A 72,089-nucleotide genomic window follows, 5' to 3' on the forward strand; every position below is an offset into this window, starting at 1 on the left:
CATCTTTTCAGGCTCTTCATCTTTTTCAACACCACTTCATGCTTCTCCTATTTTTCAGAACGTTTCAGGCTCCTCATATTTTTGACATCTTTTGAATCTCTTCATATTTTTCACACCTTTTCATGCTCTTCGTATTTTTCACACCTTTAAGCTCATCATATTTTTCTCACATTTTAAGGCTCTTCATGTTTTTCAACACCGTGTCATGCTCCTCCTATTTTTCAAACGGTTTCATGCTCCTCATATTTTTCACACCTTTAAAGCTCTTCATATTTTTCTCACATTTTAAGGCTCTTCATGTTTTTCAACACCGTGTCATGCTCCTCCTATTTTTCAGACGGTTTCATGCTCCTCATAATTTTCACACCTTTAAAGCTCTTCATATTTTTCACACCTTTTCAGGCTCTTCATGTTTTTGAACACCACTGCATGCTCTTCCTATTTTTCAGAACGTTTCATGCTCCTCATATTTGACACGTTTTGAAGCTCTTCATATATTTCACAACTTTTCAGGCACTACATGTTTTTCAACACCGCTTCATGCTCCTCCTAATTTTCAGAACGTTTCATGCTCCTCATATTTTTGATACATTTTGAAGCTCTTCATATTTTTCACACCTTTTCAGGCTCTTCATGTTTTTCAACACCGCTTCATGCTGCTCCTATTTTTCAGACCGTTTTAGGCTCCTACTATTTTTGACAACTTTTGAAGCTCTTCATATATATCACACCTTTTCAGGCTCTTCATGTTTTTCAATACCGCTTCATGCTCCTCCTATTTGTCAGACCGTTTCATGCTTCTCCTATTTTTGACACCTTTTGAAGCTCTTCATATATTTCACCCCTTTTCAGGCTCTTCAGGTTTTGCAACACCGCTTCATGCTTCTCCTATTTTTCAGACGATTTCTTGCTCCTCATATTTTTGACAAATTTTGAAGCTCTTCATATTTTTCACACCTTTTCATGCTTTTCATATTTTCAACACCGCTTCATGCTCTTCCGATTTTTCAGACCTTTTCATGCTTCTCCTACTTTTCGGGCCGTTTCATGCTCCTCATATTTTAACATCTTTTGAAGCTCTTCATATTTTTCACACCTTTTCAGGCTCTTCATGTTTTTGAACACGGCTTCATGCTCCTCCTATATTTCAGACCGTTTCATGCTCCTCATACTTTTGAGACCATTTGAAGCTCTTCATATTTTTCACAGCTTTTCAGACTCTTCATCGTTTTCAACACTGCTTCATGCTCCTTCTTTTTTTCAGACGGTTTCATTCTCCTCCTATTTTTGACACCTTTTAAAGCTCTTCATATTTTTCACACCTTTTCATGCTCTTCATGTTTTCAACAACGATTTATGCTCCTCCTATTTTTCAGACTTTTTCATGCTCCTCCTATTTTTCAGGTCGTTTCATGCTTCTCATGTTTTTGACATCTTTTGAAGCTCTTCATATTTTCACAGCTTTTCAGGCTCTTCAAGTTTTTGAACACCGCTTCATGCTCCTCCTATTTTTCAGACCTTTTCAGGCTCCTCATATTTTTGACAGATTTGAATATCTTCATTTTTTTCACACCTTTTCAGGCCCTTCATGTTTTTGAACACCACTGCATGCTCCTCCTATTTTTCAGACCGTTTCATTATCCTCATATTTGACACGTTTTGAAGCTCTTCATATTTTTCACACATTTTCAGGCTCTTCATGTTTTTGAACAATGCTTGATGCTCCTCCTATTTTTCACACCTTTTGAAGCTCTTCATATTTATCACACGTTTTCACGCTCTTCGTGTTTTTCAACATCGCTTCATCCTCCCCTATTTTTCAGACTGTTTCATGCTCCTCCTATCTTTGACACCTTTTCAAGCTCTTCATATTTTTCACACCTTTTCAGGCTCTTCATGTTTTTCAACACCGCTTCATGCTGCTACTATTTAGAAGACCGTTTCATGCTCCGCATATTTTTGACACGTTTTGAGGCTCTTCATGTTTTTGAATACCATTTCATGCTCCTCCTATATTTCAGAGCGTTTCATGCTCCTCATATTTTTGACACCTTTTGAGGCTCTTCGTATTTTTCACACCTTTTCAGGCTCTTCATGTTTATGAACAATGCTTCATGCACCTCCTATTTTTCACACCTTTTGAAGCTCTTCATATTTTTAACACCTTTTCAGGCTCTTCATGTTTTTGAACATCGCTTCATAGTCCTCCTATTTTTCAGACCGTTTCATGCTCATCTCTTTTTTGACACCTTTTGAAGCTCTTCATATTTTTCACACCTTTTGAAGCTCTTCATATTTATCACACGTTTTCACGCTCTTCATGTTTTTCAACACCGCTTCATGCTCCTCCTATTTTTCAGACTGTTACATGCTCCTCATATTTTTGACACCTTTTGAAGCTCTTCATATTTTTCACACCTTTTCAGGCTCTTCATGTTTTGAACGCTGCTTCATGATCCTCCTATTTTTCAGATCGTTTCATACTCGTCATATATTTGACACTTTTTAAAGCTCTTCATAATTTTCACACATATTCAGGCTCTTCATGTTTTTCAATAATGCTTCATGCTCCTCCTTTTTTTCAGACCGGTTCATGCTCTCATGTATTTCACACCTTTTGAATCTCTTCATATTTTTCAAACCTTTTCAGGCTCTTCATGTTTTTGAACACAGCTTCATGCTCCTGCTATTTTTCAGACCGTTTCTTGCTCCTCCTATTTTTCACACCTTTTGAAGCTCTTCATATTTTTTACACCTTTTCAGGCTTTTCAAGTTTTTGAACACCGCTTAATGCTCCTCCTATTTTTCAGACCGTTTAATGTTCCTCATGTATTTCACACCTTTTGAAGCTCTTCATATTTTTCACACCTTTTCAAGCTCTTCATGTTTTTCAACACAGATTCATGCTCCTCCTGTTTTTCAGACCGTTTCATGCTCCTCATATTTTTGACACCTTTTGAATCTCTTCATATTTTTAACACCGTTTCAGGCTCTTCAGGATTTTAAACACTATTTCATGCTCCTCATATTTTTGACAACTTTTGAAACTCTTCATATTTTTCGACCGTTTCATGCTCCTCATATTTTTGACACCTTTTGAAGCTCTTCATATATTTCACACCTTTTCAGACTCTTCAAGTTTTTGAACACCGCATCATGCTCCTCCTTTTTTTCAGACCGTTTCATGCTCCTCATATTTGTGACACCATTTGAAGCTCTTCATATTTTTCACACCTTTTCAGGCTCTTCATGTTTTTGAACACCGCTTCATGCTCCTCCTATTTTTCAGATCTTTTCATGCACCTCATATATTTCACACCTTTTGAAGCTCTTCATATTTTTCACACATTTTCAGGCTCTCATGTTTTTAAACACAGCTTCATCCTCCTCCTATTTTTCAGACCGTTCTAGCATCTCATGTTTTTCACACCTTTGGAAGCTCTTCATATATTTCACACCTTTTCAGGCTCTTCATGTTTTTCAACACCACTTCATGCTCCACCTATTTTTCAGACCGTTTCATGCTCCTCATATTTTTGACACGTTTTGAGGCTCTTCATATTTTTCACACCTTTTAAGGCTCTTCATGTTTTTGAATACCATTTCATGCTCCTCCTATATTTCAGAGCGTTTCATGCTCCTCATATTTTTGACACCTTTTGAGGCTCTTCATATTTTTCACACCTTTTCAGGCTCTTCATGTTTATGAACAATGCTTCATGCTCCTCCTATTTTTCACACCTTTTGAAGCTCTTCATATTTTTAACACCTTTTCAGGCTCTTCATGTTTTTGAACATCGCTTCATACTCCTCCTATTTTTCAGACCGTTTCATGCTCATCTCTTTTTTGACACCTTTTGAAGCTCTTCATATTTTTCACACCTTTTGAAGCTCTTCATATTTATCACACGTTTTCACGCTCTTCATGTTTTTCAACACCACTTCATGCTCCTCCTATTTTTCAGACTGTTACATGCTCCTCATATTTTTGACACCTTTTGAAGCTCTTCATATTTTTCACACCTTTTCAGGCTCTTCATGTTTTGAACGCTGCTTCATGCTCCTCCTATTTTTCAGACCGTTTCATACTCGTCATATATTTGACACTTTTTAAAGCTCTTCATAATTTTCACACATATTCAGGCTCTTCATGTTTTTCAAGAATGCTTCATGCTCCTCCTTTTTTTCAGACCGGTTCATGCTCTCATGTATTTCACACCTTTTGAATCTCTTCATATTTTTCACACCTTTTCAGGCTCTTCATGTTTTTGAACACAGCTTCATGCTCCTCCTATTTTTCAGACCGTTTCATGCTCCTCCTATTTTTCACACCTTTTGAAGCTCTTCATTTTTTTTACAACTTTTCAGGCTTTTCAAGTTTTTGAACACCGCTTAATGCTCCTCCTATTTTTCAGACCGTTTAATGTTCCTCATGTATTTCACACCTTTTGAAGCTCTTCATATTTTTCACACCTTTTCAGGCTCTTCATGTTTTTCAACACAGATTCATGCTCCTCCTGTTTTTCAGACCGTTTCATGCTCCTCATATTTTTGACACCTTTTGAATCTCTTCATATTTTTAACACCGTTTCAGGCTCTTCAGGATTTTAAACACCATTTCATGCTCCTCATATTTTTGACACCTTTTGAAACTCTTCATATTTTTCGACCGTTTCATGCTCCTCATATTTTTGACACCTTTTGAAGCTCTTCATATATTTCACACCTTTTCAGACTCTTCAAGTTTTTGAACACCGCTTCATGCTCCTCCTTTTTTTCAGACCGTTTCATCCTCCTCATGTATTTCACACCTTTTAAAGCTCTTCAAATTTTTCACACCTTTTCTGGCTCTTCATGTTTTTGAACACCGCTTCATGCTCCTCCTATTTTTCAGACCGTTTCATGCTCCTCATATTTTTGACACCTTTTGAATATCTTCATATATTTCACACCTTTTCAGACTCTTCAAGTTTTTGAACACCGCTTCATGCTCCTCCTATTTTTCAGACCGTTTCATGCTCCTCATATTTTTGACACCTTTTGAATATCTTCATTTTTTTCACACCTTTTCAGGCTCTTCATGTTTTTGGACACCACTGCATGCTCCTTCTATTTTTTCAGGCCGTTTCATGCTCCTCATATTTTGACATCTTTTGAAGCTCTTCATATTTTCACACCTTTTCAGGCTCTTCATGTTTTCAACAACGATTCATGCTCCTCCTATTTTACAGACCATTTCATGCTCCTCCTTTTTTTCAGGCCGTTTCATGCTCCTCATATTTTTGACACCTTTTGAGCTTTTCATATTTTTCACACCTTTTCAGGCTCTTCATGTTTTTGAATACCGCTTTATGCTCCTCCTATTTTTCAGAACTTTTCATGCTCCTCATATTTTTGACTCCTTTTGAAGCTCTTCATATTTTTCACATCTTTTCAGGCTCTTCATCTTTTTCAACACCACTTCATGCTTCTCCTATTGTTCAGAACGTTTCAGGCTCCTCATATTTTTGACAGCTTTTGAATCTCTTCATATTTTTCACACCTTTTCATGCTCTTCGTATTTTTCACACCTTTAAAGCTCTTCATATTTTTCTCACATTTTAAGGCTCTTCATGTTTTTCAACACCGTGTCATGCTCCTCCTATTTTTCAAACGGTTTCATGCTCCTCATATTTTTCACACCTTTAAAGCTCTTCATATTTTTCTCACATTTTAAGGCTCTTCATGTTTTTCAACACCGTGTCATGCTCCTCCTTTTTTTCAGGCGGTTTCATGCTCCTCATAATTTTCACACCTTTAAAGCTCTTCATATTTTTCTCACCTTTTCAGGCTCTTCATGTTTTTGAACACCACTGCATGCTCTTCCTATTTTTCAGAACGTTTCATGCTCCTCATATTTGACACGTTTTGAAGCTCTTCATATATTTCACAACTTTTCAGGCACTACATGTTTTTCAACACCGCTTCATGCTCCTCCTAATTTTCAGAACGTTTCATGCTCCTCATATTTTTGATACATTTTGAAGCTCTTCATATTTTTCACACCTTTTCAGGCTCTTCATGTTTTTCAACACCGCTTCATGCTGCTCCTATTTTTCTGACCGTTTCAGGCTCCTCCTATTTTTGACAACTTTTGAAGCTCTTCATATATATCACACCTTTTCAGGCTCTTCATGTTTTTCAACACCGCTTCATGCTCCTCCTATTTGTCAGACCGTTTCATGCTTCTCCTGTTTTTGACACCTTTTGAATCTCTTCATATATTTCACCCCTTTTCAGGCTCTTCAGGTTTTTCAACACCGCTTCATGCTTCTCCTATTTTTCAGACGATTTCTTGCTCCTCATTTTTTTGACAAATTTTGAAGCTCTTCATATTTTTCACACCTTTTCATGCTCTTCATATTTTCAACACCGATTCATGCTCTTCCGATTTTTCAGACCTTTTCATGCTCTTCCTATTTTTCGGGCCGTTTCATGCTCCTCATATTTTAACATCTTTTGAAGCTCTTCATATTTTTCACACCTTTTCAGGCTCTTCATGTTTTTGAACACGGCTTCATGCTCCTCCTATATTTCAGACCGTTTCATGCTCCTCATATTTTTGAGACCATTTGAAGCTCTTCATATTTTTCACACCTTTTCAGACTCTTCATCGTTTTCAACACTGCTTCATGCTCCTTCTTTTTTTCAGACAGTTTCATTCTCCTCCTATTTTTGACACCTTTTAAAGCTCTTCATATTTTTCACACCTTTTCATGCTCTTCATGTTTTCAACAACGATTCATGCTCCTCCTATTTTTCAGACTTTTTCATGCTCCTCCTATTTTTCAGGTCGTTTCATGGTCCTCATATTTTTGACAACTTTTGAAGCTCTTCATATTTTCACAACTTTTCAGGCTCTTCAAGTTTTTGAACACCGCTTCATGCTCCTCCTATTTTTCAGATTTTTTCAGGCTCCTCATATTTTTGACAGATTTGAATATCTTCATTTTTTTCACACCTTTTCAGGCCCTTCATGTTTTTGAACACCACTGCATGCTCCTCCTATTTTTCAGACCGTTTCATTATCCTCATATTTGACACGTTTTGAAGCTCTTCATATATTTCACACCTTTTCAAGCTCTTCATGTTTTTGAACACTGGTTCATGCTCCTCCTCTTTTTCAGACCGTTTCATGCTCCTCATATTTTTGTCACATTTTGAAGCTCTTTATATTTTTCACACCTTTTCAGGCTCTTCATGTTTTTGAACACTGTTTCATGCTCCTCCTATTCTTCAGACCGTTTCATGTTCCTCATATTTTTCAGATCATTTCATGATCCTCATATTTTTGACACCTTTTGAAGCTCTTCATATTTTTCACACCTTTTCATGCTCTTCATCTTTTTCAACATCACTTCATGCTCCTCCTATTTCTCAGACCATTTCAGGCTCCTCATATTTTTGACAGCTTTTGACTCTCTTCATATTTTTCACACCTTTTCATGATCTTCATGTTTTTCAACACCGTGTCATGCTCCTCCTATTTTTCACACGGTTTCATGCTCCTCATATTTTTCACACCTTTAAAGCTCTTCATATTTTTCACACATTTTAAGGCTCTTCATGTTTTTCAACAACGTGTCATGTTCCTGCTATTTTTCAGACGGTTTCATGCTCCTCATAATTTTCACAACTTTAAAGCTCTTCATATTTTTCACACCTTTTAAGGCTCTTCATGTTTTTGAACATCACTACATGCTCCTCCTATTTTTCAGACCGTTTCATGCTCCTCATATTTTTGACGCCTTTTTAAGCTCTTCATATTTTTCACACCTTTTAAGGCTCTTCATGTTTTTGAACACCACTACATGCTCCTCCTATTTTTCAGACCGTTTCGTGCTCCTCATACTTTTGACACATTTTGAAGCTCTTCATATTTTTCACACTTTTTCAGGCTCTTCATGTTTTTGAACAATGCTTGATGCTCCTCCTATTTTTCACACCTTTTGAAGCTCTTCATATTTATCACACGTTTTCACCCTCTTCGTGTTTTTCAACATCGCTTCATGCTCCTCCTATTTTTCAGACTGTTTCATGCTCCTCATATTTTTGACACCTTTTCAAGCTCTTCATATTTTTCACACCTTTTCAGGCTCTTCATGTTTTTCAACACCGCTTCATGCTGCTGCTATTTAGAAGACCGTTTCATGCTCCTCATATATTTGACACCTTTTGAATCTCTTCATAATTTTCACATCTTTTCAGGCTCTTCATGTTTTTGAACACCGCTTCATGCTCCTCCTATTTTTCAGATCTTTTCATGCACCTCATATATTTCACACCTTTTGAAGCTCTTCATATTTTTCACACATTTTCAGGCTCTCATGTTTTTGAACACAGCTTCATCCTCCTCCTATTTTTCAGACCGTTCTTGCATCTCATGTTTTTCACACCTTTGGAAGCTCTTCATATATTTCACACCTTTTCGGGCTCTTCATGTTTTTCAACACCACTTCATGCTCCTCCTATATTTCAGAGCGTTTCATGCTCCTCATATTTTTGACACCTTTTGAGGCTCTTCATATTTTTCACACCTTTTCAGGCTCTTCATGTTTATGAACAATGCTTCATGCTCCTCCTATTTTTCACACCTTTTGAAGCTCTTCATATTTTTAACACCTTTTCAGGCTCTTCATGTTTTTGAACATCGCTTCATACTCCTCCTATTTTTCAGACCGTTTCATGCTCATCTCTTTTTTGACACCTTTTGAAGCTCTTCATATTTTTCACACCTTGAAGCTCTTCATATTTATCACACGTTTTCACGCTCTTCATGTTTTTCAACACCGCTTCATGCTCCTCCTATTTTTCAGACTGTTACATGCTCCTCATATTTTTGACACCTTTTGAAGCTCTTCATATTTTTCACACCTTTTCAGGCTCTTCATGTTTTGAACGCTGCTTCATGCTCCTCCTATTTTTCAGACCGTTTCATACTCGTCATATATTTGACACTTTTTAAAGCTCTTCATAATTTTCACACATATTCAGGCTCTTCATGTTTTTCAAGAATGCTTCATGCTCCTCCTTTTTTTCAGACCGGTTCATGCTCTCATGTATTTCACACCTTTTGAATCTCTTCATATTTTTCACACCTTTTCAGGCTCTTCATGTTTTTGAACACAGCTTCATGCTCCTCCTATTTTTCAGACCGTTTCATGCTCATCTCTTTTTTGACACCTTCTGAAGCTCTTCATATTTTTCACACCTCTTCAGGCTCTTCATATTTATCACACGTTTCACAAACTTCATGTTTTTCAACACCGCTTCATGCTCCTCCTATTTTTCAAACTGTTTCATGCTCCTCATATTTTTGACAAATTTGGAAGCTCTTCATATTTTTCACACCTTTTTAGGCTCTTCATGTTTTTGAACACCGCTTCATGCTCCTATTTTTCAGACCGTTTCATGCTCCTCATGTATTTCACACCTTTTGAAGCTCTTCATATTTTTCACACGTTTTCAGGCTCTTCATGTTTTTCAACACCACTTCATGCTCCTCTTATTTTTCAAACCGTTTCAGGTTCCTCATATTTTTGACACTTTTTGAAGCTCCTCATATTTTTCACACCTTTTGAAGCTCTTCATATTTTTCACACCTTTTCAGGCTCTTCATCTTTTTCAACACCGCTTCATGCTCCTCCTATTTTTCAGACAGTTTCATGCTCCTCATGTATTTCACACATTTTGAAGCTCTTCACATTTTTCACAGCGTTTCAGGCTCTTCATGATTTTCAACACCACTTCATGCTCCTCCCATTTTTCAGACCGTTTCATGCTCCTCATATTTTTGACACCTTTTGAAGCTCTTCATATTTTTTACACATTTTCAGGCTCTTCATGTTTTTCAACAAAACTTCATGCTCCTCCTATTTTTTAGACCGTTTGATGCTCCTCATCTATTTGACAGCTTTTGAAGCTCTTCATATTTTTCACATTGTGCTGCCTCTTCATGTTTTTCAACACCGTTCCATGCTCTTCCTATTTTTCAGACCCTTTCATGCTCATCTCATTTTTGACAGCTTTTGAAGTTCTTAATATTTTTCACACCTTTTGAAGCCCTTCATATTTTTCACACCTTTTCAGGCTCTTCATGATTGAACACCGTTTCATGCTCCTCCTATTTTTCAGACCGTTTCATGCTCCTCATATTTTTGACACCTTTTGAAGCTCTTCATATTTTTCACACTTTTTCAGGCTCTTCATGTTATTCAACACCGCTTCATGTTCCTCCTCTTTTTCAGACCGTATCATGCTCCTCATATTTTTGACAACTTTTGAAGCTCTTCATATATTTAACACCTTTTCAGACTCTTCATTTTTTTCTACAACGCTTCATGCTCCTCCTCTTTTTCAGACCGTTTCATGCTCATCTCATTTTTGACACCTTTATGAAGCTCTTCATATTTTTCACACTTTTTGAATCTCTTCATATATTTCACACATTTTCAGGCTCTTCATGTTTTGAAAACCGATTCATGCTCCTCCTATTTTTCAGATCGTTTCATGCTCCTCATATTTTTCACACCTTTTCAGGCTCTTCATGTTTTTCAACACCGCTTCATGTTCCTCCTATTTTTCAGACCGTGTCATGCTCCTCATATTTTTCACACCTTTTGAAGCTCTTCATATTTTACAAAACTTTTCAGGCTCTTTATGTTTTGCAACACTGCTTCATGCTCCTTCTATTTTTCAGACCGTTTAATGCTCATCTCATTTTTGACACCTTTTGAAGCTCTTCATAATTTTCACCCTTTTTGAAGCTCTTCATATTTTCACACGTTTTCAGGCTCTTCATGTTTTTCAACACCGCTTCTTGCTCCTCCAATTTTTCAGACCGTTTCATGCTCCTCATGTATTTCACACCTTTTGAAGCTCTTCATATTTTTCACACCGTTTCAGGCTCTTCATGTTTTCGAACACCGCTTCATGCCCCTCCTATTTTACAGACCGTTTCATGATTCTCATATTTTTCACACCTTTTGAAGCTCTTCATATTTTTCACACCTTTTCAGGCTCTTCATATTTTCAACACCACTTCATGCTCCTCCTATTTTTCAGAACGTTTCATGCTCCTCATTTTTTGACACCTTTTGAAGCTCTTCATATTTTTCACACGTTTTCAGGCTCTTCATGTTTTTGAACAATGCTTCCTTTCCTCCTATTTTTCACACTTTTTGAAGCTGTTCATATTTTTCACACTTTTTCAGGCTCTTCTTGTTATTGAACATCGCTTTATACTCCTATTTTTCAGACCGTTTCATGCTCCTCCTATTTTTTGCACCTTTTGAAGCTCTTCATATTTTTCACATCTTTTCAGGCTCTGCATGTTTTTGAACACCGCTTCATGCTCCTCCTATTTTTTAGACCGATTCATGCTCCTCTATATTTGACAGCTTTTGAAGCTCTTCATGTTTTCACATTGTGCAGGCTCTTCATAATTTTGAACACCGCTTCATGCTCCTCCTATTTTTCATACCGTTTTTTGCTCCACTAGTCTTTGACAACTTTTGAAGCTCTTCATATTTTTCACACCTTTTCAGGCTCTTCATGTTTTTCAACAACACTTCATTATCCACCTATTTTTCAGACCGTTTCATGCTCCCCATGTATTTCACAACTTTTGAAGCTCTTCATATTTTCCCACCTTTTCAATCCCTTCATGTATTAGAACACCGCTTCATGCTCCTCCTATTTTTCATACCGTTTTTTGCTCCACATGTCTTTGACACCCTTTGAAGCTCTTCATATTTTTCACACCTTTTCAGTCTCTTCTTTTTTTTCAACACCACTTCATGCTCCTCCTATTTTTCAGACCGTTTCATGCTCATCTCAATTTTTGACACCTTTTGAAGCTCTTCATATTTTTTACACATTTTCAGGCTCTTCATGTTTTTGAACACCGCTTCATGCTCCTCCTATTTTTCAGACCGTTTCATGCTCCTCATATTTTTCAAACTTTTTGAAGCTATTCATATTTTTCACACTTTTTCAGGCTCTTCATGTTTTTCAACACAGCTTCATGCTCCTCCTATTTTCCAGACCGTTTCATGCTCCTCATATTTTTGACACCTTTTGAAGCTCTTCATATATTTCACACCTTTTCAGGCTCTTCATGTTTTTGAACACCGCTTCATGCTCCTCTTATATTTTAGACCGTATTATGCTCCTCATATTTTTGACACATTTTTAAGCTTTTCATATTTTTCACACCTTTTCAGGCTCTTCAAGTTTTTCAACACCACTTCATGCTCCTCCTTTTTTGCAGACCGTTTCATGCTCCTCATATATTTGACACCGTTTGATGCTCTTCATATTTTTCACACCTTTTCAGGCTCTTCATTTTTCAACACCGCTTCATGCTCCTCCTATTTTTCAGACCGTTTCATGCTCATCTCATTTATGACACCTTTTGAAGCTTTTCATATTATTCACAACTTTTCAGGCTCTTCATGTTTTTGAACACCGCTTCATGCTCCTCCTATTTTTCAGACCGTATCATGCTCCTCATATTTTTCACACCTTTTGAAGCTCTTCATATTTTTCACAGCTTTTCAGGCTTTTCATGTTTTTGAACACCACTTCATGGTCCTCCTATTTTTCAGAGAGTTTCATGCTCCTCATGTATTTCACACCTTTTGAAGCTCTTCATATTTTTCACACCTTTTCAGGCTTTTCATCTTTTTTCACACCACTTCATGCTTCTCCTATTTTTCAGCCCGTTTCCTGCTCCTCATGTAATTCACACCTTTTGAAGCTCTTCATATTTTTCACACCTTTTCAGGCTCTTCATGTTTTTGTTCACCATTTCATGCTCCTCCTATTTTTCAGACCGTTTCATGCTCCCAATATTTTTGACACTTTTTGAAGCTCTTCATATTTTTCCAACTTTTCAGGCTCTTCATGTTTTTGAACACCGCTTCATGATCCTCCTATTTTTAAGACCGTTTCATGCTCATCATATTTTTGACACCTTTAGAAGCTCTTCATATTTTTCAAACGTTTTGAGACTCTTCATGTTTTTCAACACCGCTTCATGCTCCTCCTATTTTTCAGACAGTTTCATGCTCCTCATATTTTTCACACGTTTTGAAACTCCTCATATTTTTCACATTTTTGAAGCTCTTCATATTTTCCACAACTTTTCAGGCTCTTCATGTTTTTCAAAACCGCTTCATGCTCCTCCTCTTTTTCAGACCTTTTCATGCTCCTCATATCTTTCACACCTTTTGAAGCTCTTCATGTTTTTCTCACCTTTTCATGGTCTTCATGTTTTTGAACACCGCTTCATGCTCCTCCTATTTTTCAGACTGTTTCATGCTCCTCATATTATTGACACCTTTTAAAGCTCTTCATAATTTCACGTTTTTGAATGTCTTCATATTTTTCACACCTTTTCAGGCAGTTCATGTTTTTGAACACCTTTCATGCTCCTCCTATTTTTCAGACAGTTTCATGCTCCTCATATTTTTCACACGTTTTGAAACTCCTCATATTTTTCACATTTTTGAAGCTCTTCATATTTTCCACAACTTTTCAGGCTCTTCATGTTTTTCAAAACCGTTTCATGCTGCTTCTATTTTCAGACCGTTTCATGCTCCTCATATTTTTGACACCTTTTGAAGCTCTTCATATTTTTCACACCTTTTTAAGATCTTCATGTTTTTGAACACAGCTTCATGCTCCTCCTATTTTTCAGACCGTTTCATGCTCCTCATATTTTTGACACCTTTTGAAGTTCTTCATATTTTTCACACCTTTTCAGGCTCTTCATGTTTTTGAACACAGCTTCATGCTCCTCCTATTTTTCAGATCGTTTCATGCTCCTCATATTTTTCACACCTTTTGAAGCTCCTCATATTTTTCATATTTTTTAAGCTCTTCATATTTTTCACACCTTTTCAGGCTCTTCATGTTTTTCAACACCGCTTCATGCTCCTCCTCTTTTTCAGAACGTTTCATGCTCCTCATATATTTGACACCTTTTGAAGCTCTTGATATTTCTCACACCTTTTCAGGTTCTTCATGTTTTTCAACACCGCTTCATGCTCCTACTATTTTTCAGACCGTTTCATGCTCATCTCATTTTTGACACCTTTTGAAGCTCTTCATATTTTTCACATCTTTTGAAGCTCTTTGTATTTTTCACACAATTTCAGGCTCTTCATGTTTTTGAACACCGCTTCATGCTCCTGCTATTTTTCCGACCGTTTCATGCTCCTCATATTTTTGACACCTTTTGAAGCTCTTCATATTTGTCACACCTTTACAGGCTCTTCATGTTTTTGAACACTATTTCATCCTCCTCCTATTTTGCAGACCGTTTCATTCTCCTCATATTTTTGACACCTTTTGAAGCTCTCATATGTTTCACACCTTTTCAGGCTTTTCTTTTTTTTCAACACCACTTCATGCTGCTCCTATTTTTAGGAGCGTCTCATGCTCACCTCATTTTGACACCTTTTGAATCTCTTCATATTTTTCACAACTTTTGAAGCTCTTCATATTTTTAATATTTTTGAAGCTCTTCATATTTTCACACGTTTTCAGACTCTTCATATTTTTCAACACCGCTTCATGATCCTGCAATTTTTCAGACCGTTTCATGCTCCTCATATTTTTGACACGGTTTGAGGCTTTTCCTATTTTTCACACCTTTTCAGGCACTTCATGTTTTTGAACACCGTTTCATAATCCTCCTTTTTTTCAGACCGTTTCATGCTCCTCATGTTTTTGACACCATTTGAAGCCCTTCATATTTTTCACACCTTTTCAGGCTCTTCATGTTTTGAACACCGCTTCGTTCTCCTCCTATTTTTCAGACCGTTTCATGCTCCTCATATTTTTGACTCCTTTTGAAGCTCTTCTTATTTTTCACACCATTTCAGGCCCTTCATGTTTTTGAACACTGCTTATTGCTCCTCGTATTTTTCAGACCGTTTCATGCTCCTCATATTTTTGACACCTATTTTGGCTTTTCATATTTTTCACACCTTTTCAGCCTCTTCATGTTTTTCAACAACACTTCATGCTCCTCCTTTTTTGCAGACCGTTTCATGCTCCTCATATTTTTGACACCTTTTGAAGCTCTTCATATTTCTCACACCTTTTCAGGCTCTTCCTGTTTTTCAACCCCGCTTCATGCTCCTCCTATTTTTCAGACCCTTTCATGCTCATCTCATTTTTGACACCTTTTGAAGCTCTTCATATTTTTCACACCTTTTCAGGCTCTTCATGTTTTTGAACACCGCTTCATGATCCTCCTTTTTTTCAGACCGTTTCATGCTCCTCATATTTTTGACACCTTTTGAAGCTCTTCATATATTTCAAACCTTTTCAGTCTCTTCTTTTTTTTTCAACACCACTTCATGCTCCTCCTATTTTTCAGACCGTTTCATGCTCATCTCAATTTTGACACCTTTTGAAGCTCTTCATATTTTTTACACATTTTCAGGCTCTTCATGTTTTTGAACACCGCTTCATGCTCCTCCTATTTTTCAGACCGTTTCATGCTCCTCATATTTTTCACACTTTTTGAAGCTATTCATATTTTTCACACCTTTTCAGGCTCTTCATGTTTTTCAACACAGCTTCATGCTCCGTCTATTTTTCAGACCATTTCATGTTCCTCACATTTTTGACACCTTGTGAAGCTCTTCATAAATTTCACACCTTTTCAGGCTCTTCCTGTTTTTCAACCCCGCTTCATGCTCCTCCTATTTTTCAGACCCTTTCATGCTCATGTCATTTTTGACACCTTTTGAAGCTCTTCATATTTTTCACACCTTTTCAGGCTCTTCAAGTTTTTGAACACCACTTCATGCTCCTCCTTTTTTGCAGACCGTTTCATGCTCCTCATATATTTGACACCTTTTAATGCTCTTCATATTTTTCACACCTTTTCAGGCTCTTCATTTTTCAACACTGCTTCATGCTCCTCCTGTTTTTCAGACCGTTTCATGCTCATCACATTTTTGACACCTTTTAAAGCTTTTCATATTTTTCACAACTTTTCAGGCTCTTCATGTTTTTGAACACCGCTTCTTGCTCCTCCTATTTTTCAGACCGTATCATGCTCCTCATATTTTTCACACCTTTTGAAGCTCTTCATATTTTTCATACCTTTTCAGGCTCTTCATGTTTTTGAACACCGCTTCATGCTCCTCCTATTTTTCAGAGAATTTCATGCTCCTCATGTATTTCACACCTTTTGAAGCTCTTCATATTTTTCACACATTTTCATGCACTTCATTTTTTGAACACCATTTCATGCTCCTCCTATTTTTCAGACCGTTTCATGCTACTCATATTTTTGACACCTTTTGAAGCTCTTCATATATTTCACACCTTTTCATGCTTTTCATTATTTTCAACACCACTTCATGCTCCTCCTATTTTTCAGACCGTTTCATACTCATCTCATTTTGACCCCTTTTGAAGCTCTTCATATTTTTCACATCTTTTGAAGCTGTTCATATTTTTCACGCCTTTTCAGGCTCTTCATGATTTTCAAAACCGCTTCATGCTCCTCCTATTTTTCAGACCGTTTCATGCTCATCTCATTTTTGACACCTTTTGAAGCTCTTCATATTTTTCACACCTTTTGAAGCTCTTCATATTTTTCATATTTTTGAAGCTCTTCATATTTTCACACGTTTTCAGACTCTTCATGTTTTTCAACACCGCTTCATGCTCCAGCTATTTTTCAGACCGTTTCATGCTCCTCATATTTTTGACAGGTTTTGAGGCTTTTCATATTTTTCACACCCGTTCAGGCTCTTCATGTTTTTGAACACCGTTTCATAATCCTCCTATTTTTCAGACCGTTTCATGCTCTTCATATATTTCACACCTTTTGAAGCTCTTCATATTTTTCACATTTCTGAAGCTCTTCATATTTTTCACACCTTTTCAGGCTCTTCATGTTTTTCAACACCGCTTCATGCTCCTCCTATTTTTCAGACCGTTTCATGCTCCTCATATTTTTGACACATTTTGAAGCTCTTCATATATTTCACACCTTTTGAAGCTCTTCATATTTTTCACACCTTTTAAAGCTCTTCATATTTTTTACATGTTTTCAGGCTCTTCATGTTTTTCAACACCACCTCACGCTCCTCCTATTTTTCAGACGGTTTAATGTTCTTCATATTTGTGACCCCTTTTGAAGCTCTTCATATTTTTCACAAATTTTCAGGCTCTTCATGTTTTTGAACACTGCTTCTTGCTCCTCCTAATTTTCAGAGAGTTTCATGCTCCTCATGTATTTCACACCTTTTGAAGGTCTTCATATTTTTCACCCCTTTTCAGGCTCTTCATGTTTTTCAACACTGCTTCTTGTTCCTCCTAATTTTCAGAGAGTTTCATGCGCCTCATCTATTTCACACCTTTTGAAGCTCTTCATATTTTTCACAAGTTTTCAGGCTCTTCATGTTTTTGCACACCACTTCATGGTTCTCCTATTTTTCAGCCCGTTACATGCTCCTCATGTATTTCACGCCTTTTGAAACTAGTCATATTTTTCACACCTTTTCAGGCTCTTCATGTTTTTCAACACTGCTTCAGGCTCCTCCTATTTTTCAGAACGTTTCATGCTCCTCATATTTTTGACGCCTTTTGAAGCTCTTCATATTTTTCACACCTTTTCAGGCTCTTCATGTTTTTCAACACCGCTTCATGCTCCTCCTATTTTTGAGACCGTGGCATGCTCCTCATATTTTTGACACCTTTTGAAGCTCTTCATATTTTTCTCACCTTTTCAGGCTCTTCATGTTTTTGAACACCGCTTCATGATCCTCCTATATTTCACACCATTTCATGCTCCTCATATTTTTGACGTCTTTTGAAGCTTTTCATATTTTTCACACCTTTTCAGGCTCTTCATGTTTTTCAACACCACTTCATGCTACACCATGTTTGCAGATCGTTTCATGCTCCTCATGTTTTTCACACCTTTTGAAGCTCTTCATATTTTTCACACCTTTTCAGGCTCTTCATGTTTTTGAATACAGCTTCATGATCCTCCTATTTTTCAGACCGTTTCATGCTCCTCATATTTTTGACACCTTTTGAAGCTTTTCATATTTTTCACACCCTTTCAGGCTTTTCATGTTTTTCAAAAACCCTTCTTGCTCCTCCTATTTTTCAGACCCTTTCATGCTCATCTCATTTTTGACACTTTTTGAAGCTCTTGATATTTTTCACAGTTTTTGAATCTCTTCATATTTTTCACACGTTTTCAGACTCTTCATGTTTTTCACCACCGCTTCATGCTCCTCCTATTTTTCAGACCATTTCATGCTCCTCGTATTATTGACACCTTTTGAAGCTCTTCATATTTTCACGATTTTGAAGCTCTTCATATTTTTCACACCTTTTCAGGCACTTCATGTTTTTTGAACAGCTTTCATGCTCCTCCTATTTTTCAGACCGTTTCATGCTCCTCATATTTTTGACACCTTTTGAAGCTCTTCATATTTTTCACACCTTTTGAAGCTCTTCATATATTTCACACCTTTTCAGGCTCTTCATTTTTTCAACACCACTTCATGCTCCTCCTATTTTCAGACCTTTTCTTGCTCATCTAATTTTTGACACCTTTTGAAGCTCTTCATATTTTTCACACCTTTTGAAGCTCTTCATATTTTTCACACCTTTTCAGGTTCTTCATGTTTTTGAACACCGTTTCATGCTCCTCCAATTTTTCAGACCGTTTCACGCTCCTCATATTTTTAACACGTTTTGAAGCTCTTCATATATTTCACACCTTTTCAGGCTCTTCATGTTTTTGAACACAGCTTCATGCTCCTCCAATTTTTCAGAGCGTTTCACGCTCCTCATATTTTTAACACATTTTGAAGCTCTTCATATCTTTCACACCTTTTCAGGCTATTCATGTTTTTGAACACAGCTTCATGCTCCTCAAATTTTTCAGACCGTTTCATGCACCTCATATATTTGACAACTTTTGAAGCTCTTCATATTTTTCACATCATTTTAGGCTCTTCATGTTTTTCAACACCGCTTCATGCTCCTCCTATTTTTCAGAGAGTTTCATGCTCCTCATATTTTTGACACCTTTTGAAGCTCTTCATATTTTTCACACCTTTTCAGCTCTTCATGTTTGGAACACCGTTTCATGCTCCTCCTATTTTTCAGACCGTTTCATTCTCCTATATTTTTGACACCTTTTGAAGCTCTTCCTATTTTTCACACCTTTTCAAGGTCTTCATTTTTTCAACACCGCTTCATGCTCCTCCTATTTTTCAGTCCGTTTCATGCTCCTCATAGTTTTGACACCTTTTGAAGCTCTTCATATATTCACACCTTTACAGGCTATTCATGTTTTCAATACCACTTCATGCTACTCCTATTTTTCAAACCGTATCATGCTCCTCCTATTTTTGACACCTTGTGAAGCTTTTCATATTTTTCATACCTTTTCAAGCTCTTCATTTTTTTCAACACCGCTTCATGCTCCTCCTCTTTTTCAGACCGTTTCATGCTCCTCATATTTTTGACACCTTTTGAAACTCTTCATATATATCACTCCTTTTCAGGCTCTTCATTTTTTGAACACCACTTCACGCTCCTCCTATTTTTCAGACCGTTTCATGCTCATCACATTTTTGACACCTTTTGAAGCTTTTCAGATTTTTCACACCTTTTCAGGCTCTTCATGTTTTTCAACACCACTTCAAGCTCCTCCAGGTTTGCAGACCGTTTCATGCTCCGCACATTTTTCACTCCTTTTGAAGCTCTTCATATTTTTCACACCTGTTCAGGCTTTTCATGTTTTTGAACACCGCTTCATGCTCCTCCTATTTTTCAGACCGTTTCATGCTCGTCACATTTTTGACACCTTTTGAAGCTCTTCATATTTTTCTCACCTTTTCAGGCTCTTCATGTTTTTGAACACTGCTTCATGCTCCTGCTATATTTTAGACCGTTTCATGCTCCTCATATTTTTGACATCTTTTGAAGCTTTTCATATTTTTCACACCTTTTCAGTCTCTTCATGTTTTTCAAAAACTCTTCTTGCTCCTCCTATTTTTCAGACTGTTTCATGCTCATCTCATTTTTGACACGTTTTGAAGCTCTTCATATTTTTCACAACTTTTGAAGCTCTTCATATTTTTAACACGTTTTCAGGCTCTTCATGTTTTTCAACAACGCGTCTTGCAACTCCTATTTTTCAGACCGTTTCATGCTCCTCATATTTTTGACACCTTTTGAAGCTCTTCATATTTTTCACACCTTTTCAGGCTTTTCATGTTTTTCAACACCGCTTCATGCTCCTCCTATTTTTCAGACAGTTTCATGCTCCTCATGTTTTTCACACCTTTTGAAGCTCTTCATATTTTTCACACCTTTTCAGGCTCTTCATGTTTTTGAACACCGCTTCATGATCCTCCTATTTTTCAGACCGTTTCATGCTCCTCATATTTTTGACACCTTTTGAAGCTCGTCATATTTTTCTCACCTTTTCAGGCTCTTCATGTTTTTAAACACCGCTTCATGCTCCTCCTATATTTCAGACCGTTTCATGCTCCTCATATTTTTGACATCTTTTGAAGCTTTTCATATTTTTCACACCTTTTCAGGCTTTTCATGTTTTTCAAAAACGCTTCTTGCTCCTCCTATTTTTCAGACCCTTTCATGCTCATCTCATTTTTGACACTTTTTGAAGCTCTTGATATTTTTCACAGCTTTTGAAGCTCTTCATATTTTTCACATCTTTTCAGGCTCTTCATGTTTTTCAACACCGCTTCATGCCTCTCCTATTTTTCATACCGTGTCATGCTCCTCATATTTTTGACACCTTTAGAAGCTCTTCATATTTTTCACACCTTTTCAAGCTTTTCATGTTTTTCAACACCGCTTCACGCTCCTCCTACTTTTCAGACCGTTCCATGCTCCTCATAATTTTCACACCTTTTGAAGCTCTTGATATTTTTCACACTTTTTTAGGCTCTTCATGTATTTCAACACCGTTTCATGCTCCTCCTATTTTTCAGACCTTTTCTTGCTCATCTAATTTTTGACACCTTTTGAAGCTATTCATATTTTTCACAACTTTTAAGGCTCTTCATGTTTTTGAACACCGTTTCATGCTCCTCCTATTTTTCAGACTGTTTCATGCTCCTCATATTTTTGACACCTTTGGAAGCTCTTCATTTTTTTCAACCTTTTCAGACTCTTCATGTATTCCAACAACGCTTCATGCTCCTCCTATTTTTCAGACCGTTTCATGCTCCTCATATTATTGACACCTTTTGAAGCTCTTCATATTTTCACATTTTTGAAGCTCTTCATAATTTTACACGTTTTCAGACTCTACATGTTTTTCAACACCGCTTCATGCTCCTGCTATATTTCAGACCGTTTCATGCTCCTCATATTTTTCACACCTTTTGAAGCTCTTCAAATTTTTCACATTTTTGAAACTCTTCATATTTTTCACACGTTTTCAGACTCTTCATGTTTTTCACCACCGCTTCATGCTCCTCCTATTTTTCAGACCGTTTCATGCTCCTCATATTATTGACACCTTTTGAAGCTCTTCATATTTTCACGTTTTCGAAGCTCTTCATATTTTTCACACCTTTTCAGGCTCTTCATGTTTTTGAACACCTTTCATGCTCCTCCTATTTTTCAGACCGTTTCATGCTCCTCATATTTTTGACACCTTTTGAAGCTCTTCATATTTTTCACACCTTTTGAAGCTCTTCATATATTTCACACCTTTTCAGGCTCTTCATTTTTTCAACACCACTTCATGCTCCTCCTATTTTTCAGACCTTTTCTTGCTCATCTAATTTTTGACACCTTTTGAAGCTCTTCATATTTTTCACACCTTTTGAAGCTCTTCATATTTTTCACACATTTTGAAGCTCTTCGTATATTTCACACCTTTTCAGGCTCTTCATGTTTTTGAACACAGCTTCATGCTCCTCCAATTTGTCAGAGCGTTTCACGCTCCTCATATTTTTAACACATTTTGAAGCTCTTCATATATTTCACACCTTTTCAGGCTTTCAAGTTTTTGAACACAGCTTCATGCTCCTCCAATTATTCAGAGCGTTTCACGCTCCTCATATTTTTAACACATTTTGAAGCTCTTCATATATTTCACACCTTTTCAGGCTCTTCATGTTTTTGAACACCGCTTCATGATCCTCTTATATTTCAGACCTTTTCATGCTCCTCATTTTTTTGACACCTTTTGAAGCTCTTCATATATTTCACACCTTTTCAGGCACTTCATGTTTTTAAACACCGCTTCATGCTCCTCCTTTTTTTGGACAAATTTTGAAGCTCTTCATATTTTTCACACCTTTTCAGGCTCTTCATGTATTTGAACACTGTTTCATTATCCTCCTTTTTTTGACACATTTTGAAGCTCTTCATAATTTTGACATCTTTTCAGGCTCTTCATATATTTCAACACCGTTTCATGCTCCTCCTTATTTTCAGATCGTTTCATGCTCCTCATATATTTGACACCTTTTGTAGTTCTTCATTTTTTTCACACCTTTTCAGGCTCTTCATGTTTCTCAACATCACTTCATGCTTCTCCTATTTTTCACACCGTTTCATGCTCCTCATATTTTTGACACCGTTTCAAGCTCTTCATATATTTCACACCTTTTCAGGCTCTTAATGTTTTCAACACCGCTTCATGCTCATCCTATTTTTCGGACCGCTTCATGCTCCTCATATTTTTGAAATCTTTGGAGCACTTCATATTTTTCACACGTTTTCAGGCTCATCATGTTTTTCAACACCGCTTCATGGTCCTCCTATTTTTCAGACGGTTTCATACCCTCATATTTTTGACACCTTTTCAAGCTCTTCATATTGTTCACACCTTTTCAGGCTCTTCATGGTTTAAACACTGTTTCATGCTCCTCCTATTTTTCAGACCGTTTCATGCTCCTCATATTTTTGACACCTTTTGAAGTTCTTCATATTTTTCACACCTTTTCAGGCTCTTCATGTTTTTAAACACCGCTTCATGCCTCTCCTATTTTTCATACCGTTTCATGCTCCTCATATTTTTGACACCTTTAGAAGCTCTTCATATTTTTCACACCTTTTCAGGCTTTTCATGTTTTTCAACACCGCTTCATGCTCCTCCTATTTTTCAGACCGTTCCATGCTCCTCATAATTTTCACACCTTTTGAAGCTCTTGATATTTTTCACACCTTTTCAGGCTCTTCATGTTTTTCAACACCGTTTCATGCTCCTCCTATTTTTCAGACCTTTTCTTGCTCATCTAATTTTTGACACCTTTTGAAGCTATTCATATTTTTCACAACTTTTCAGGCTCTTCATGTTTTTGAACACCGTTTCATGCTCCTCCTATTTTTCAGACTGTTTCATGCTCCTCATATTTTTGACACCTTTTGAAGCTCTTCATTTTTTTCACATCTTTTCAGACTGTTCATGTATTCCAACACCGCTTCATGCTCCTCCTATTTTTCAGACCGTTTCATGCTCCTCATATTATTGACACCTTTTGAAGCTCTTCATATTTTCACATTTTTGAAGCTCTTCATATTTTTCACATTTTTGAAACTCTTCATATTTTTCACACCTTTTCAGACTCTTCATGTTTTTCAACACCGCTTCATGCTCCTGCTATATTTCAGACCGTTTCATGTTCCTCATATTTTTCACATCTTTTGAAGCTCTTCAAATTTTTCACATTTTTGAAACTCTTCATATTTTTCACACGTTTTCAGACTCTTCATGTTTTTCACCACCGCTTCATGCTCCTCCTATTTTTCAGACCGTTTCATGCTCCTCATATTATTGACACCTTTTGAAGCTCTTCATATTTTCACGTTTTCGAAGCTCTTCATATTTTTCACACCTTTTCAGGCTCTTCATGTTTTTGAACACCTTTCATGCTCCTCCTATTTTTCAGACCGTTTCATGCTCCTCATATTTTTGACACCTTTTGAAGCTCTTCATATTTTTCACACCTTTTGAAGCTCTTCATATATTTCACACCTTTTCAGGCTCTTCATTTTTTCAACACCACTTCATGCTCCTCCTATTTTTCAGACCTTTTCTTGCTCATCTAATTTTTGACACCTTTTGAAGCTCTTCATATTTTTCACACCTTTTGAAGCTCTTCATATTTTTCACACATTTTGAAGCTCTTCGTATATTTCACACCTTTTCAGGCTCTTCATGTTTTTGAACACAGCTTCATGCTCCTCCAATTTGTCAGAGCGTTTCACGCTCCTCATATTTTTAACACATTTTGAAGCTCTTCATATATTTCACACCTTTTCAGACTCTTCAAGTTTTTGAACACAGTTTCATGCTCCTCCAATTATTCAGAGCGTTTCACACTCCTCATATTTTTAACACATTTTGAAGCTCTTCATATATTTCACACCTTTTCAGGCTCTTCATGTTTTTGAACACCGCTTCATGATCCTCTTATATTTCAGACCTTTTCATGCTCCTCATTTTTTTGACACCTTTTGAAGCTCTTCATATATTTCAAACCTTTTCAGGCACTTCATGTTTTTAAACACCGCTTCATGCTCCTCCTTTTTTTGGACAAATTTTGAAGCTCTTCATATTTTTCACACCTTTTCAGGCTCTTCATGTATTTGAACACTGTTTCATTATCCTCCTTTTTTTGACACATTTTGAAGCTCTTCATAATTTTGACATCTTTTCAGGCTCTTCATATATTTCAACACCGTTTCATGCTCCTCCTTATTTTCAGATCGTTTCATGCTCCTCATATATTTGACACCTTTTGTAGTTCTTCATTTTTTTCACACCTTTTCAGGCTCTTCATGTTTCTCAACATCACTTCATGCTTCTCCTATTTTTCACACCGTTTCATGCTCCTCATATTTTTGACACCGTTTCAAGCTCTTCATATATTTCACACCTTTTCAGGCTCTTAATGTTTTCAACACCGCTTCATGCTCATCCTATTTTTCGGACCGCTTCATGCTCCTCATATTTTTGACACCTTTTGAAGCTCTTCATATTTTCACATTTTTGAAGCTCTTCATATTTTTCACATTTTTGAAACTCTTCATATTTTTCACACCTTTTCAGACTCTTCATGTTTTTCAACACCGCTTCATGCTCCTGCTATATTTCAGACCGTTTCATGTTCCTCATATTTTTCACACCTTTTGAAGCTCTTCAAATTTTTCACATTTTTGAAACTCTTCATATTTTTCACACGTTTTCAGACTCTTCATGTTTTTCACCATCGCTTCATGCTCCTCCTTTTTTTCAGACCGTTTCATGCTCCTCATATTATTGACACCTTTTGAAGCTCTTCATATTTTCACGTTTTTGAATCTCTTCATATTTTTCACACCTTTTCAGGCTCTTCATGTTTTTGAACACCTTTCATGCTCCTCCTATTTTTCAGACCGTTTCATGCTCCTCATATTTTTGACACCTTTTGAAGCTCTTCATATTTTTCACACCTTTTGAAGCTCTTCATATATTTCACACCTTTTCAGGCTCTTCATTTTTTCAACACCACTTCATGCTCCTCCTATTTTTCAGACCTTTTCTTGCTCATCTAATTTTTGACACCTTTTGAAGCTCTTCAGATTTTTCACACATTTGAAGCTCTTCATATTTCTCACACATTTTGAAGCTCTTCGTATATTTCACACCTTTTCAGGCTCTTCATTGTTTTCAACACTGCTTCATGATCCTCCTATTTTTCAGACCGTTTCATGCTCTTCATATTTTTGATACATTTTGAAGGTCTTCATATATTTCACAACTTTTTAGGCTCTTCATGGTTTTCCACACCGCTTCATGCTCCTCTTATTTTTCAGACCATTTCATGCTCCTCATATTTTGACACCTTTTCAAGCTCTTCATATATTTCACACCTTTTCAGGCTCCTCATGTTTTTCCACACCGCTTCATGCTCCTCCTATTTTTCAGACCGTTTTATCCTCCTCATATATTTGACACTTTTTGAAGCTCTTCACTTTTTTCACACTTTTTCAGAGTCTTCATGTTTTTCCACACCGCTTCATGCTCCTCGTATTTTTCAGACCGTTTCATGCTCCTCATATTTTTGACACCTTTTGAAGCTCTTCATATATTTCACACCTTTTCATGCTCTTCATGTTTTCAACACTGTTTCATGCTTCTCCTATTTTTAAAACCGTTTCATGCTCCTCATATTTTGACACCTTTTGAAGCTCTTCATATTTTTCACACCTTTTCAGGCTCTTCATGTTTTTCATCACCGCTTCATGCTCCTATTATTTTTCAGACCGTTTTATGCTCCTCGTATTTTTCACACCTTTTAAAGCTCTTCATATTTTTCACACATTTTCAGGCTCTCAAGTTTTTGAACACAGCTTCATGCTCCTCCTATTTTTCAGACCGTTTCATGCTCCTCATGTATTTCACATTTTGAAGCTCTTCCTATTTTTCACACCTTTCAGGCTCTTCATGTTTTTGAAAACCGCTTCATGCTCCTCCTATTTTTCAGACCATTTCATGCTCGTCATATTTTTGATACGTTTTGAAGCTCTTCGTATTTTTCACACCTTTTCAGACTCTTCACGTTTTTCAACACCGCTTCATGCTCTTCCTATTTTTCAGACCGTTTTATGCTCATCTCATTTTTGACACCTTGTCAAGCTCTTCATATTTTTCACACCTTTTGAAGCTCTTCATATTTTTCACAAGTTTTCAGGCTCTTCATGTTTTTCAACACCGCTACATGCTCCTCCTATTTTTCAGACCGTTTCATGCTCCTCATATATTTGATACCTTTTGAAGCTCTTCATATTTTTCACACCTTTCAGGCTCTTCATATTTTTCAAACCTTTTGAAACTCTTCGTATTTTTCACACCTTTTCAGGCTCTTCATGTTTTGAACACCGCTTCGTTCTCCTCCTATTTTTCAGACCGTTTCATGCTCCTCATATTTTTGAAACCTTTTGAAGCTCTTCATATTTTTCACACCATTTCAGGCTCTTCATGGTTTTGAACACCGTTTCATGCTCCTCCTTATTTTCAGATCGTTTCATGCTCCTCATATATTTGACACCTTTTGTAGTTCTTCATTTTTTTCACACCTTTTCAGGCTCTTCATGTTTCTCAACATCACTTCATGCTTCTCCTATTTTTCACACCGTTTCATGCTCCTCATATTTTTGACACCGTTTCAAGCTCTTCATATATTTCACACCTTTTCAGGCTCTTAATGTTTTCAACACCGCTTCATGCTCATCCTATTTTTCGGACCGCTTCATGCTCCTCATATTTTTGCCATCTTTGGAGCACTTCATATTTTTCACACGTTTCCAGGCTCATCATGTTTTTCAACACCGCTACATGCTCCTCCTATGTTTCAGACGGTTTCATACTCCTCATATTTTTGAAACCTTTTGAAGCTCTTCATATTTTCACACCTTTTGAAGTTCTTCATATTTTTCACAAGTTTTCAGGCTCTTCATGTTTTTCAACACCGCTACATGCTCCTCCTATTTTTCAGACCGTTTCATGCTTCTCATATTTTTGAAACCTTTTGAAGCTCTTCATATTTTTCACACCATTTCAGGCTCTTCATGTTTCTGAACACCGTTTCATGCTGCTCCTATTTTTCAGATCATTTCATGCTCCTCATATTTTTGACACTTTTTGAAGCTTTTCGTATTTTTCACACCTTTACAGGCTCTTCATGTTTTGAAAACCGCCTCATGCTCCTCCTATTTTTCACACCTTTTGAAGCTCTTCATATTTTTCAAACCTTTTCAGGCTCTTCAAGTTTTTCAACACCTCTTCCTGCTCCTCCTATTTTTCAGACCGTTTCATGCTCCTCATGAATTTCACACCTTTTGAAGCTCTTCATATTATTCACACCTTTTAAGGCTCTTCATATTTTTGAACAGCGTTTCATGCTCCTCCTAATTTTCAGACCGTTTCATGCTCCTCATATTTTTGACACCTTTTCAAGCTCTTCACATTTTTCACACCTTTTCAGGCTCTTCATGTTTTTCAACACCGATTCATGATCCTCCTATTTTTCAGACCGTTTCATTCCCTCATATTTTTGACAACTTTTGAAGCTCTTCATATTTTTCACAACTTTTCAGGCTCTTCATGTTTTTCAACACCGCTTCATGCTCCTCCTATTTTCAGACCGTTTCATGCTCCTCACATTTTTCACTCCTTTTGAAGCTCTTCATATTTTTCACACCTTTTCAGGCTCTTCATTGTTTTCAACACTGCTTCAAATCCTCCTATTTTTCAGACCGTTTCATGCTCTTCATATTTTTGATACATTTTGAAGGTCTTCATATATTTCACAACTTTTCAGGCTCTTCTTGGTTTTCAACACCGCTTCATGCTCCTCTTATTCTCCAGACCATTTCATGCTCCTCATATTTTGACACCTTTTGAAGCTCTTCATATATTTCACACCTTTTCAGGCTCTTCATGTTTTCCACACCGCTTCATGCTCCTCCTATTTTTCAGACCGTTTTATCCTCCTCATATTTTGACACCTTTTGAAGCTCTTCATATATTTCACACCTTTTCAGGCTGTTCATGTTTTTCTACACAGCTTCATGCTCCTCCTATTTTTCAAACCGTTTTATGCTCCTCATATTTTTGACACGTTTTGAAGCTCTTCTTTTATTTCGCACCATTTCAGGCTCTTAATGTTTTTCATCACCATTTCATGCTCCTCCGATTTTTCAGACCATTTCATTTTCGTCATATATTTGACACCTTTTGAAGCTCTTCATATATTTCACATCTTTTCAGGCTCTTCATGTTTTTCAAAACCACTTCATGCTCCTCCGATTTTTCAGACCGTTTCATGCTCCACATTTTTTGACCCCTTTTGAAGCTCTTCATGTAATTCACATCTTTTCAGGCTCTTCATGTTTTTCAACACCTCTTCATGCTCCTCCTATTTTTCACACCGTTTCATGCTCCTCTCATTTTTGACACCTTTTGAAGCTCTTCAGATTTTTCACAACTTTTCAGGCTCTTCATGTTTTTCAACACCGCTTCATGCTCCTCCTATTTTTCAGACCGTTTCATTCTCCTCATATTTTTGACACATTTTGAAGCTCATCATATATTTCACACGTTTTCAGGCTCTTCATATTTTTCAACACTGCATCATGCTCTTCGTATTTTTCAGATAGTTTCATGCTCCTCAGTGTTTGACAAGTTTTGAAGCTCTTCATATTTTTCACACCTTTTCAGGCTCTTCATGTTTTGAACACCATTTCATGCTCCTCCGATTTTTTGGAAAGTTACATGCTCCTCATATATTTGAAACCTTTTAAAGCTCTTCATATTTTTCACACTTTTTCAGTCTCTTCATATTTTTCAACATCGCTTCATGGTCCTCCTATTTTTCAGACGGTTTCATGCTCCTCATATTTTTGACACCTTTTGAAGCTCTTCATATTTTTCACACCTTTTCAGGCTCTTCATATTTTAAACACTGTTTCATGCTCCTCCTATTTTTCAGACCGTTTCATGCTCCTCATATTTTTGACACCTTGTGAAGCTCTTCATATTGTTCACACCTTTTCAGTCTCTTCATGTTTTTGAACAACGTTTCATGCTCCTCCTAATTTTGACACATTTTGAAGCTCTTCATATTGTTCACATCTTTTCAGACTATTAATGTTTTTCAACACCGCTTCATGCTCCTCATATTTTTCAGACCGTTTCATGCTCCTCATATTTTTCAGAACTTTTCATGCTCCTGGTATTTTTCAGACCTTTTCATGCTCCTCGTATTTTTCACACCTTTAATGCTCCTCGTATTTTTCACACCTTTACATGCTCTTCGTGTTTTTCAAACCTTTTAATGCTCTTCGAATTTTTCACACATTTTCATGCACTTCGTGTTTTCCACATTTTTTCATGCTGCTCGTGTTTTTCACACCGTTTCATGCTCCTCGTATTTTTCACACCCTTTCATGCTCCTTGTGTTTTTCAGACCTTTTCATGCTCTTCGTATTTTTCACAGCATTTCATGCTTTCGCATTTTTCACACCATTGCATGCTCCTCGTATTTTTCACACCTTTTCATGCACTTCGTATTTTTCAAACCTTTTCATTCTCTTTGTATTTTTCACAACTTTTCATGCATTTCATAATTTTTCACACCTTTTCATGGTCTTCGTAGATTTCACACCAGTCATGCTCTTCGTATTTTTCACACCTTTTCAAGCTCTTTGTACTTTTCAAACCGTTTCTTGCTCTTCATATTTTTCACGCTCTAAATATTTTTCACATCTCTTCATGCGCTTCATATTTTTCACATCTTTTCATCCTCTTCATATTTTTCACAACTTTTCATGCTCTTCATATTTTTTACATATTTCATGCTCCTCATATTTTTCATACCATTTCATGCTCCTCATATTTTTCATATCTTTTCATGCTCCTCATATTTTTGACACCTTTTAAAGGTCTTCATATTTTTCACACCGTTTCATGCTCTTTATATTTTCACACCGTTTCATGTTCCTCGTATTTTTCAGACCTTTTCATGCTCCTACTAGTTTTCCCACCTTTTCATGCTCCTTGTATTTTTAGCAGATTTTCTTTCTCATCGTATTTTTCACACCTTTTCATGCTCCTCGTATTTTTCACACCTTTAATGCTCCTCGTATTTTTCACACCTTTAAATGCTCTTCGTGTTTTTCAAACCTTTTAATGCTCTTCGAATTTTTCACACATTTTCATGCACTTCGTGTTTTCCACATTTTTTCATGCTGCTCGTGTTTTTCACAACGTTTCATGCTCTTCATATTTTTAACACCGTTTCATGCTCTTCATATTGCTCACACCTTTTCCTGCTCCACATATTTTTCAGACCTTTCATGCTCCTCGTGTTTTTCAGAACTTTTCATGCTCCTCATATTTTTCAGACCTTTTCATGCTCCTCGTATTTTTTAGACCTTTTCATGCTCCTCGTGTTTTTCAGAACTTTTCATGCTCCTCGTATTTTTCACACCGTTTCATGCTCCTCGTATTTTTCAGACCTTTTCATGCTCCTACTTTTTTCCCACCTTTTCATGCTCCTCGTAATTTTAGCACATTTTCTTTCTCATCGTATTTTTCACACCTTTTCATGCTCCTCGTATTTTTCACACCTTTAATGCTCCTCGTATTTTTCACACCTTTACATGCTCTTCGTATTTTTCAAACCTTTTCATGCTCTTCGTATTTTTCACACATTTTCATGCACTTCGTAGTTTTCACACCTTTTCATTCTCCTCATATTTTTCAGACCTTTTCATACTCCTTGTATTTGCAGACCTTTTCGTACTCCTCGTGTTTTTCAAACCATTTCATGCTCCTCATATATTTCACAACTTTTCATGCTCTTCATATTATTGACATATTTTAATGCTCCTCATATTTTTCCCATCTTTTCATGCTCCTCATATTTTTGACACGTTTAAAAGGTCTTCATATTTTTCACACTGTTTCATGATCTTCATATTTTCACACCGTTTCATGCTCTTCAAATTTTTCAGACCTTTTCATGCTCCTACTATTGTTCACACCTTTTCATGCTTCTTGTATTTTTCGCACATTTTCTTTCTCATCGTATTTTTCACACCTTTTCATGCTCCTTGTATTTTTCACACCTTTTCATGCTCTTCGTACTTTTCACACCTTTTCATGCTCTTCGTATTTTTCCCACCTTGTCATGCCAGTCGTATTTTTTAGAACATTTCATGGTCCTCGTATATTTCAGACCTTTTCGTGCTCCTCGGATTTTTCACATCTTTTCATGCTCCTCGTATTTTACAGACCTTTTCATGCTCCTTGTATTGTTCCCACCTTTTCATGCTCTTCATGTTTTTCAAACCTTTTCATGCTCTTCGAATTTTTATACATTTTCATGCTCTTCGTGTTTTTCACACATTTTCATGCTCTTCGTGTTTTTTACAATTTTTCATGCTCCTCATATATTTCACACCTTTTCATGCTCCTCGTATTTTTCACACCTTTTCATGTTCCTCGTATTTTTCTGACCTTTACATGCTCCTCATATTTTATAGACCTTTTCATGCTCCTCGTATTTTTCAGATCTTTTCATGGTCCTCGTACTTTCAGACCTTTTTGTGCTCCTCGTATTTTTCACACCTTTTCATGCTCCTCATATATTTAACAACTTTTCATGCTCTTCATATTTTTGACACATTTTCATGCTCCTCCTATTTTTCATACCGTTTCATGCTCCTTATATTTTTCACATCTTTTCATGGTCCTCATATTTCTGACACATTTTAAAGGTCTTCATGTTTTTCACACCGTTTCATGCTCTTTATATTTTCACACCGTTTCACGCTCCTCACATTTTTAGACCGTTTCATGCTCCTCATATTTTTCAGACCGTTTCATGCTCCTCCTATTTTTGACAGCTTTTGAAGCTCTTCATGTATTTCACACCTTTTAGGCCCTGCATGTTTTTCAACACAATTTCATGCTCCTTATATTTTCAGACCATTTCATGCTCCTCTTTTTTTTGAGACCGTTTCATGCTCCTCATATTTTTGACAACTTTTGAAGCTTTTCATATTATTCACACCTTTTCAGGCTCTTCATGTTCTCAACATCGTTTCATGCTCCTCTTATTTTTCAGACCGTTACATGCTCCTCATATTTTTGACACATTTTGAAGCTCTAAATGTTTTTCAACACAGTTTCATGCTCCTCCTATTTTACAGACGGTTTCATGCTCCTCCTATTTTTCAGACCGTTTCATACCCCTTATATTTTTGACACCTTTTGAAGCTCTTGATATTTTTCACACCTTTTCAGGCTCTTCATGTTTTTCATCACCATTTCATGCTACTCCTATATTTCAGACCGTTTCATGCTTCTCATATTTTTGACATCTTTTGGAGCTCTACATATATTTCACACCTTTTCATGCTCTTCATGTTTTCAACACCGTTTCATGCTCCTCCTATCTTTCAGACCGTTTCTTGCTCCTCATATTTTTGACACCTTTTGAAGCTCTTCATGTTTTTCAAAACCGTTTCATGCTTCTCATATTTTTCAGAACGTTTCATGCTCCTCATATTTTTTACACCTTTTGAACCTCTTCATATTTTTCACACATTTTCAGGCTCTTCATTTTTTCAACACCGTTTCGTGCTCCTCTTATTTTTCAGACAGTATCGTGCTCCTCCTATTTTTGACACCTTTTGAAGCTCTTCATGTTTTTCACCACGTTTCATTCTCCTATTTTTCAAACCGTTTCATCCTACTTCATATTTTTCAGACCGTTTCATGCTCCTTATATTTTTCACACCTTTTGAATATGTTCATGTTTTTCAACACTGTTATATGCTCCTCCTATTTTTCAGACCATTTCATGCTCCTCCTATTTTGAAAACCGTTTCATGCTCCTCCTATTTTTGACAGCTTTTGAAGCTCTTCATATTTTTCACACATTTACAGGCTCTTCATTTTTTTCAACACCATTTCATGATCCTCATATTTTTCAGACCGATTCATGCTCTTCATATTTTTCAGACCGTTTAATGATCCTCAAATTTTTGACACCTTTTGAAGCTCTTCATATTTTTCACACCTTTTCATGCTTTTCATGTTTTAAAACACCGTTTCATTCTCCGCCTATTTTTCAGACCGTTTCATGCTCCTCACATTTTTGACACCTTTTGAAACTCTTCATATTTTTCACTCCTTTTCAGGCGCTTCATGTTTTTAACACCGTTTTGTGCTCCTCATAGTTTTCAGACTGTTTCATGCTCCTCATATTTTTCAGACCGTTTCATGCTCCTCTTATTGTTCACACCTTTTGAAGCTCTTCTTTTTTTCAACACCGTTTCATTCTCCGCCTATTTTTCAGACCGTTTCATGCTCCTCCTATTTTTGACAGCTTTTGCAGCTCTTCATATTTTTTCACACCTTTTCAGACTCTTCATGTTTTTCAACACCGTTTCATGCTCCTCCTATATGGCAGACCGTTTCATGCTCCTCATATTTATCAGACCGTTTCATGCTCCTCAAATTTTTGACACCCCTTGAAGCTCTTCATATTATTCACACGTTTTCATGCACTTCATGGTTGTCAACACCGTTTCATTCTCCTCCTATTTTTCAGGCAGTTTCATGCTCCTCATATTTTTGACACATTTTGAATCTCTTCATGTTTTTCAACACCGTTTCATGCTCTTCCTATTTTTCAGACCGTTTCATGCTCCTCATAATTTTGACACCTTTTGAAGCTCTTCATATTTTTCACACCTTTTCATGCTTTTCATGTTTTAAAACACCGTTTCATTCTCCGCCTATTTTTCAGACCGTTTCATGCTCCTCACATTTTTGACACCTTTTGAAACTCTTCATATTTTTCACTCCTTTTCAGGCTCTTCATGTTTTTAACACCGTTTTGTGCTCCTCATAGTTTTCAGACTGTTTCATGCTCCTCATATTTTTCAGACCGTTTCATGCTCCTCTTATTGTTCACATCTTTTGAAGCTCTTCTTGTTTTTCAACACCGTTTCATTCTCCGCCTATTTTTCAGACCGTTTCATGCTCCTCCTATTTTTGACAGCTTTTGAAGCTCTTCATATTTTTCACACCTTTTCAGACTCTTGTTGTTTTTCAACACCGTTTCATGCTCCTCCTATATGGCAGAACGTTTCATGCTCCTCATATTTAGCAGACCGTTTCATGCTCCTCAAATTTTTGACACCCCTTGAAGCTCTTCATATTATTCACACGTTTTCATGCACTTCATGTTTGTCAACACCGTTTCATTCTCCTCCTATTTTTCAGGCAGTTTCATGCTCCTCATATTTTTGACACATTTTGAATCTCTTCATGTTTTTCAACACCGTTTCATGCTCTTCCTATTTTTCAGACCGTTTCATGCTCCTCATAATTTTGACACCTTTTGAAGCTCTTCATAAATTTCACACCTTTTCATGTCTTCATGTTTTTCAACATCGTTTCATGCTCCTCCTATTTTTCAGACCGTTTCATGCTCCTCATTTTTTTGACACCTTTTGAAGTTCTTCATATTTTTCACACCTTTTCATGCTCTTCATGTTTTTCAACACCGTTTCATGCTCGTCATATTTTTAGACGGTTTCATGCTCCTCATATTTTTGAAACCTTTTGAAGCTCTTCATATTTTTCACACCTTGTCAGGCTCTTCATGTTTTTCAACACCGCTTCATGCTCCTCCTATTTTTCAGACCATTTCTTGTTACTCATATTTTTGACACCTTTTGAAGCTCTACATATTTTTCTCACCTTTTCATGCTCTTCATGTCTTTCAACACCGTTTCATGGTCCTCCTATTTTTCAGACCGTTTCGTGCTCCTCACATTTTTCAGACCGTTTCATGCTCATCATATTTTTGACACCTTTTGAAGCTCTTCATATTGTTCACACCTTTTCAGGCTCTTCACGTTTTTCAAAATCGCTTCAGGCTCCTCATATTTTTCAGACGGTTTCATGCTCCTCATATTTTTGACACCTTTTGAAGCTCTTCATATTTTTCACACCTTTTCAGGCTCCTCATGTTTTTCACACCGCGTCATGCTCCTCCTATTTTTCAGACCATTTCATGCTCCTCTTATTTTTGACACCTTTTGAAGCTCTTCATATTTTTCACACCATTTCAGGCTCTTCATGTGTTTCATTACCGCTTCATGCTTCTCCTATTTTTCAGACCGTTTCATGCTCCTCATATTTTTGACACCTTTTGAACCTCTTCATATATTTCACACCTTTTCAGGCTCTTCAAGTTTTTCACACCGCTTCATGCTCCTCCTATTTTTCAGACCTTTTCATGCTCCTCATATTTTTGACACCTTTTGAAGCTCTTCATATATTTCTCACCTTTTAAGGCTCTTCTTGTTTTTCAACACCGCTTCATACTCCTCCTATTTTTCATACCGTTTCATGCTCCTCATAATTTTGACACCTTTTGAAGCTCTTCATATATTTCACACATTTTTTGGCTATTCATGTTTTTCACATCGCTTCATGCTTCTCCTAATTTTCAGACAGTTTCATGCTCCTCATATATTTGACACCTTTTGAAGCTCTTCATATTTCACACCTTTTCAGGCTCTTCAGGATTTTCAACACCGCTTCATGCTCCTACTGTATTTCAGACCGTTTCATGCTCCTCATATTTTTGACACCTTTAGAACCTCTTCTTATTTTTCACACCTTTTCAAAGTCTTTTTGTTTTTCAAAACTTCTTCAGGCTCCTCCTATTTTTCAGACTGTTTTATGCTTCTCATATTTTTGATACCTTTTGAAGCTCTTCATTTTTTTCACACCTTTTCAGGGTCTATATGTTTTTGAACACCATTTCATGCTCCTTCTATTTTTCAGACCATTTCATGCTCCTCATATTTTTGACACCTTTTGAAGCTCTTCATATATTTCACATCTTTTCAGGCTCTTCATGTTTTTCAACACCTCTTCATGCTCCTCCTATATTTCAGACCGTTTCAAGCTCCTCATATTTTTGACACCTTTAGAACCTCTTCATATTTTTCATACCTTTTCAGGCTCTTCATGTTCTCAACACAGTTTCATGCTCCTCCTATTTTTCAGACCGTTTTAAGCTCCTCATATTGTTGACACCTTTTGAAGCTCTTCATATTTTTAAAACCAATTCATGCTACTCCTATTGTTCAGACCGTTTCATGCTCCTCATATATTTGACACCTTTTGAAGCTCTTCATATTTTTCACACCATTCCAGACTCTTCATGTTTCTCAACACCGTTTCATGCTCCACCTATTTTTCAGACCGATTCATGCTGCTCCTGTTTTTCAGACCGTTTCATGCTCCTCATATTTTTGACACCTTTTGAAGCTCTTCATATTTTTCACACCTTTTCATGCTCTTCGTCTTTTTTAACACCGTTTCATGCTCCACCTATTTTTCAGTCCGATTCATGCTCCTCCTATTTTTCAGACCGTTTCATGTTCCTCATATTTTTGACACTTTTTGAAGCCCTTCATATTTTTTATACCTTTTCAGGCTCTTCATGTTTTTAAAACCACTTCATGCTACTCCTATTGTTCAGACCGTTTCATGCTCCTCATATTTTTCACACCTTTTGAAGCTCTTCGTATTTTTCACATCTTTTCATGCTCTTCATGTTTTCAACACCGTTTCATGCTCCACCTATTTTTCAGACTGATTCATGCTTCTCCAATATTTCATACCGTTTCATGCTCCTCATATTTTTGACACCTTTTGAAGCCCTTCATATTTTTTATACCTTTTCAGGCTCTTCATGTTTTTAAAACCACTTCATGCTACTCTTATTGTTCAGACCGTTTCATGCTCCTCATATTTTTCACACCTTTTGAAGCTCTTCATATTTTTCACACCTTTTCATGCTCTTCATATTTTCAACACCGTATCATGCTCCTCCTATTTTTCAGACCGTTTGATGCTCCTCATATTTTTGACACCTTTTGAAGCTCCTCATATTTTTCACACCTTTTCAGGGTCTATATCTTATGGAAAACCGTTTCATGCCCCTCCTATTTTTCAGACCGTTTCATGCTCCTCATATTTTTGACACTTTTTGAAGCTCTTCATATTTTTCACAACTTTTCAGGGTCTATATGTTATGGAAAACCGTTTCATGCTCCTGCTATTTTTCAGACCGTTTCATTCTCCTCATATTTTTGACATCTTTTGAAGCTCTTTATATATTTCACACCTTTTTAGGCTCTTCATGTTTTTCAACACCGCTTCATGCTCCTCCTATTTTTCATACTGTTTCATGCTCCTCATATTTTTGACAACTTTTGAATCTATTCATATTTTTCACCCCTTTTCATGCTCCTCATGATTTTGAACACCGTTTCATGCTCCTCCTATTTTTCAGACTGTTTCATGCTCCTCATATTTTTGACCCATTTTGAAGGTCTTCATATTTTTCACACATTTTCAGGCTCTTCATGTTTTTCAACAGCGCTTCATGCTCCTACTATTTTTCAGACCGTTTCATGCTCCTCATATTTTTGACACCTTTTGAAGCTCTTCATATTTTTGACACCTTTTCTGGGTCTATATGTTTTTGAACACCGTTTCATGCTCCTCCTATTTTTCAGACCGTTTCACGCTCCTCATATTTTTGACACCTTTTGAATCTCTTCATATTTTTCACACCATTTCATGCTCTTCATGATTTTCAACACCGTTTCATCCTCCCCCTTTTTTCAGACTGTTTTATGCTCCTCATATTTTTGACACATTTTGAAGATCTTCATATTTTTCACACCTTTTTAGGCTCTACATGTTTTTCCACACCATTTCATGCTCCTCCTCTTTTTCAGAACGTTTCATGCTCCTCATGTTTTTGACAACTTTTGAAGCTCTTCATATTTTTCACAAGTTTTCAGGCTCTTAATGTTTTTCAACACCGTTTCATGCTTCTCCTATTTTACGGACCGTTTCATGCTCCTCATATTTTTGACACCTTTTGAACCTCTTCATATTTTTCACACCTTTTCATGCTCTTCATGTTTTGCAACATCGCATCAGGCTCCTCCATATTTCAGACCGTTACATGCTCCTCTTATTTTTCACACCTTTTGAAGCTCTTCATATTTTTCACACCTTTTCAGGCTCTTCATGTTTTTCAACACCACTTCATGCTCCTCCTATTTTTCAGATCTTTTCATGCTCCTCATATTTTTCAGACCGTTTCATGCTCCTCATATTTTTGACACCTTTTGAAGCTCTTCATATTTTTCACACCTTTTCATGCTCTTCATGTTTTGCAACATCGCTTCAGGCTCCTCCATATTTCAGACGGTTTCATGCTCCTCATATTTTTCACACCTTTTGAACCTCTTCATATTTTTCACACCTTTTCATGCTCTTCATGTTTTGCAACATCGCTTCAGGCTCCTCCATATTTCAGACCGTTACATGCTCCTCATATTTTTCACACCTTTTGAAGCTCTTCATATTTTTCACACCTTTTCAGGCTCTTCATGTTTTTCAACACCACTTCATGCTCCTCCTATTTTTCAGACCGTTCATGCTTCTCCTATTTTTCAGAACGTTTCATGCTCCTCATCATTTTGACACCTTTTGAAGCTCTTCATATTTTTCATACCTTTTCATGCTCTTCATGTTTTCAAAACCACTTCATGCTCCTCCTATTTTTCAGACCGTTTCATGCTCCTGATATTTTTCACACCTTTTGAAGCTCTTCATATTTTTCACACCTTTTCATGCTCTTCATGTTTTCAACACCGTTTCATGCTCCACCTATTTTTTAGAACGTTTCATGCTCCTCCTATTTTTCAGACCGTTTCATGCTTCTCCTATTTTTCAGACCGTTTCATGCTCCTCATATTTTTGACAACTTTTGAAGCTCTTCATATTTTTAAAACCACTTCATGTTACTCCTATTGTTCAGACCGTTTTATGCTCCTCATATTTTTGACAGCTTTTGAAGCTCTTCATATTTTTCATACCTTTTCAGGCTCTTCATGTTCTCAACACCGTTTCATGCTCCTCCTATTTTTCAGACCGTTTCATTCTCCTCATATGTTTCACAACTTCTTCAGGCTCTTCATGTTTCTCAACACCACTTCATGCTCCTCCTTTTTTGCAGACCGTTTCATGCTAGTCATATTTTTGACACCTTTTGAAGCTCTTCATATTTCTCACACCTTTTCAGGCTCTTCATGTTTTTCAACAATGCTTCATGCTCCTCCGATTTTTCAGACGGTTTCATGCTCCTCATATTTTTGACACCTTTTGAAGCTCTTCATATTTTTCACACCTTTTCATGCTCGTCATGTTTTTCAACACCGCTTCATGCACCTCCTATATATCAGAACGTTTCATGCTCATCTCTTTTTTGACACCTTTTGAAGCTTTTCATATTTTTCAAAACTTTTCAGGCTCTTCATGTTTTGAACACCGCTTCATGGTAAATCTGTTTTTGAAACCATATCATGCTCCTCATATTTTTCACACATTTTGAAGCTCTTCATATTTTTCAAACCTTTTCAGACTCTTCATGTTTTTGAACACCACTTCATGCTCCTTCTATTTTTCAGAGAGTTTCATGCTCCTCATGTATTTCACACCTTTTGAAGCTCTTCATATTTTTCACACCTTTTCAGGCTCTTCATGTTTTTCAACACCGCTTCATGCTCCTCCTATTTTTCAGACGGTTTCATGCTCCTCATATTTTGACACCTTTTGAAGCTCTTCATATTTTTCACACTTTTTCAAGCTCTTTATGTTTTTCAACACCACTTCATGCTCCTCCTATTTTTCAGACCGTTACATGTTCCTCATATTTTTGACACCTTTAGAAACTTTTCATAATTTTCACACGTTTTCAGGCTCTTCATGTTTTTCAACACCGCTTCAGCTCCTCCTATTTTTCAGACCGTTTCATTCTCCTCATAAATTTGACATATTTTAAAGCTCTTCATATATTTCACACCATTTCAGGCTCTTCATTTTTTCAACACCACTTCATGCTCCTCTTATATTTCAGACCGTTTCATGCTCCTCATATTTTTGACACCTTTTGAACCTCTTCATATTTTCCACATATTTTGAAGCTCTTCATATATTTCACACCTTTTCAGGCTCTTCATGTTTTTCAACACCAGTTCATGCGTCTCCGATTTTTCAGACCGTTTCATGCTCATCTAATTTTTGACACCTTTTGAAGCTCTTCATATTTTTCATATTTTTGAACCTCTTCATGTTTTTCAACCTTTTCAGGCACTTCATGTTTTTCAACACCACTTCATGCTCCTCCTATTTTTCACACCCTTTCATGCTAATCTAATTTATGACACCTTTTCAAGCTCTTCATATTTCACACCTTTTGAAGGTCTTCATATTTTTCACACCTTTTCAGGCTGTTCATGATTTTGAACACCGCTTATGCTCGTCCTATTTTACAGACCGTTTCATGCTCCTCATATTTTTGACACCTTTTGAAGCTCTTCATATTTTTCACACCTTTTTAGGCACTTCATGTTTTTCAACACCACTTCATGATCCTCCTATTTTTCGGACCGTTTCATGCTCCTCATATATTTGACACCTTTTGAAGCTCTTCATATTTTTCACACCTTTTCAGGCTCTTCATGTTTTTCAACAACACTTCATGCTCCTCGTATTTTTCAGACGGTTTCATTCTCCTCATATTTTTGACAACTTTTGAAGCTCTGCATATATTTCACACCTTTTCAGGCTCTTCATGATTTTCAACACCACTTCATGCTCCTCCTTTTTTACAGGCCGTTTCATGCTCATCTCATTTTTGACATCTTTTGAAGCTCTTCATATTTTTCACACCTTTTGAAGCTCTTCATAATTTTCATATTTTTGAAGCTCTTCATATTTTTCACACTTTTTCAGGCTCTTCATGTTTTTCAACACCTCTTCAGGCTCCTCCTATTTTTCAGACCCTATCATGCTAATCTAATTTTTGACACTTTTTGAAGCTCTTCATATTTTTCACACCTTTTAAATCTCTGCATGTTTTTGAACACCTTTTCATGCTCCTCATGTATTTCACTCTTTTTGAAGCTCTTCATATTATGCACACATTTTCAGGCTCTTCATGTTTTTGAACACCGCTTCATCCTCCTCCTATTTTTAAGAGGGTTTCATGCTGGTCATATTTTTGACACATTTTGAAGCTCTTCATATTTTTCACACCTTTTCAGGCTGTTCATGTTTTTGAACACCGCTTCATGCTAATCCTATTTTTCAAACCATATCATGCTCCTCATGTTTTTCACACCTTTTGAAGCTCTTCATATTTCTCACACCTTTTCAGGCTCTTCATGTTTTTCAACACCGCTTCATGATCCTCCTATTTTTCAGAATGTTTCATGCTCTTCTCATTTTTGACACCTTTTGAAGCTCTTCATATATTTCTCACCTTTTCAGGCTCTTCATGTTTTTCAACAACACTTCATGCTCCTCGTTTTTTTCAGTCCGTTTCATGGTCCTCATATTTTTGACACCTTTTGAAGCTCTTCATATTTCTCACAACTTTTTAGGTTCTTCATGTTTTTCAACACCGCTTCATGCTCCTCCTATTTTTCAGACGGTTTCCTGCTCATCTCATTTTTGACACCTTTTGAAGCTCTTCATATTTTTCACATCTTTTGAAGCTGTTCATATTTATCACAATTTTTCAGGCTCTGCATGTTTTTCAACAACCTTTTTTGCTCCTCCTATTTTTCAGACCGTTTCATGCTCCTCATATTTTTGACACCGTTTGATGCTCTTCACATTTTTCACACATTTTCAGGCTCTTCATGTTTTTCAACAACGCTTCATGCTCCTCCGATTTTTCAGACGGTTTCATGCTCCTCATATTTTTTACACCTTTTGAAGCTCTTCATTTTTTTAACAACTTTTCAGGCTCTTCCTGTTTTTGAACACCGCTTCATGCTACTCCTATTTTTCAGACCGTTTAATGCTCCTCATATTTTTGACACCTTTTGAAGCTCTTCATATTTTTCACAACTTTTCAGGCTCTTTATGATTTTCAACAGCGTTTCATGCTCCTCCTATTTCTCAGACCGTTTCATGCTCCTCATATTTTTGACACCTTTTGAAGCTCTTCATATTTTTCACACCTTTTCAGGCTCTTCATGTTTTTCAACACCACTTCATGCTCCTCCTTTTTTGCAGACCGTTTCATGCTAGTCATATTTTTGACACCTTTTGAAGCTTTTCATATTTCTCACACCTTTTCAGGCTCTTCATGTTTTTCAACAACGCTTAATGCTCCTCCGATTTTTCAGACGGTTTCATGCTCCTCATATTTTTGACACCTTTTGAAGCTCTTCATATTTTTCACACCTTTTCATGCTCTTCATGTTTTTCAACACCGCTTCATGTACCTCCTATTTTTCAGAACGTTTCATGCTCATCTCATTTTTGACACCTTTTGAAGCTTTTAATATTTTTCAAAACTTTTCAGGCTCTTCATATTTTGAACACCGCTTCATGGTAAATCTATTTTTGAAACCATATCATGCTCCTCATATTTTTCACACATTTTGAAGCTCTTCATATTTTTCAAACCTTTTCAGACTCTTCATGTTTTTGAACACCACTTCATGCTCCTTCTATTTTTCAGAGAGTTTCATGCTCCTCATGTATTTCACACCTTTTGAAGCTCTTCATATTTTTCACACCTTTTCAGGCTCTTCATGTTTTTGAACACCGTTTCATGCTCCTCCTATTTTTCAGACGGTTTCATGCTCCTCATATTTTGACACCTTTTGAAGCTCTTCATATTTTTCACACTTTTTGAAGCTCTTCATGTTTTTCAACACCACTTCATGCTCCTCCTATTTTTCAGACCGTTTCATGTTCCTCATATTTTTGACACCTTTAGAAACTTTTCATATTTTTCACACGTTTTCAGGCTCTTCATGTTTTTCAACACCGCTTCAGCTCCTCCTATTTTTCAGACCGTTTCATTCTCTTCATAAATTTGACATATTTTAAAGCTCTTCATATATTTCACACCATTTCAGGCTCTTCATTTTTTCAACACCACTTCATGCTCCTCCTATTTTTCAGACCGTTTCATGCTCCTCATATTTTTGACACCTTTTGAAGCTCTTCATATATTTAACACCTTTTCAGGCTCTTCATATTTTGCAACACTGCATCATGCTCCTCCTATTTTTCAGACCGTTTCATGCTCCTCATTTATTTTACACCTTTTGAAACTCTTCATATTTTTCACACCTGTTCAGGGTGTTCATCATTTTCCACACCACTTCATGCTTCTCTTATTTTTCAGACCGTTTCATGCTCCTCATAATTTGACACCTTTTGAAGCTCTTCATATTTTTCACACCTTTTCAGTCTGTGCATTTTTTTGAACACCGCTTCATGCTCCTCCTATCTTTCAGACCGTTTCATGCTTCTCATATTTTTGACACCATTTGAAGCTCTTCATATTGTTCACACCTTTTCAGGCTCTTCATGTTTTTGAACACCGCTCATGATCCTCCAAATTTTCAGACCGTTTCATGCTTCTCATATTTTTAACACCTTTTGAAGCTCGTCATATTTTTCACACCTTTCAGGCTCTTCATGTTTTTCCACACCACTTCATGCTTCTCCTATTTTTCAGAAAGCTTTCATGCTCCTCATGAATATCACACCTTTTGAAGCTAATCATATTTTTCACACCTTTTCAGGCTCGTCATGTTTTTGAACACCACTTCATGCTCCTCCTATTTTTCAGACCGTTTCATGCTCCTCATATTTCTCACACATTTTGAAGCTATTCATATATTTCACAACTTTTCATGCTCTTCGTGTTTTTGAACACCATTTCATGCTCCTCCTATTTTGCAGACCGTTTCTTTCTCCTCATATTTTTGACATCTTTTGAAGCTCTTTATATATTTCACACCTTTTCAGGCTCCTCATGTTTTTCAACACCGCTTCATGCTTCTCCTCTTTTTCAGACCGTTTCCTGCTCCTCATGTATTTCACACCTTTAGAAGCTCTTCATATTTTGCACAGCTTTTCAGGCTCTTCATGTTTTTCACAACCACTTCATGCTCCTCCTATTTTTCAGACCGTTTCATGCACATCTCATTTTTGACACCTTTTGAAGCTGTTCTTATTTTTCACACCTTTTCAGACTCTTCATGTTTTTCAACACCGCTTCATGATCCTCCTATTTTTCAGACCGTTTCATACTACTCATATTTTTGACACCTTTTGAAGCTCTTCATATTTTTCACACCTTTTCATGCACTTCATGTGTTTGAACACCATTTCATGCTCCCCCTATTTTGCAGACCGTTTCATTCTCCTCATATTTTTGACACCTTTTGAAGCTCTTCATATATTTCACACCTTTTCAGGCTTTTCATTTTTTCAACACCACTTCATGCTCCTCCTATTTTTAAGACCGTTTCATGCTCCTCACATTTTTGACACCTTTTGAAGCTCTTCATATTTTTCACAACTTTTCAGGCTCTTCATGTTTTTGAACACCACTTCATGATCCTCCTATTTTTCAGACCGTTTCATGCTCCTCATATTTTTGACACCTTTTGAAGCTCTTCATATTTTTCACACCTTTTGAAGCTCTTCATATTTTTCACACCTTTTCAGGTTCTTCATGTTTTTGAACACCGTTTCATGCTCCTCCAATTTTTCAGACCGTTTCACGCTCCTCATATTTTTAACACATTTTGAAGCTTTTCATATTTTTCTCACCTTTTCAGGCTCTTCATGTTTTTGAACACCGTTTCATGCTCCTCCTATATTTCAGACCGTTTCATGCTCCTCATATTTTTGACATCTTTTGAAGCTTTTCATAATTTTCACACGTTTTCAGGCTCTTCATGTTTTTCAACACCGCTTCAGCTCCTCCTATTTTTCAGACCGTTTCATTCTCCTCATAAATTTGACATATTTTAAAGCTCTTCATATATTTCACACCATTTCAGGCTCTTCATTTTTTCAACACCACTTCATGCTCCTCTTATATTTCAGACCGTTTCATGCTCCTCATATTTTTGACACCTTTTGAACCTCTTCATATTTTCCACATATTTTGAAGCTCTTCATATATTTCACACCTTTTCAGGCTCTTCATGTTTTTCAACACCAGTTCATGCGTCTCCGATTTTTCAGACCGTTTCATGCTCATCTAATTTTTGACACCTTTTGAAGCTCTTCATATTTTTCATATTTTTGAACCTCTTCATGTTTTTCAACCTTTTCAGGCACTTCATGTTTTTCAACACCACTTCATGCTCCTCCTATTTTTCACACCCTTTCATGCTAATCTAATTTATGACACCTTTTCAAGCTCTTCATATTTCACACCTTTTGAAGGTCTTCATATTTTTCACACCTTTTCAGGCTGTTCATGATTTTGAACACCGCTTATGCTCGTCCTATTTTACAGACCGTTTCATGCTCCTCATATTTTTGACACCTTTTGAAGCTCTTCATATTTTTCACACCTTTTTAGGCACTTCATGTTTTTCAACACCACTTCATGATCCTCCTATTTTTCGGACCGTTTCATGCTCCTCATATATTTGACACCTTTTGAAGCTCTTCATATTTTTCACACCTTTTCAGGCTCTTCATGTTTTTCAACAACACTTCATGCTCCTCGTATTTTTCAGACGGTTTCATTCTCCTCATATTTTTGACAACTTTTGAAGCTCTGCATATATTTCACACCTTTTCAGGCTCTTCATGATTTTCAACACCACTTCATGCTCCTCCTTTTTTACAGGCCGTTTCATGCTCATCTCATTTTTGACATCTTTTGAAGCTCTTCATATTTTTCACACCTTTTGAAGCTCTTCATAATTTTCATATTTTTGAAGCTCTTCATATTTTTCACACTTTTTCAGGCTCTTCATGTTTTTCAACACCTCTTCAGGCTCCTCCTATTTTTCAGACCCTATCATGCTAATCTAATTTTTGACACTTTTTGAAGCTCTTCATATTTTTCACACCTTTTAAATCTCTGCATGTTTTTGAACACCTTTTCATGCTCCTCATGTATTTCACTCTTTTTGAAGCTCTTCATATTATGCACACATTTTCAGGCTCTTCATGTTTTTGAACACCGCTTCATCCTCCTCCTATTTTTAAGAGGGTTTCATGCTGGTCATATTTTTGACACATTTTGAAGCTCTTCATATTTTTCACACCTTTTCAGGCTGTTCATGTTTTTGAACACCGCTTCATGCTAATCCTATTTTTCAAACCATATCATGCTCCTCATGTTTTTCACACCTTTTGAAGCTCTTCATATTTCTCACACCTTTTCAGGCTCTTCATGTTTTTCAACACCGCTTCATGATCCTCCTATTTTTCAGAATGTTTCATGCTCTTCTCATTTTTGACACCTTTTGAAGCTCTTCATATATTTCTCACCTTTTCAGGCTCTTCATGTTTTTCAACAACACTTCATGCTCCTCGTTTTTTTCAGTCCGTTTCATGGTCCTCATATTTTTGACACCTTTTGAAGCTCTTCATATTTCTCACAACTTTTTAGGTTCTTCATGTTTTTCAACACCGCTTCATGCTCCTCCTATTTTTCAGACGGTTTCCTGCTCATCTCATTTTTGACACCTTTTGAAGCTCTTCATATTTTTCACATCTTTTGAAGCTGTTCATATTTATCACAATTTTTCAGGCTCTGCATGTTTTTCAACAACCTTTTTTGCTCCTCCTATTTTTCAGACCGTTTCATGCTCCTCATATTTTTGACACCGTTTGATGCTCTTCACATTTTTCACACATTTTCAGGCTCTTCATGTTTTTCAACAACGCTTCATGCTCCTCCGATTTTTCAGACGGTTTCATGCTCCTCATATTTTTTACACCTTTTGAAGCTCTTCATTTTTTTAACAACTTTTCAGGCTCTTCCTGTTTTTGAACACCGCTTCATGCTACTCCTATTTTTCAGACCGTTTAATGCTCCTCATATTTTTGACACCTTTTGAAGCTCTTCATATTTTTCACAACTTTTCAGGCTCTTTATGATTTTCAACAGCGTTTCATGCTCCTCCTATTTCTCAGACCGTTTCATGCTCCTCATATTTTTGACACCTTTTGAAGCTCTTCATATTTTTCACACCTTTTCAGGCTCTTCATGTTTTTCAACACCACTTCATGCTCCTCCTTTTTTGCAGACCGTTTCATGCTAGTCATATTTTTGACACCTTTTGAAGCTTTTCATATTTCTCACACCTTTTCAGGCTCTTCATGTTTTTCAACAACGCTTAATGCTCCTCCGATTTTTCAGACGGTTTCATGCTCCTCATATTTTTGACACCTTTTGAAGCTCTTCATATTTTTCACACCTTTTCATGCTCTTCATGTTTTTCAACACCGCTTCATGTACCTCCTATTTTTCAGAACGTTTCATGCTCATCTCATTTTTGACACCTTTTGAAGCTTTTAATATTTTTCAAAACTTTTCAGGCTCTTCATATTTTGAACACCGCTTCATGGTAAATCTATTTTTGAAACCATATCATGCTCCTCATATTTTTCACACATTTTGAAGCTCTTCATATTTTTCAAACCTTTTCAGACTCTTCATGTTTTTGAACACCACTTCATGCTCCTTCTATTTTTCAGAGAGTTTCATGCTCCTCATGTATTTCACACCTTTTGAAGCTCTTCATATTTTTCACACCTTTTCAGGCTCTTCATGTTTTTGAACACCGTTTCATGCTCCTCCTATTTTTCAGACGGTTTCATGCTCCTCATATTTTGACACCTTTTGAAGCTCTTCATATTTTTCACACTTTTTGAAGCTCTTCATGTTTTTCAACACCACTTCATGCTCCTCCTATTTTTCAGACCGTTTCATGTTCCTCATATTTTTGACACCTTTAGAAACTTTTCATATTTTTCACACGTTTTCAGGCTCTTCATGTTTTTCAACACCGCTTCAGCTCCTCCTATTTTTCAGACCGTTTCATTCTCTTCATAAATTTGACATATTTTAAAGCTCTTCATATATTTCACACCATTTCAGGCTCTTCATTTTTTCAACACCACTTCATGCTCCTCCTATTTTTCAGACCGTTTCATGCTCCTCATATTTTTGACACCTTTTGAAGCTCTTCATATATTTAACACCTTTTCAGGCTCTTCATATTTTGCAACACTGCATCATGCTCCTCCTATTTTTCAGACCGTTTCATGCTCCTCATTTATTTTACACCTTTTGAAACTCTTCATATTTTTCACACCTGTTCAGGGTGTTCATCATTTTCCACACCACTTCATGCTTCTCTTATTTTTCAGACCGTTTCATGCTCCTCATAATTTGACACCTTTTGAAGCTCTTCATATTTTTCACACCTTTTCAGTCTGTGCATTTTTTTGAACACCGCTTCATGCTCCTCCTATCTTTCAGACCGTTTCATGCTTCTCATATTTTTGACACCATTTGAAGCTCTTCATATTGTTCACACCTTTTCAGGCTCTTCATGTTTTTGAACACCGCTCATGATCCTCCAAATTTTCAGACCGTTTCATGCTTCTCATATTTTTAACACCTTTTGAAGCTCGTCATATTTTTCACACCTTTCAGGCTCTTCATGTTTTTCCACACCACTTCATGCTTCTCCTATTTTTCAGAAAGCTTTCATGCTCCTCATGAATATCACACCTTTTGAAGCTAATCATATTTTTCACACCTTTTCAGGCTCGTCATGTTTTTGAACACCACTTCATGCTCCTCCTATTTTTCAGACCGTTTCATGCTCCTCATATTTCTCACACATTTTGAAGCTATTCATATATTTCACAACTTTTCATGCTCTTCGTGTTTTTGAACACCATTTCATGCTCCTCCTATTTTGCAGACCGTTTCTTTCTCCTCATATTTTTGACATCTTTTGAAGCTCTTTATATATTTCACACCTTTTCAGGCTCCTCATGTTTTTCAACACCGCTTCATGCTTCTCCTCTTTTTCAGACCGTTTCCTGCTCCTCATGTATTTCACACCTTTAGAAGCTCTTCATATTTTGCACAGCTTTTCAGGCTCTTCATGTTTTTCACAACCACTTCATGCTCCTCCTATTTTTCAGACCGTTTCATGCACATCTCATTTTTGACACCTTTTGAAGCTGTTCTTATTTTTCACACCTTTTCAGACTCTTCATGTTTTTCAACACCGCTTCATGATCCTCCTATTTTTCAGACCGTTTCATACTACTCATATTTTTGACACCTTTTGAAGCTCTTCATATTTTTCACACCTTTTCATGCACTTCATGTGTTTGAACACCATTTCATGCTCCCCCTATTTTGCAGACCGTTTCATTCTCCTCATATTTTTGACACCTTTTGAAGCTCTTCATATATTTCACACCTTTTCAGGCTTTTCATTTTTTCAACACCACTTCATGCTCCTCCTATTTTTAAGACCGTTTCATGCTCCTCACATTTTTGACACCTTTTGAAGCTCTTCATATTTTTCACAACTTTTCAGGCTCTTCATGTTTTTGAACACCACTTCATGATCCTCCTATTTTTCAGACCGTTTCATGCTCCTCATATTTTTGACACCTTTTGAAGCTCTTCATATTTTTCACACCTTTTGAAGCTCTTCATATTTTTCACACCTTTTCAGGTTCTTCATGTTTTTGAACACCGTTTCATGCTCCTCCAATTTTTCAGACCGTTTCACGCTCCTCATATTTTTAACACATTTTGAAGCTTTTCATATTTTTCTCACCTTTTCAGGCTCTTCATGTTTTTGAACACCGTTTCATGCTCCTCCTATATTTCAGACCGTTTCATGCTCCTCATATTTTTGACATCTTTTGAAGCTTTTCATATTTTTCACACATTTTCAGGCTCTTCATGTTTTTCAAAAACGCTTCTTGCTCCTCCTATTTTTCAGACCCTTTCATGCTCATCTCATTTTTGACACTTTTTGAAGCTCTTGATATTTTTCACAGCTTTTGAAGCTCTTCATATTTTTCACACCTTTTCAGGCTCTTCATGTTTTTCAACACCGCTTCTTGCTACTCCTATTTTTCAGACCGTTTCATGCTCCTCATATTTTTGACACCTTTAGAAGCTCTTCATATTTTTCACACCTTTTCAGGCTTCTCATGTTTTTGAACACCGCTTCATGATCCTCCTATTTTTCAGACCGTTTCATGCTCCTCATATATTTGACACCTTTTGAAGCTCTTCATATTTTTCTCACATTTTCAGGCTCTTCATGTTTTTGAACACCGCTTCATGCTCCTCCTATATTTCAGACCGTTTCATGCTCCTCATATTTTTGACATCTTTTGAAGCTTTTCATATTTTTCACACCTTTTCAGGCTCTTCATGTTTTTCAAAAACGCTTCTTGCTCCTCCTATTTTTCAGACCCTTTCATGCTCATCTCATTTTTGACACTTTTTGAAGCTCTTGATATTTTTCACAGCTTTTGAAGCTCTTCATATTTTTCACACCTTTTCAGGCTCTTCATGTTTTTCAACACCGCTTCTTGCTACTCCTATTTTTCAGACCGTTTCATGCTCCTCATATTTTTGACACCTTTAGAAGCTCTTCATATTTTTGACACCTTTTGAAGCTCTTCATGATTTTCAACACCTCTTCATGCTCCTCATCTTTTTCAGACCGTTTCATGCTCCTCATATTTTTGACACCTTTTGAAGCTCTTCATATATTTCACACCTTTCCAGGCTCTTCATGTTTTTGAACCCCGCTTCATGCTCCTCCTATTTTTCAGACCGTTTCATGCTCCTCATATTTTTCACACCTTTTGAAGCTCTTCATATTTTCCCACCTTTTCAATCCCTTCATGTTTTGAACACCGCTTCATGATACACCTATTTTTCAGACAGTTTAATTCTCAGCATATCTTTCACACATTTTGAAGCTCTTCATATTTTTCACACCTTTTCTGGTTCTCATGTTTTTGAACACAGCTTCTTGTTCCTCCTATTTTTCAGACCGTTTCATGCTCCTCATATTATTGACACCTTTTGAAGCTCTTCATATTTCACGTTTTTGAAGCTCTTCATATTTTTCACACCTTTTCAGGTTCTTCATGTTTTTGAACACCGTTTCATGCTCCTCCAATTTTTCAGACTGTTTCATGCTCCTCATATTTTTGACACCTTTTGAAGCTCTTCATATTTTTCACACCTTTTGAAGCTCTTCATATATTTCACACCTTTCCAGGCTATTCATGTTTTCAACACCAATTCATGCTACTCCTATTTTTCAGACCGTATCAGGCTCCTCATATTTTTGACTCCTTGTGAAGCTTTTCATATTTTTCACACCTTTTCAGGTTCTTCATGGTTTTCAAGACCACATCATGCTGCTCGTATTTTTCAGACCGTTTCATGCTCCTCATATTTTTGACACCTTTTGAAGCTCTTCATATTTTTCACACCTTTTCAGACTCTTCATGTTTTTGACCACCATTTCATGCTGCTCCTATTTTTCAGAACGTTTCATGCTCCTCATATTTTTGACAAATTTTGAAGCTCTTCATATTTTTCACACCTTTTCAGGCTCTTCAAGTTTTTGAACACCACTTCATGCTCCTCCTATTTTTCAGAACGTTTCATGCTCCTCATATTTTTGACACGTTTTGAAGTTCTTCATATTTTCCACACCTGTTCAGGCTCTTCATGTTTTTCAACACCTCTTTATGCTCCTCCTATTTTTCAGTGCTTTCATGCTTCTCATATTTTTGACACCTTTTGAAGCTCTTCATATTTTTCACACCTTTTCATGCTCTTCATCTTTTTCAGAACCATTTCTGCTCTTCCAATTTTCAGGCTGTTTCATGCTCCTCATAGTTTTGACACCTTTTGAATCTCTTCATAATTTTCACACCTTTTCAGGCTCTACATGTTTTCAACACCGCTTCATGCTCCTCCTATTTTTCAGACCGTTTCATGCTCCTCATAATTTTGACACGTTTTGAAGCTCTTCATATTTTTCACACCTTTTCAGGCTCTTCATGTTTTTGAACACCGCTTCATGATCCTCCTATTTTTAAGACCGTTTCATGCTCCTCAAATTTTTGACACCTTTTGAAGCTCTTCATATTTTTCACACCTTTTCAGGCTCTTCATGTTTTTGAACACCGCTTCATGATCCTCCTATTTTTCAGACCGTTTCATGCTCCTCATATTTTTGACACCTTTTGAAGCTCTTCATATTTTTCACACCTTTTGAAGCTCTTCATATTTTTCACACCTTTTCAGGTTCTTCGTGTTTTTGAACACCGCTTCATGATCCTCCTATTTTTAAGACCGTTTCATGCTCCTCACATTTTTGACACCTTTTGAAGCTCTTCATATTTTTCACACCTTTTCAGGCTCTTCATGTTTTTGAACACCGCTTCATGATCCTCCAATTTTTCAGACCGTTTCATGCTCCTCATATTTTTGACACCTTTTGAAGCTCTTCATATTTTTCACACCTTTTCAGACTCTTCATGTTTTTGACCACCATTTCATGCTGCTCCTATTTTTCAGAACGTTTCATGCTCCTCATATTTTTGACAAATTTTGAAGATCTTCATATTTTTCACACCTTTTCAGGCTCTTCAAGTTTTTGAACACCACTTCATGCTCCTCCTATTTTTCAGAACGTTTCATGCTCCTCATATTTTTGACACGTTTTGAAGTTCTTCATATTTTCCACACCTTTTCAGGCTCTTCATGTTTTTCAACACCTCTTTATGCTCCTCCTATTTTTCAGTGGTTTCATGCTTCTCATATTTTTGACACCTTTTGAAGCTCTTCATATTTTTCACACCTTTTCATGCTCTTCATCTTTTTCAGAACCATTTCTGCTCTTCCAATTTTCAGGCTGTTTCATGCTCCTCATAGTTTTGACACCTTTTGAATCTCTTCATACTTTTCACACCTTTTCAGGCTCTACATGTTTTCAACACCACTTCATGCTCCTCCTATTTTTCACACCCTTTCATGCTAATCTAATTTATGACACCTTTTCAAGCTCTTCATATTTTTCACACCTTTTGAAGGTCTTCATATTTTTCACACCTTTTCAGGCTGTTCATGTTTTTGAACACCGCTTATGCTCGTCCTATTTTACAGACCGTTTCATGCTCCTCATATTTTTGACACCTTTTGAAGCTCTTCATATTTTTCACACCTTTTTAGGCACTTCATGTTTTTCAACACCACTTCATGATCCTCCTATTTTTCGGACCGTTTCATGCTCCTCATATATTTGACACCTTTTGAAGCTCTTCATATTTTTCACACCTTTTCAGGCTCTTCATGTTTTTCAACAACACTTCATGCTCCTCGTATTTTTCAGACGGTTTCATTCTCCTCATATTTTTGACAACTTTTGAAGCTCTGCATATATTTCACACCTTTTCAGGCTCTTCATGATTTTCAACACCACTTCATTCTCCTCCTTTTTTTCAGGCCGTTTCATGCTCATCTCATTTTTGACATCTTTTGAAGCTCTTCATATTTTTCACACCTTTTGAAGCTCTTCATAATTTTCATATTTTTGAAGCTCTTCATATTTTTCAGACTTTTTCAGGCTCTTCATGTTTTTCAACACCTCTTCAGGCTCCTCCTGTTTTTCAGACCCTATCATGCTAATCTAATTTTTGACACTTTTTGAAGCTCTTCATATTTTTCACACCTTTTAAGTCTCTGCATGTTTTTGAACACCTTTTCATGCTCCTCATGTATTTCACTCTTTTTGAAGCTCTTCATATTATGCACACATTTTCAGGCTCTTCATGTTTTTGAACACCGCTTCATCCTCCTCCTATTTTTAAGAGGGTTTCATGCTGGTCATATTTTTGACACATTTTGAAGCTCTTCATATTTTTCACAACTTTTCAGGCTTTTCATGTTTCTGATCACTGTTTCATGCTCCTCCTATCTTTCAGACCGTTTCATGCTTCTCATATTTTTGACACCATTTGAAGCTCTTCATATTTTTCACACCTTTTTAGGCTCCTCATGTTTTTGAACACCGCTCATGATCCTTCAAATTTTCAACCGTTTCATGCTCTTCATATTTTTGACACCTTTTGAAGCTCTTCATATTTTTCCCAGCTTTTCATGCTCTTTATGTTTTTCAACACCGCTTCATGATCCTCCTATATTTCTGACCATTTCATGCTCCTCATATTTTTGACACCTTTTGAAGCTCTTCATATTTTTCACGTCTTTTCATGCTCTTCATGTTTTTCAACACCACTTCATGCTCCTCTATTTTTCAGACCATTTCATGCTCCTCATATATTTGATATTTTTTGAAGCTCTTCATATTTCACACATTTTATGCACTTCTTGTTTTCAAAACGACATCATGTTCCTTCTATTTTTCAAACGGTTTCATGCTCCTCATATTTTGGATATCTTTTGAAGCTCGTCATATTTCTAACAACTTTTCAGGCTCTTCATGTTTTCAACACAGTTTCATGCTCCTCCTATTTTTCAGACCGTTTCATGCTCCTCATATTTTGACTCCTTTTGAAACTCTTCATATTTTTCACACATTTTCAGGCTCTTCATGTTTTTCAACACCGCTTCTTGCTCATCCTCTTTTTCAGACCGTTTAATGCCCCTCATATTTTTGACACCTTTTCAAGCTCTTCACATTTTTCAAACCTTTTCAGGCTCTTCATGTTTTTGAACAACGTTTCATGCTCCTCCTATTTTTCAGACAGTTTCATGCCCCTCATATTTTTGACACCTTTTCAAGCTCTTCACATTTTTCAAAACATTTCAGGCTCTTCATGTTTTGAACACCGTTTCATCCTCCTCCTAATTTTCAGACCGTTTCATGCTCCTCGTATATTTGACAACTTTTGAAGCTCTTCATATTTTTCACAACTTTTCAGGTTCTTCATGTATTCAACACCACTTCATGCTCCTCCTATATTTCTGACCGTGTCATGCTCCTCATATTTTTGACAACTTTTGAAGCTCTTCATATTTTTCACAACTTTTCAGGCTCTTCATGTTTTTCTACACCGCTTCATGCTCCTCCTATTTTTGACATCTTTTGAAGCTCTTCATATATTTCACACCTTTTCAGGGTTTTCATGTTTTTGAACACCGTTTCATGCTCCTCATATTTTTCAGACCATTTCATGCTCCTCATATTTTTGACACCTTTTGAAACTCTTCATATTTTTCACAATTTTTCAGGCTCCTCATGTTTTTGAACACCGTTTCATGTTCCTCCATTTTTTCAGACCGTTTCATGCTCCTCATAATTTGACACCTTTTGAAGCTCTTCATATTTTTCACACCTTTTCAGGCTCTTCATATTTTTCAACAAGGTTTCATGCTCCTCCTATTTTTCAGACAGTTTCTTGCTCCTCATATTTTTGACACCTTTTGAAGCTCTTCATATTTTTCACACCTTTCCATGCTCCTCATGTTTTTCAACACCGTTTCATGCTCCTCCTCTCTTTCAGACCGTTTCAGGCTCCTCATATGTTTCACACCTTTTTCAGGCTCTTCATGTATTTCAACACCACGTCATGCTCCTCCTATTTTCAGATCGTTTCATGCTCCTCATATTTTTGACACCTTTTGAAGCTCTTCATATTTTTCACACCTTTTCAGGCTCTTCATATTTTTCAACACAACTTCATGCTCCTCCTTTATTTGAGACCGTTTCATGCTCCTCATATTTTTGACACCTTTTGAAGCTCTCCATAGATTTCACACCTTTTCAGGCTCTTCATGTTTTTGAACACCACTTCATGCTCCTCCTATTTTTCAGAGCTTTTCATGCTCCTCATATTTTTGTCACCTTTTGAAGCTCTTCATATTTTTCACACCTTTTCAGGCTTTTCATGTTTTTCAACACCGCTTCATGCTTCTACTATTTTTCAGACCTTTTCATGCTCCTCATATGTTTCACACCTTTTTAAGCTCTTCATGTTTTTTAACACTTTTTCACGCTCCTCCTATATTTAAGACCATTTCATGCTCCTCATATTTTTGACACCTTTTGAAGCTCTTCATATTTTTCACATTTTTTCAGGGTCTTCATGTTTTTCTACACCACTTCATGCTCCTCCTATTTTTCAGACCGTTTCATTCTCCTCATATGTTTCACAACTTTTTCAGGCTCTTCATGTTTCTCAACACCACTTCATGCTCCTCCTATTTTTCAGACCGTTTCATGCTCCTCATATTTTTGACACCTTTTGAAGCTTTCATATTTTTCACACCTTTTCAGGCTCTTCATGTTTTTCAACACCACTTCATGCTCCTCCTTTTTTGCAGACTGTTTCATGCTAGTCATATTTTTGACACCTTTTGAAGCTCTTCATATTTCTCACACCTTTTCAGGCTCTTCATGTTTTTCAACAATGCTTCATGCTCCTCCGATTTTTCAGACGGTTTGATGCTCCTCATATTTTTGACACCTTTTGAAGCTCTTCATATTTTTCACACCTTTTCATGCTCATCATGTTTTTCAACACCGCTTCATGCACCTCCTATATTTCACAACGTTTCATGCTCATCTCATTTTTGACACCTTTTGAAGCTTTTCATATTTTCCAAACTTTTCAGGCTCTTCATGTTTTGAACACCGCTTCATGGTAAATCTATTTTTGAAACCATATCATGCTCCTCATATTTTTCACACATTTTGAAGCTCTTCATATTTTTCAAACCTTTTCAGACTCTTCATGTTTTTGAACACCACTTCATGCTCCTTCTATTTTTCAGAGAGTTTCATGCTCCTCATGTATTTCACACCTTTTGAAGCTCTTCATATTTTTCACACCTTTTCAGGCTCTTCATGTTTTTGAACACCGCTTCATGCTCCTCCTATTTTTCAGACGGTTTCATGCTCCTCATATTTTGACACCTTTTGAAGCTCTTCATATTTTTCACACTTTTTCAAGCTCTTTATGTTTTTCAACACCACTTCATGCTCCTCCTATTTTTCAGACCGTTACATGTTCCTCATATTTTTGACACCTTTAGAAACTTTTCATATTTTTCACACGTTTTCAGGCTCTTCATGTTTTTCAACACCGCTTCAGCTCCTCCTATTTTTCAGACCGTTTCATTCTCCTCATAAATTTGACATATTTTAAAGCTCTTCATATATTTCACACCATTTCAGGCTCTTCATTTTTTCAACACCACTTCATGCTCCTCTTATTTTTCAGACCGTTTCATGCTCCTCATATTTTTGACACCTTTTGAACCTCTTCATATTTTCCACATATTTTGAAGCTCTTCATATATTTCACACCTTTTCAGGCTCTTCATGTTTTTCAACACCACTTCATGCGCCTCCGATTTTTCAGACCGTTTCATGCTCATCTAATTTTTGACACCTTTTGAAGCTCTTCATATTTTTCATATTTTTGAACCTCTTCATGTTTTTCAACCTTTTCAGGTTGTCATGTTTTTCTACCCTGCTTCATTCTCTTCCTATTTTTCAGACATTTTCATGCTCCTCATATTTTTGACATCCTTTGAAGCTCTTCATATTTTTCACACCTTTTCAGGCTTTTCATGTATGTCAACACCGTCTCATGAGCCTCCTATTTTTCAGACCATTTCATGCTCCTCATATGTTTCACACCTTTTTCAGGCTCTTCATGTTTTTCAACATCCTTTCATGCTCCTCCTATTTTTCAGACCGTTTCATGCTCATTATATTTTTGACACAGTTTGAAGCTCTTCCTACTTTTCACACCTTTTGGGGCTCTTCATGTTTTTGAAAACAGTTTCTTGCTCCTCATATTTTTCAGACCGTTTCATGGTCCTCATATTTTTGACACCTTTTGAAGCTCTTCATATTTTTCACACTTTTTCAGGGTCTTCATGTATTTCTACACCACTTCATGCTCCTCCTATTTTTCAGACCGTTTCATTTTCCTCATATGTTTCATAACTTTTTTAGGCTCTTCATGTTTCTCAACACCACTTCATGCTCCTCCTATTTTTCAGACCGTTTCGTGCTCCTCATATTTTTGACACTTTTTGAAGCTCTTCATATTTTTCACAGCTTTCCAGGCTCTTCATGTTTTTGAACACCGTTTCATGATCCTCCTATTTTTCAGACCGTTTCATGCTCCTAATATGTTTCACACCTTTTGAAGCTCTTCATGTGTTTTAACAGCTTTTCATGCTCCTCCTATATTTCAGACCATTTAATGCTCCTTATATTTTTGACACCATTTGAAGCTCTTCATATTTTTCGCACCTTTTCAGGCTCTTCATATTTTTCAACACCACTTCATGCTTCTCCAATTTTTCAGACCGTTTCATGCTCCTCATATATTTAACACCTTTTGAAGCTCTTCATATTTTCCACATCTTTTCAGGCTCTTCATATTTTTCAAGCCGCTTAAGCTCCTCCTATTTTTCAGACCGTTTCTTGCTCCTCATATTTTTGACACCTTTGAGGCTCTTTATATAGTTCACACCTTATCAGGCTCTTCATGTTTTTGAACACCGATTCATGCTCCTCCTATTTTTCAGACCGTTTCATGCTCCTCCTATTTTTCAGACCGTTTCATGCTCCTCATATTTTTGACACCTTTTGAACCTCTTCATATTTTTCACACCTTTTCAGGCTCTTCACGTTTTTCAACACCACTTCATGCTTTTCCTATTTTTCAGGCCGTTTCCTGCTCCTTATATTTTTGACACCTTTTGAAGTTCTTCATTTTTTTCACACCTTACAGGCTCTTCATGGTTTTCAACACCACTTCATGCTCCTCCTATTTTTCAGACCGTTTCATGCTCCTCATATATTTGACACCTTTTGAAGCTCTTCATAATTTCCACACCTTTTCAGGCTCTTCATGTTTTTCTACACCGCTTCATGCTCCCCCTATATTTCAGACCGTTCATGCCTCTCATATTTTTGAAACCTTTTGAAGCTCTTCATATTTTTCACACCTTTTCAGGCTCTTCCTGTTTTTCAACACCATTTCATGCTCCTCCTTTTTTTCAAACCGTTTTATGCTCCTCATATATTTGACACCTTTTGAAGCTCTTCATATTTTTCACAGCTTTTCAGGCTCTTCATATTTTTGAACACAGTTTCATGCTCCGCATATTTTTCACACCTTTTCATGCTCTTCATATTTTTCACACCTTTTCAGGCTCTTCATGTTTCTCAACACCGTTTCATGCTTCTCCTATTTTTCAGACCGTTTCATGCTCCTCATATTTTTGACAGCTTTTGAAGCTCTTCATATATTTCACACCTTTTCAGGCTTTTCATATTTTTGAACACCGCTTCATGCTCCTCCTATTTTTCAGACCATTTCATGCTCCTCGTAGTTTTCACACCTTTTGAAGCTCTTCATATTTTTCACACTTCTCCAGGCTCTTCATGTTTTTGAACACCGTTTCATGCTCCTCGTGTTTTTCGGACCGTTTCATGCTGCTCATATTTTTGACACCTTTTGAAGTTCTTCATATTTTTCACACCTTTTCAGGCTCTTCACGTTTTTCAACACCACTTCATGCTCCTCCTATTTTTCAGGTCGTTTCATGCTCCTTATATTTTTGACACCTTTTGAAGTTCTTTATATTTTTCACACCTTACAGGCTCTTCATGGTTTTCAACACCACTTCATGCTCCTCCTATTTTTCAGACCGTTTCATGCTCCTCATATATTTGACACCTTTTGAAGCTCTTCATATTTTTCACTCCTTTTCAGGCTGTTCATGTTTGCAACACCGCTTCATGCTCCTACTAATTTTCAGTCCGTTTCCTGCTCCTCATATTTTTGACACCTTTTGAAGCTCTTCATATTATTCACACCTTTTCAGGCTCTTCATGTTTTTCAACACCGCTTCATGCTCCTCCTTTTTTTCAGACCGTTTCATGCTCCTCATATTTTTGACGCCTTTTGAAGCTCTTCATATTTTTAACACCTTACAGGCTCTTCATGGTTTTCAACACCACTTCATGCTCCTCCTATTTTTCAGACCGTTTCATGCTCCTCATATATTTGACACCTTTTGTAGCTCTTCAGATTTTTCACACCTTTTCAGGCTCTTCATATTTTTCAACACCGCTTCATGCTCCTCCTATTTTTCAGACCGTTTCATGCTCCTCATCTTTTTGACACCTTTTGAAACTCTTCATATTTATCACACCTTTTCAGGCTCTTCATGTTTTTCAACACCATTTCATGCTCCTCCTTTTTTTCAGACCGTTTTATGCTCCTCATATATTTGACACCTTTTGAAGCTCTTCATAATTTCCACACCTTTTCAGGCTCTTCATGTTTTTCTATACCGCTTCATGCTCCCCCTATATTTCAGACCGTTCATGTCTCTCATATTTTTGAAACCTTTTGAAGCTCTTCATGTTTTTCACACCTTTTCAGGCTCTTCATGTTTTTCAACACCATTTCATGCTCCTCCTTTTTTTCAAACCGTTTTATGCTCCTCATATATTTGACACCTTTTGAAGCTCTTCATATTTTTCACACCATTTCAGACTCTTCAAGTTATTGAAAACGGCTTCATGCTCCTCCTAATTTTCAGACCGTTTCTTGCTCCTCATATTTTTGACACCTTTTGAAGCTCTTCATATTTTTCACAGCTTTTCAGGCTCTTCATGTTTTTGAACACAGTTTCATGCTCCGCATATTTTTCACACCTTTTCATGCTCTTCATATTTTTCACACCTTTTCAGGCTCTTCATGTTTCTCAACACCGTTTCATGCTTCTCCTATTTTTCAGACCGTTTCATGCTCCTCATATTTTTGACAGCTTTTGAAGCTCTTCATATATTTCACACCTTTTCAGGCTTTTCATGTTTTTGAACACCGCTTCATGCTCCTCCTATTTTTCAGACCATTTCATGCTCCTCGTATTTTTCACACCTTTTGAAGCTCTTCATATTTTTCACACTTCTCCAGGCTCTTCATGTTTTTGAACACCGTTTCATGCTCCTCCTGTATTTCAGACCGTTTCATGCTGCTCATATTTTTGACACCTTTTGAAGTTCTTCATATTTTTCACACCTTTTCAGGCTCTTCACGTTTTTCAACACCACTTCATGCTCCTCCTATTTTTCAGGACGTTTCATGCTCCTTATATTTTTGACATCTTTTGAAGGTCTTCATATTTTTCACACCTTACAGGCTCTTCATGGTTTTCAACACCACTTCATGCTTCTCCTATTTTTCAGACCGTTTCATGCTCCTCATATATTTGACACCTTTTGAAGCTCTTCAGATTTTTCACACCTTTTCAGGCTCTTCATATTTTTCAACACCGCTTCATGCTCCTCCTTTTTTTCAGAGCGTTTCATGCTCCTCATCTTTTTGACACGTTTTGAAACTCTTCATATTTTTCACACCTTTTCAGGCTCTTCATGTTTTTCAACACCATTTCATGCTCCTTCTTTTTTTCAGACCGTTTTATGCTCCTCATATATTTGACACCTTTTGAAGCTCTTCATAATTTCCACACCTTTTCAGGCTCTTCATGTTTTTGAACACCGTTTCATGCTCCTCTTATTTTTTTTTTTATTGTTATTTTTTTTAATTTTTTTTTATTATTTTTATTTTTTTTTCCAGTGGGTTTTGTCATACTTTGATATAAATCAGCCATGGATTTACATGCATTCCCAGTCCCGATTCCCCCTCCCACCTCCCTCTACACCCGATTCCTCTGGGTCTACCCAGTGCACCAAGCCAGAGCACTTGTCTCGTGCATCCTACCTGGGCTGGTGATCTGTTTCACCATAGATAGCATACATGCTGTTCTTTTGAAATATCCCACCCTCACATTCTCCCACAAAGTTTAAAAGTCTGTTCTGTATTTCTGTGTCTCTTTTTCTGTTCTGCATATAGGGTTATCGTTGTCACCTTTCTAAATTCCATATACATGTGTCAGTATGCTGTAATGTTCTTTATCTTTCTGGCTTACTTCACTCTGTATAATGGGCTCCAGCTTCATCCATCTCATTAGGACTGATTCAAATGAATTCTTTTTAATGGATGAGTAATATTCCATGGTGTATATGTACCACAGCTTTCTTATCCATTCATCTGCTGACGGGCATCTAGGTTGCTTCCATGTCCTGGCTATTATAAACAGTGCTGCGATGAACATTGGGGTGCACGTGTCTCTTTCAGACGAACCTATGGACACCTTATCTTTGACAAAGGAGGCAAGGATATACAGTGGAAAAAAGACAACCTCTTTAACAAGTGGTGCTGGGAAAACTGGTCAACCACTTGTAAAAGAATGAAAATAGAACACTTTCTAACACCATACACAAAAATAAACTCAAAATGGATTAAAGATCTAAATGTAAGACCAGAAACTATAAAACTCCTAGAGGAGAACATAGGCAAAACACTCTCTGACATAAATCAAAGCAAGATCCTCTATGACCCACCTCCCAGAATATTGGAAATAAAAGCAAAACTAAACAAATGGGACCTAATGAAACTTAAAAGCTTTTGCACTACAAAGGAACCTATAAGTAAGGTGAAAAGACAGCCCTCAGATTGGGAGAAAATAATAGCAAATGAAGAAACAGACAAAGGATTAATCTCAAAAATATACAAGCAAATCCTGCAGCTCAATTCCCGAAAAATAAATGACCCAATAAAAAATGAGCCAAAGAACTAAACAGACATTTCTCCAAAGAAGACATACAGATGGATAACAAACACATGAAAAGATGCTCAACATCACTCATTATTAGAGAAATGCAAATCAAAACCACAATGAGGTACCATTACATGCCAGTCAGGATGGCTGCTATCCAAAAGTCTACAAGCAATAAATGCTGGAGAGGGAGTGGAGAAAAGGGAACCCTCTTATACTGTTGGTGGGAATGCACACTAGTACAGCCGCTATGGAAAACAGTGTAGAGATTTCTTAAAACCTGGAAATAGAACTGCCAGATGACCCAGCAATTGCACTTCTGGGCATACACACTGAGGAAACCAGATCCTCTTATTTTTCAGACCGTTTCAAACTCTTCATATTTTTTACACCTTTTGAAGCTCTTCATATTTTTCACACCTTTTCAGGTCTTCATGTTTTTGAACACCATTTCATGCTCCTCCTATTTTTCAGACCGTTTCATGGTCCTCATATTTTTGAAACCTTTTGAAGCTCTTCATATTTTTCACACCTTTTCAGGCTCTTCATGTTTTTCAACACCGCTTCATGCTCCTCCTATGTTTCAGCCCGTTTTATGCTCCTCATATATTTGACACCTTTTGAAGCTCTTCATAATTTCCACACCTTTTCAGGCTCTTCATGTTTTTGAACACCATTTCATGCTCCTCTTATTTTTTTTTTATTGTTATTTTTTTTAAATTTCTTTTTATTATTTTTATTTTTTTTTCCCAGTCGGTTTTGTCATACATTGATATGAATCAGCCATGGATTTACATGTATTCCCAATCCCAATCCCCCCTCCTACCTCCCTCTCCACCCGATTCCTCTCCGTCTTCCCAGTGCACCAAGCCGGAGCACTTGTCTCATGCATCCTACCTGGGCTGGTGATCTGTTTCACCATAGATAGCATACATGCTGTTCTTTTGAAATATCCCACCCTCACATTCTCCCACAAAGTTCAAAAGTCTGTTCTGTATTTCTGTGTCTCTTTTTCTGTTCTGCATATAGGGTTATCGTTATCACCTTTCTAAATTCCATATACATGTGTCAGCATGCTCTAATGTTCTTTATCTTTCTGGCTTACTTCACACTGTATAATGGGCTCCAGCTTCATCCATCTCATTAGGACTGATTCAAATGAATTTTTTAATGGCTGAGTAATATTCCATGGTGTATATATACCACAGCTTTCTTATCCATTCATCTGCTGACGGGCATCTAGGTTGCTTCCATGTCCTGGCTATTATAAACAGTGCTGCGATGAACATTGGGGTGCACGTGTCTCTTTCAGATGAACCTATGGACACCTTATCTTTGACAAAGGAGGCAAGGATATACAGTGGAAAAAAGACAACCTCTTTAACAAGTGGTGCTGGGAAAACTGGTCAACCACTTGTAAAAGAATGAAAATAGAACACTTTCTAACACCATACACAAAAATAAACTCAAAATGGATTAAAGATCTAAATGTAAGACCAGAAACTATAAAACTCCTAGAGGAGAACATAGGCAAAACACTCTCTGACATAAATCAAAGCAAGATCCTCTATGACCCACCTCCCAGAATATTGGAAATAAAAGCAAAACTAAACAAATGGGACCTAATGAAACTTAAAAGCTTTTGCACTACAAAGGAAACTAAAAGTAAGGTGAAAAGACAGCCCTCAAATTGGGAGAAAATAATAGCAAATGAAGAAACAGACAAAGGATTAATCTCAAAAATATACAAGCAAATCCTGCAGCTCAATTCCAGAAAAATAAATGACCCAATAAAAAACGAGCCAAAGAACTAAACAGACATTTCTCCAAAGAAGACATACAGATGGATAACAAACACATGAAAAGATGCTCAACATCACTCATTATTAGAGAAATGCAAATCAAAGCCACAATGAGGTACCATTATATGCCAGTCAGGATGGCTGCTATCCAAAAGTCTACAAGCAATAAATGCTGGAGATGGTGTGGAGAAAAGGGAACCCTCTTACACTGTTGGTGGGAATGCACACTAGTACAGCCCCTATGGAAAACAGTGTGGAGATTTCTTAAAAAACTGGAAATAGAACTGCCGTATGACCCAGCAATCCCACTTCTGGGCATACACACTGAGGAAACCAGATCCTCTTATTTTTCAGACCGTTTCAAGCTCCTCATATTTTTTACACCTTTTGAAGCTCTTCATATATTTCACACCTTTTCAGGCTCTTCATGTTTTTCAACACCGCTTCATGCTCCTCCTATTTTTCAGACCGTTTCATGGTCCTCATATTTTTGACACCTTTTGAAGCTCTTCATATTTTTCACACCTTTTCATGCTCTTCATGTTTTTGAACACCATTTCATGCTCCTCCTATTTTTTAAACCGTTTCATGCTCCTCATATTTTTCACACCTTTTGAAGCTCTTCATATTTTTCACACATTTTCAGGCTCTTCATATTTTTCAACAAGGTTTCATGCTCCTCCTATTTTTCAGACCGTTTAATGCTCCCCATAATTTTGACACCTTTTGAAGCGCTTCATAATTATCACACCTTTTCAGGCTCTTCATGTTTTTCAAATCTGCTTCTGCTCCTCCTATTTTTCAGACTGTTTCATGCTCCTCATATTATTGACACCTTTTGAAGCTCTTCATATTTTTCACACCTTTTCAGGCTCTTCATGTTTTTCAACACCGCTTTATTCTCCTCATATTTTTCAGACCGTTTCATGCTCCTCATATTTTTGACACCTTTTGAAGCTCTTCATATTTTTCACACTTTTTCAGGCTCTTCATGATTTTGAACACCGTTTCATGCTTCTCCTATATTTTAGACCATTTCATGTTCCTCATATTTTGACACCTCTTGATGCTCTTCATATTTTTCACAGCTTTTCAGGCTCTTCATGCTTTTGAACACCGATTCATGCTCCTCATATTTTTCAGACCGTTTCAGGCTCCTCATATTTTTGACATCTTTTGAAGCTCTTCATATTTTTCACACCTTTTCAGGCTCTTCATGTTTTTGAACACCACCTCATGCTCCTCCTAATTTTCAGACCGTTACATGCTCCTCATATATTTGATATCTTTTGAAGCTCTTCATATTTTTCACACATTTTATGCACTTCTTGTTTTCAACACCACATCATCCTCCTTCTATTTTTCAAACCGTTTCATGCTCCTCATATTTTTCAGACAGTTTCATGCCCCTCATATTTTTGACACCTTTTCAAGCTCTTCACATTTTTCAAAACATTTCAAGCTCTTCATGTTTTGAACACCGTTTCATCCTCCTCCTAATTTTCAGACCGTTTCATGCTCCTCATATATTTGACACCTTTTGAAGCTCTTCATATTTTTCACAACTTTTCAGGTTCTTCATGTATTCAACACCACTTCATGCTCCTCCTATATTTCTGACCGTGTCATGCTCCTCATATTTTTGACAACTTTTGAAGCTCTTAATATTTTTCACAACTTTTCAGGCTCTTCATATTTTTCTACACCGCTTCATGCTCCTCGTATTTTTGACATCTTTTGAAGCTCTTCATATATTTCACACCTTTTCAGGGTTTTCATGTTTTTGAACACCGTTTCATGCTCCTCATATTTTTCAGACCGTTTCATGCTCCTCGTATTTTTCACACCTTTTGAAGCTCTTCATATTTTTCACATCTTTTCAGGCTCTTCATATTTTTCAACCCGCTTAAGCTCCTCCTATTTTTGACATCTTTTGAAGCTTTTGATATATTTCACACCTTATCAGGCTCTTCATGTTTCTCAACATCACTTCATGCTCCACCTATATTTCAGACCATTTCATGCTCCTCATATTTTTGACACCTTTTGAAGCTCTCTATATTTTTCACACCTTTTCAGGCTCTTCATAATTTTAAACACCGCTTCATGCTCTTCCTATTTTTCAGACCGTTTCATGCTCATCATATTTTTGACACCTTTTGAAGCTCTTCATAGTTTCACACGTTGTCAGGCTCTTCATGTTTTTCTACACCGCTTCTTGCTCCTCCTATGTTTCAGAGCTTTTCATGCTCCTCATATTTTTGTCACCTTTTGAAGCTCTTCATATTTTTCACACTTTTTCAGGCTTTTCATGTTTTTCAACACCGCTTCATGCTTCTACTATTTTTCAGACCTTTTCATGCTCCTCATATGTTTCACACCTTTTTAAGCTCTTCATGTTTTTTAACACCTTTTCACTCTCCTCCTATATTTCAGACCATTTCATGCTCCTCATATTTTTGACACCTTTTGAAGCTCTTCATATTTTTCACATTTTTTCAGGGTCTTCATGTTTTTCTACACCACTTCATGCTCCTCCTATTTTTCAGACCGTTTCATTCTCCTCATATGTTTCACAACTTTTTCAGGCTCTTCATGTTTCTCAACACCACTTCATGCTCCTCCTATTTTTCAGACTGTTTCATGCTCCTCATATTTTTGACACCTTTTGAAGTTCTTCATATTTTTCACACCTTTTCAGGCTTTTCATGTTTTTCTACACTGCTTCATTCTCCTCCTTTATTTCAGACTGTTTCATGCTCCTCATCTTTTTGACACCTTTTGAAGCTCTTCATATTTTTCACACCTTTCCAGGCTTTTCATGTTTTTCTACACCGCTTCATTCTCTTCCTATTTTTCAGACATTTTCATGCTCCTCATATTTTTGACATCCTTTGAAGCTCTTCATATTTTTCACACCTTTTCAGGCTTTTCATGTATTTCAACACCGTCTCATGAGACTCCTATTTTTCAGACCATTTCATGCTCCTCATATGTTTCACACCTTTTTCAGGCTCTTCATGTTTTTCAACACCACTTCATGCTCCTCCTATTTTTCAGACCGTTTCATGCTCATCATATTTTTGACACAGTTTGAAGCTCTTCCTACTTTTCACACCTTTTGAGGCTCTTCATGTTTTTGAAAACAGTTTCTTGCTCCTCATATTTTTCAGACCGTTTTATGGTCCTCATATTTTAGACACCTTTTGAAGCTTTTCATATTTTTCACACCTTTCCAGGCTTTTCATGTTTTTGAACACCGTTTCATGATCCTCCTATTTTTCAGACCTTTTCACGCTCCTCATATGTTTCACACCTTTTGAAGCTCTTCATGTTTTTTAACAGCTTTTCATGCTCCTCCTATATTTCAGACCGTTTAATGCTCCTTATATTTTTGACACCATTTGAAGCTCTTCATATTTTTGGCACCTTTTCAGGCTCTTCATATTTTTCAACACCACTTCATGCTTCTCCAATTTTTCAGACCGTTTCATGCTCCTCATATATTTGACACCTTTTGAAGCTCTTCATATTTTCCACATCTTTTCAGGCTCTTCATATTTTTCAACCCGCTTAAGCTCCTCCTATTTTTCAGACCGTTTCTTGCTCCTCATATTATTGACACCTTTGAGGCTCTTCATATATTTCACACCTTTTCAGGCTCTTCATGTTTTTGAACACCGATTCATGGTCCTCCTATTTTTCAGACCGTTTCATGCTCCTCCTATTTTTCAGACCGTTTCATGCTCCTCCTATTTTTCAGACCGTTTCATGCTCCCCCTATATTTCAGACCGTTCATGCCTCTCATATTTTTGAAACCTTTTGAAGCTCTTCATATTTTTCACACCTTTTCAGGCTCTTCATATTTTTCAACACCATTCAATGCTCCTCCTTCTTTCCAAACCGTTTAATGCTCCTCATATATTTGACACCTTTTGAAGCTCTTCATATTTTTCACACCATTTCAGGCCCTACAAGTTTTTGAAAACGGCTTCATGCTCCTCCTAATTTTCAGACCGTTTCTTGCTCCTCATATTTTTGACACCTTTTGAAGCTCTTCATATTTTTCACAGCTTTTCAGGCTCTTCATGTTTTTGAACACAGTTTCATGCTCCGCATATTTTTCACACCTTTTCATGCTCTTCATATTTTTCACACCTTCTCAGGCTCTTCATGTTTCTCAACACCGTTTCATGCTTCTCCTATTTTTCAGACCGTTTCATGCTCCTCATATTTTTGACAGCTTTTGAAGCTCTTCATATATTTCACACCTTTTCAGGCTTTTCATGTTTTTGAACACCGCTTCATGCTCCTCCTATTTTTCAGACCATTTCATGCTCCTCGTATTTTTCACACCTTTTGAAGCTCTTCATATTTTTCACACTTCTTCAGGCTCTTCATGTTTTTGAACACCGTTTCATGCTCCTCCTGTTTTTCAGACCGTTTCATGCTGCTTATATTTTTGACACCTTTTGAAGTTCTTCATATTTTTCACACCTTTTCAGGTTCTTCACGTTTTTCAATACCACTTCATGCTCCTCCTGTTTTTCAGGCCGTTTCATGCTCCTTATATTTTTGACACCTTTTGAAGTTCTTCATATTTTTCACACCTTACAGGCTCTTCATGGTTTTCAACACCACTTCATGCTCCTCCTATTTTTCAGACCGTTTCATGCTCCTCATATATTTGACACCTTTTGAAGCTCTTCAGATTTTTCACACCTTTTCAGGCTCTTCATGTTTTTCAACAACGCTTCATGCTCCTCCTATTTTTCAGACCGTTTAATGCTCCTCATATTTTTGACACCTTTTGAAGGTCTTCATATATTTCACACCTTTTCATGCTCTTCCTGAATTTCAACACAGCTTAATGCTCCTCCTATTTTTCAGACCATTTCATGCTCCTCATATTTTTGCCACCTTTTCAAGCTCTTCATATTTTTCAAACCTTTTCAGGCTCTTCATGTTTTTGAACACGGTCTCTTGCTCCTCCTATTTATCAGACCGTTTCATGCTCCTCATATTTTTGACACCCTTTGAATCTCTTCATATTTTTCACACCTTTTCAGGCTCTTCATGGTTTTGAACACCATTTCATGCTCCTCCTATTTTTCAGACCGTTTCATGCTCCTCATATTTTTGACACCTTTTGAAGCTCATCGTATTTTTCACACCTTTTCAGGCTCTTCATGTTTTTGAACACCGTTTCATGTTCCTCATATTTTTGACACCTTTTGAAGCTCTTCATATTTTTCACACCTTTTCAGGCTCTTCATGTTTTCAACACCGTTTCATGCTCCTCCTATTTTTAGACCGTATCATGCTCCTCATATTTTGACACCTTTTGAAGCTCTTCATATTATTCACACCTTTTCAGGATTTTCATGTTTTTGAACACAGTTTCATTCTCCTCATATATTTCACATATTTTCATGCTCTTCATATTTTTCACACCTTTTCAGGCTCTTCATGTTTTTGAACACCGTTTCATCCTCCTCCTATTTTTCAGACCGTTTCATGCTCCTCATATTTTTGACACCTTTTGAAGCTCATCGTATTTTTCACACCTTTTCAGGCTCTTCATGTTTTTGAACACAGTTTCATGCTCCGCATATTTTTCACACATTTTCATGCTCTTCATATTTTTCACAACTTTTCATGTTCTTTAGATTTTTGAACACCACTTCATGCTCCTCCAATTTTAAGAAGGTTTCATGCTCCTCATATTTTTGACACGTTTAGAAGCTCTTCATATTTTTCACACCTTTTCTGGATCTTCATGTTTTTGAACACAGTTTATGCTCCTCACATTTTTCACACGTTTTCATGCTCTTCATATTTTTCACACCTTTTCAGGCTCTTCATGTTTTTCAACACCGCTTCATGCTCCTCCTATTTTTCACACTGTTTCTTGCTCCTCATATTTTTGACACGTTTAGAAGCTCTTCATATTTTTCAAAACTTTTCAGGCTCTTCGTGTTTTTGAACTCGGTCTCTTGCTCCTCCTAATTTTCAGACCGTTTCATGCTCCTCATATTTCTGACACCTTTTGAATCTCTTCATATTTTTCACACCTTTTCAGGCTCTTCATGGTTTTGAACACCATTTCATGCTCCTCCTGTTTTTCAGACCGTTTCATGCTCCTCATATTTTTGACACCTTTTGAAGCTCTTCATATTTTTCACACCTTTTCAGGCTCTACATGATTTTGAACACCGTTTCATGTTTCATATATTTGACACCTTTTTAATCTCTTCATATTTTTCACACCTTTTCAGGCTCTTAATGTTTTTGAACACCGTTTCATGTTCCTCATATTTTTGACACCTTTTGTATCTCTTCATATTTTTCACACCTTTTCAGGCTCTTCAGGTTTTTGAACACCACTTCATGCTCCTCCTATTTTACAGAACTTTTCATGCTCCTCATATTTTTGACACGTTTTGACGCTCTTCATATTTTTCACACCTTTCAGGCTCTTCACGTTGTTGAACATGGTTTCATGCTCCTTTTTTCAGACCGTTTCATGCACCTCATGTATTTGAGAAGTGTTGAAGCTCTTCATATTTTTTGTACTTTTTGAGGCTCTTCATGTTTTTGAAAACCTTTTCATTCTCCTCCTGTTTTTCAGACCGTTTCATGCTCCTCATATTTTTGACACCTTTTGAAGCTCTTCATATTTTTTACACCTTTTCAGGCTCTTCATATTTTTCAACACCGTTTCATGCTCCTCCTATTTTTCAGATCGTTTCATGCTCCACATATTATTGACACGTTTTGAAGCTAATCATATTTTTCACTCCTTTTCACGCTTTGCATGTTTTTGAACCCCGTTTCATGCTCCTCATATTTTTGACACCTTTTGAAGCTCTTCATATTTTTCACACTTTTTCAGGCTCTTCATGTTTTTCAACACCGCTTCATGCTCCTCCTTTTTTTCAGACCGCTTCATGCTCTTAATATTTTTGACCCCTTTTGAAGCTCTTCATATTTTTCACAACTTTTCAGGCTCTTCATATTTTTGAACACAGTTTCATGCTCCTCATATTT

The sequence above is a fragment of the Dama dama genome, chromosome 8 (genome assembly GCF_033118175.1).
Source record: "Dama dama isolate Ldn47 chromosome 8, ASM3311817v1, whole genome shotgun sequence".
Lineage (NCBI taxonomy): Eukaryota > Metazoa > Chordata > Mammalia > Artiodactyla > Cervidae > Dama > Dama dama.